Genomic DNA, 72,089 nt, shown 5'->3' on the forward strand with positions numbered 1-72,089 from the left:
TATCTCTATGACCCACCATAAACTTATTCTACAATATATATAATCTATTAAAAAAATTTAATTGACAACAATGATGAAGGTGATGAACCTGCACAACATATCCAAGGTTCAAATCGAGGATTTCATGATTATCTGCGGACAAATTCCGAACTACGTGACAGTCATGTGCATCACCAACTTCGTGCAGATTTAGTTGAACATATTTGGTCATAATACAACAATAATCCTTGAAAGTATTGTATTTTAAGTTTATGCAAGTGTAATTTTTTTTTATGTTGTACTCCTTCATTTCAATTTTATATTAATATTTTAATTTTAAATAAAATTATTAATATTATTATTTATTTTAATTTTAAATAAATATATTTTAATTTTACATAAATAATATATTTTAAAATAATATTATTAATTATTTTAAATAATAATTATTTAAATTGTGTAAATATAATTAAAATTATAATAAAAATAAAGATGAATGGACAGCGGATCCCACAAATAATGAAGGTGGTTGTTAAAACGAACGTGAGAGAATGGATGTGTTAATATGATGGATATGTGACATGTGAGTCTTACACTTTTTGATTAGATGGTGGGTGTTATAACACCCACAAATGTAGATGCTCTCATGAGCGACGGAAATTTTTTTCCTTGTCACTCCTGATACTAAATAGTGAAAGAAATTTTTTTACTGTCACTTTTGACGCTAAATAGTGAAAGAATTTTATTTTCCGTCACTAAGGTCGTCCTATTAGGTCAAATTTTTTTTAGTGAAAACACGTGCGGAGAGAAATGAAGCTATTAAACAGATTAATTTTAGGTCAATTTTGAAATCACATGTATTTTATATTAATGATAAAATTAAAATAATAATAATAAAAAAAATCAAATCTACTAATCCCTAGCTAACATTTAGAATTAAGTATAATATAAAATCCCCTTTTAACTTCATATTTTGAGCAAATGACGACGGTGAATGAATTAAATCACGAGAAAGTTTAGTTTTTGATTTGATAAAATTGTATTTATATTTGTTCAAAACATATAGAATTAATTAAATAAATAAATTTAAATAATTTATTAAATTAGTAAATAAATTTGAATACATAGTATTGAATAAGAATTGTGAAGTGTTCTTGGATAATATTTATAAATAAAATTTTGAATTATATTTATTAATAAAATTTTTTTATCATGATAAATAAATAAATAAGTTTATATTAATTAGCTTAATAATCAATCAAATAAATTTAAAATTATAAAATTTTTAAATAATTAAATAAGTCAAAATCAATGGAATTCTAACTTACTTTGGCAGTTGGCAAATTAATTATAATTTATTATTAAAAAAATCATGACAAAAACGTTTATTCTTTAATGTTGTCAAACATCATTTTTCTTTTCAAACTAGTCGAGATTTACCCACGTTTTCGTTTTTCTTAAAATAAATGTGCTGGGATCGTGAGAGTGACTGATCATGGCTCATTCAACTATATAATTCTTCTAAAAAATTTCCAAATATTCTCTTTTATTTAAGTTGACATAATCAAGCTGGATAATATTTGTGGAAAGGATTGAAATAGAAAATGTTTATGTTGGAAAACTTATTTATGTTTGTTTAAAATTATATAAAGTCAATTAAATAAATAAATTTAAATAGTTTGTTAAACTAAATAAAATTAATAAACAATTAATGTTCATTTTTATAAATATGATAAATAAATTTTAAAAAAAATAACAAAATAAATAAATAAATTTTTATTAACAAATTTAATAATCAATCAAATAAATTTAAAACTATAAATTTTTTAAACAAATAAATAAATTTCTACTAACCAAGCTCAAGTTTAAATTTGACTTTTGTATTCTTAAAATTTTTAAATTTTTTATTAAAGGTTTAAATTTTTTAAAAAATATGATAAATTTAAGAGATAATTATGAATTTAAGGACATTTTAAAAAAAAATCTTTTTATTTTTATATGAAATTCTTTAATAAAATAATTAAGTTTTTATTTTAAAAAAAAGTTAAAAAGGATATTTTAGAAATTTAATATGTCTTTGATAAAAAAACTAAAGTATGATATACCTCTTTTCTGTAAATTTTAATATATTTTTATCAGACTTTATGCCAGAATACGGCTTTGCTTGATTGTCGAGTCGCATCAGCGAAAAAACAAAAATGCTTTCACTTTATGGATGGAGTACCCCGACCACATGGGCTCTACTCCAGTCTCCATTAGCAAGGCATCCCTTTCTCAAACACCCTCCAAATTCCAGAAATTCAAAATTTATTTTCGAGCAAAAAAAAAAAAACGACATCTTAGATTTTATAAATTATCAAAAGATATAATTTTAAAAAAAAAATCAAATAGAAATCCCTATGATTTTATTTCTAAATTACCTCTGTATAAGCTACTCGAGTAGCTTCTATAATATATAACAGATATCTAATAGTTTTAATGTATAGAAATTTTTAGTAATTGTTACAATATATTTAGTGTGTTTTAAGAATTTAGAATTTAGATTTAGGATATCTAAATACTATTATAGCTAAATAGGTTCTACAATTATTTTAAAATTATTTTAATAAAGTTTAAATAATTTTGATTAAATAATAAATAGTATTTTGATATAATAGTGTAGATATTTAAAATCTTAAATTATAAATCTTAAATTCATATTAAATATGTTATAGTAATTACTGGGTAGGTTCTAAACGTTATAATAACTATTGGGTAATTTCTAAGTGATATAAATTATAAATCATAAATTCATTCTAAAAATATTATAAAAACTATTACACATTATAAAAGATATTGATAGCTTTTACAATTACATTTTGTTAAAGGATAATTTTATGATAAATGAGAAGAGCACGCATTTGATTTTTTTTTTTTAATACCCTCATTTAATATTTTTCATAATTTAAGATGCCCTTTTATTTTTACTAATATTTCTTTTTTATTTGGTATATCCATCCATTTTCTATTTATTTAATCTAATTTCCAGCTAGACTATTCTCATTCGTCCCCACCGTCCTGATATTATCTCCAAATTTTGATTTTTAAAATGAGTTATTATGACAATGATCAAATCGGTCCTTGAAGATTGAAAAATATTTTTTTTTTCCAAAAATGCATAAATTAGGCCTGCTATATATTTCTCTGTGCCATTGTAAAAAAAAATTAATTTAAGAGATAAGTAATTTTAGTGAAATAACTTAAGATATTTAGAAAACATTACTAATTTCCTTTCAAAGGAAAACACTAGTTCAATCATTTTCTCCTTTATATTGAGATGGAATCTTTTGTCCGACTTTTTTTGATATCCTCATGTTATGATCTAATGTGATCTAATAATGAATATAATATAAAAAAAATGATAATTTTAATTAATTTCATTGACTATCTTTAGGATGATCGATTCGATCCTATATAAATTTTTTATCGATCATCAGAATAAATCGAGAAATATGTATAATAATTAGTTCAGAAGTCTAACATCCTTTGATTATACCCTTCATTTAAAGATCAATACAAGGACATGAAAAAAATGAAACAGAGGATCTCAGCTATCGAATCAAACCCCCTTCTTCATCGACAACTCACTTTTCCAATGCAAATTGTGAAATTTTTAGGGGTGAAAGAATGATTTTGAGAGTTGAAGGGGCATTTGAAAATTAAGTAAAGGCTAAGATAGTAAAAGGAAATTTCCCATCTGCACAAGGATAGAGAAGTCGTGATGCAGAGTAAGCTTCTTCCCAGGGAGGTTCATTTGGCTTCCATCCCATTCTAGAGCCACAATATCTTCCAAAGAGTTTTTTTTCCCCTTCATTTGTTGCTCAAGATGTGTTCGAGTTGTCTCTTTGCTTTATGGTTTTGTGCCACTGCTATGGGCGCCGCCATGGCTGCAACCGGCAACAGCAGAAATTCAAGCAACAGGCCGAGCGAGATCAGTATAGGCGCTCTCTTCACCTTTAATTCCTACATCGGGAGGGCCGCGAGACTGGCGATTGAGCTCGCCGTGGACGATGTGAACAGGAACCCGAGCGTTCTCGCTGGGACGAGGCTCAAGTTGCAGGCGCAGGACACTAATTGCAGTGGGTTTCTGGGAACTATCGAGGGTGAGCGAAACTGGATTTACTTTGATAAAGAAACTATTTTGTTGATTCTATGATGATTTAATGTGCTAGGGCTTTCAGAAAGCATCGTTTTCTCAGTTTGTAGTGGAAGCAGTCATTGTTTATTGTTTGAGGAAGTCAAAAACATCTTCTAACAAAGATGATGACAAAGTTTTGATAAAACTTTGTTTGTTTATAGGGTAAAATTGAAAAAAAAAAAAAGTTGAAATTTTTTTGATGAATCAAACACGACTATATTAGAAGAAAAAAAGGGGGAATGATCTCTTTTTCATATGGACAAGGTACATCCCAACTAGGATATGGTTTATTTTCTCTCTTAATGGTGGAAATTGATGCTTTTCTTGATTTTACTCCTATATTATCTCATTTATGAATAAAACTTATATAAGACCTCATTCACCAAAGATCTAATTAGATCCTCGGGCTTTGTGCGATGGAAAGCAGAAGAACAGATTTACCAAGTAATTGACGAGGGTTCGATTCTCACATAACACAAATAAACACCTGTGGCGCTCGAGTCACTCGTGCTGTTGTGCCGTCCCTTGTAGTCCATCTGTGCTTCTTGGATTTATCCGGTGGCCGATGGGAAATTTTAGTGGGCTGGGCCGACCATCTTTAGGTGAATGAAGGTAGAAATAACTGGACACTTGGGCTTCAAGTAGTTTTCTTTTTCCTTTTCTGTGGTTCTCGTTTCTTTGCATATTCTCCGAATTGTCACGGTCAGTTTTGGAATGGTATTACAATTTACTACTTTGGTTGTGAATGAAAGGAATAATTCTAGTTCCTGTTGTAAATGAAAAGAAAAGTGTCAAGAAGAATTATAGTTCTTGAGGAACTGCATTGTTGGTTTCCGCATATTTCTTATTTATGTCTTCCCTATTCTTCATGAGATTGAACAATATATAATATAATGCTTATCTGATGGTGTTTTTCTCTCATTCATACCCCTCTTTTAGCCTTTTAGTCAAGAACCATCTCAGCTGCAGGATTGATAAGTATGGGTGTGACTAACGAGAAAAGCTCTTGCTATTGCAGCATTGCAGCTATTGGAGAAGAAAGTGGTTTCTATAATAGGACCACAATCCTCTGGCATTGCTCATGTTATATCTCATGCTGTCAATGAACTCCATGTACCTTTGCTCACATTTGCAGCCACAGACCCTACACTTTCTTCGCTGCAGTATCCTTACTTGATTCGTACTACTCAGAGTGACTACTTCCAGATGAAAGGAATAGCCAATCTAATTAGCAACTATGGTTGGAGAGAAGTCATTGCCATCTTTGTGGATGATGATTATGGTAGAGGTGGAATAACCGCTTTAGATGATGCTCTAGCTACAAAAAGCTCTAAGATCTCCTACAAAGCTGCCTTTCCTCCTCATGCTGATGCTAACATGATCAATGACCTTCTTGTGAAAGTAAATCTCATGGAGTCCAGGATTTATGTTGTGCATGTAAACCCGGAATCAGGTCTCAGAGTATTTTCTTTAGCAAAATCTCTAGGAATGATGGCTAGTGGTTATGTGTGGATAGCTTCAGATTGGCTTGCTTCTGTTCTAGATTCAACTTATCCACCAAATTCAGACACCATGAACCTCATACAAGGGGTTATTGTTCTTCGTCAGCATACCGCAGACTCTGATCTGAAGACAACATTCATGACCAGATGGAGTCAGATGGTTAGGAGTGGGAATGCAAGTTCAAGTTTGAATACTTATTCGTTGTATGCTTATGATTCTGTTTGGTTACTTGCTCATGCAATTGATCAGTTCCTTGAAGATGGAGAGACGGTTTCTTTCTCTGATGATCCTAGATTGCATGATGCAAATGGAAGCTCACTACATTTAACTTCACTCGAGTACTTTGATGGTGGTGAACAACTTCTCACGAAATTGCAACTAACGAACTTCACAGGTGTGACTGGCCAAGTTCAATTTGATCCTGAAGGCAATTTAATCCATCCGGCTTATGAAATACTCAATATCGGAGGGACGGGTTTACGAACACTCGGGTTCTGGTCGAACTATTCTGGTCTTTCAGTTGTTGCTCCTGAAGTTCTCTACCGAAAATCACCAAATATTTCCACCAGCAACCAGCGACTCTACAATGCCATTTGGCCAGGTGAGACCACAATTAAGCCGCGAGGGTGGGTATTCCCAAACAATGGAAAACAAATACTGATTGGAGTTCCTTATCGTACAAGTTATAAAGAATTTGTATCAAAAGATAGTAACCCTGACGGTGTAAAAGGCTACTGTATTGATGTCTTTAAAGCTGCAATCAACTTGTTGCCCTACCCAGTTCCTTATTCATTCATTTTGTTCGGAGATGGCATTAAGAATCCTAGCTACAATGATCTCATTGAAAAGGTTTACGAAAATGTAAGTGCTTTCCATATCATTTTTGTTCTTGAGAATTACCAATTTAGTTAGAAAATTATTCCATTTGCAACTTCTGCTGTACTTTCTCTAATCTTGCAACTTATCAACTATGCTCTTTAGTACTTTGATGCAGCTGTTGGGGACATATCAATCGTGACAAGCAGGACAAGGATTGTTGACTTTACACAGCCATATATTGAATCTGGCCTCGTCATTGTTGCACCAGTCAAAGAGAGATCATCGAGTCCTTGGTCCTTCCTAAAACCTTTTTCTGTACAGATGTGGTGTGTCACTGGGGCTTTCTTCCTTTTTGTGGGAACTGTAATTTGGATTCTCGAGCATCGTTCAAATACTGAATTTCGTGGATCGCCAAGACAACAACTTGTGACAATATTTTGGTCAGTGAATATCATAATATCATCAGTATAAAATATTTATCATGAGGCTTATGTAAAACTATGTTTTGCAGGTTTAGCTTCTCCACGATGTTCTTTGCTCACAGTAAGTAGAACTATAAACTTCACGAAATCTTGCCAATAGTATTTTCTTTGTTCACCTCCTCGTCTTTTGGAGCATGCATTTCTAACATCATCTGTGTATTTCCAGGAGAGAACACTGTTAGTACACTAGGGCGGTTTGTGCTTATCATTTGGTTTTTCGTAGTGTTGATAATAAATTCTAGCTACACAGCAAGCTTAACATCCATCCTCACAGTTCAGCAACTCTCGTCAGGGATTCAAGGTCTTGATAGTTTGATTTCTAGTTCAGATCCTATTGGATACCAGGTAGGGTCGTTTGCAAAAAATTATATGATGCAAGAGCTCAATATTGCTGAATCCCGGTTGGTGTCGTTGAATAACCCTGAAGCCTATGCAAGGGCACTTGAGCTTGGGCCGAAAAATGGAGGTGTTGCTGCTATAGTTGATGAGCTTCCCTACATTGAACTCTTCTTGTCCACCAACTGCAACTACAAGACAGTAGGGCAGGAGTTCACAAAAAGCGGATGGGGCTTTGTAAGTGTTGTTTGTTCACTTTTATCGCTCTTTGCTAACACAATGAAGTTTGTTGTGTTCATGAAAATAGTCATTTTTGCTCCACAGGCCTTTCCAAGAGATTCACAGCTCGCAATTGATTTATCGACAGCAATCTTGACACTGTCAGAAAATGGTGATCTCCAGAGGATTCATGACAAATGGTTACAACGCACCGGATGTAGCTCACTCGATAGTGAAGTTGATGCTGACCGGCTCAGCCTGGGGAGCTTCTGGGGCCTTTTTCTCATTTGTGGTGTTGCATGTTTGGTGGCTCTCATTGTGTTCTTCATGAGAATATTTTGCCAATATAGCAGGTACAGCAGTAGCCAAGATGAGGATGCAATCCTCGAACCGGAACGCAGCTTGAAGCGTCCGAGGCGTTTAACTAGCATCAAGGATCTGATCTCTTTTGTTGATAAGAAGGAAGAAGAAGTCAAGAATGCTATCAAAAGAAAATTGAGTGATAAGCAACGACGAAGTTCAGACATTTCCGATGGACAATCCTTATCGCCAACATAGGGAGAATGTACATGGCAAATGCCAAAGATAAAAGTTTGGCTGATCACTTGAACAAGTGCATATACTATCAGAGGGAAAATGAAAGCTTAATTCAATGGAGAAGGGTGGGAGAACGTTGAAAGTGAGATTTAATGTATATTTTTATGCTTTAGGCATGAATAATGTCCCCCCCAAGTGATTTATTGTGCCTATGATAAGTATCTAGTCATTTTGGAAAATCAATTGAATATCATTGTTGTGAAATTCTTCCTGTTTTGTTGTTGAATTCTTATTGATTTTACATAATAGATTCATTCTTTGATTACAGAACATTCATTCATTTAGCAAATATTAGAGGATCTTGATCTAAAGAATTATTCTTGTTCTTGTAAAGTAATTCAATTCCTTTCAACTTTGAAAAAGGCATTATTGGCTGTGCTTTTAGCATTATTATCTGTGCTTTTAGAACTAGTCATCGCGGAGGCCGAATTTTCCCAATATGAATTCACGGGTTTCTTTACAACAATAACAATTAAATTTTATTTCACTAGATATGGTTAGTTATATTGATTTTTTTACATCATTAAATTTTATCATCTACTATATCATCATCTATATTTAAATATATTTTATTGTTATTAACTAAATCTATTTTGGTCTTTCTCATTTGATATACGTATTTTATTTGGTTTTCTACGTGTTAATGTGTAAATATATTTTTGAAAAATATACAGTGAAAGTAAAATAAATTTCTAAATTATTACAACATACATTACACACAACTACAAGAACACACATGCATGTGATTATGTCATGTGCTAGACATAATCGTAGATTAAAACTTCGTTTAGGAATTATACCCGTTGTATGACGTTTAACGGAAACAACATCAATGAGCAAATCTCACAAGATTTGCCTCTATCGGTATCTAAGCCGGGTAGTCTTCAAGATGACTTCGCAAGCCACAAACTGTGTCTCCGTTTGGTACTAGCCAAATTGAGGAGATGACATGAGAGAAGATAAGAGGAAGCTGATGATATAAACTTGTAGCCAGCGGCAACACAAGAGAATCCGGCCAAAACTTTGGCCAGTGGAAGAAGGAAGGGCCGACCAAGCAAGTTCGTCGGCTGCACAAGGGAATTCTAGCCAAGCAATTGGCTGGAGTAGTTGTCGGGCGGCGGCTCTTGAAGGTGGGCTGCGGTTCCATGAGGTGGGCAGAGATACAAGCACAAGAGGAGGAAAACCCTTAAACCCACATCATATGTGTTGGCCTAATCCACCTACAAGAGGTGTGATCCAAAACCAAACCCATGTCTCATGAGTAAGTCCAATTTGTTGGGTTTTCAGATACGCGTTTTAAAATTTTGTTTCGATAAACAAACAACAAAAGCATGATAATAATCTAAATTATTAAACACATGCATTATACACATACAGGATACACAATGCGCGACATAATCATAGAATTAAATTTCATAAAGAAATTATATCTACTTGATAATGTGTAGAGGAAACGACATCAACTAGCAAATTTAATCAAATTTACCTCTATCGATATCCACGTCGAGATATCTTCGAGACGGCTTTACTAAGCCATAACTTTTTGTCTCTGATTTGATACTAGCCAAACGAAGAGACGACGGGATCTAAGAAAGGAAACCCTGACTCGACTTTGTGCCCGGCGGTGAGAGCAACTTGGAGACACAAAGTGAGAGAGGGAGCAACCAAATGGCTTGCTGTCTAGGGCACTAGAAAGTGTTGGAACCGAAATCGACAGCAAGGGGCATCAGTGCCAAAATCAACAGCAAGGGGCGTCAGCGTCAAAATCGACAGCAAGGGACGTCAGCGTCGAAATCAGCAACAAGGAACGTCAACGCCAAAATCGACAACAAGGGAGAAAGAAAAGGAGAGGAGAAGAGACACTACAACAAATATAATTTTCCGCAGCGCATCATCAACGACATACGGTTAAAGTGCACTGTTAATAATAGTTTTTTACGGCACGCCCAATTATGTGCGTTGCAGATAGTATAATATTTATACAAATGACAGCATACATAAAAGGTAAGCTATCAATAAACTTTTCTACAACATATAAAGTGTGTTGTTAAAACTTAATATTAACAGCGTACAAAATGTGTTGTTAATATTTATTAATATTATTAACAACAGTGTGTAGAAAATACACGCCGTCAGTACCATATGTTTAAACATCCGTAACTTTTTCACTCGCCCAACAAACCCGCAATTCCTAATTCTCATCACACTCCTCCCTCTCCCTCCTCCGCTCCTCGTCAATCCACCACCCACCTCCCTCTCCCTCCTCTGCTTCGCTCGCCTCCACTACTTCTCCTCCTCCTCATCGAGCCACTGTTTGTTTTCTCTTCGAGATCCTCACCTCCTCCACCCCTTCCTCCGTTGATCGTGCCCTTGATAACACTAGCGTCCGTGTCTCCTCGCAGGATGTGGAGGTCGTGCTCAAGTTCTCTTACTCCCAGCCAGGTGTTGTCGTCGCTTCTTCCGTTGGGCAAGATCCCTCTACCTTAGCGACCAACACTCACCCTACGCGTGGAACCTTATGGTCGACCTCCTCGGCAAGAACCCCCTTCATCGGCTGCCCCCTTGAAGAAGGATCGACATATCGTAACTTGGACACCTCAGGCCTCAGACCCTAAATTCCCATCTTTTTAGTTGTTGATATGCCGATGTCGTTGTAAAATTGAGGTTTTGAGCATTTGGATCTTGATTTCTTGTAGGAGGATGATTTACTATGGGAGAATATTTCTCTACACAGGACTAATAAGTTAGTTTGCAATACTGGTTTGTTCTTTTAGATCTTGTTTGGGTTTGATAGAACAATTTCTATACTGACATGCAACAATCCTTGGTTGGCTTTGGCTGCAATTGGACAAGCATCGAAGCTTTGTTTAATGACAAGATTATCAGATAGTATCGGAGAAGGTGAACAAGTTTGTAAATTGTCAAAAAATAAACATTTGAGATTTCAAATGTGTATCATAATTATTTTAGTAGAGGTTACTCCTGGTGACACTTGATCAACAATGCCAAGCATTAGAGCTCCATCATCAAAAAGGACTACAAGTTTATTGGTATATAATTTAGTAAAAGTTTGATAATTTTTCAAAAGAGTTACTATAATGCCACATTCTAGTTTCTTTGTGTAGGTGGCAGTAAAATGTAGGCCATTGACTGAAGTAGAACAAAAGCAGTGCATGCATATTATTCAAGTTATGGATGATAAGATGTTAACAACAGATTATTTATATTTTCCCTATTCTTTGTCAAGTAAATTTTTTTCTCTCTAGAGTCTAGCCGTGAGATGATCGTTGCTTACTTTACATAGCTTAATTGTCTTAGGTCTTGACATGTCAAAGGGCTATCTTGACCTCATACAAAGTCGACTAAAGAAAGAAGATATAACTTTGATAATGTATTTGGACCTAGTTGTTCCAATATGTGGTATGTACTTTTTATTTATTTTCCTTGTGTTTTTGGTTTATGTATTCCCCCTTTTTTTTACTTTCTCCTTGTGTTTTTGTTTTATGTTCCATTTTTGTATATGTGCATCACCTTGTGTAAACTTCAGCTATTTCTATGTTTCTTGATTCTTCATAATTTCTTCAATCATGTGCATTTTTGAGAAAGAGGAAAGGTGTTTTTTTTTCTATTTTGATATTATAATTATAAGGATGGTGTGATTCATTATGCTTATGTATTTTCTATGTTTTTGACTCAAAATCCTTTTTGTTGATCATAAATTAATAATAGTTGTAATTATGAGAAAGGTGCAAGGAGAAAAACTTTTGTGTTTCTTGCCCCTTATGCATTTGACCAGTGAGTCACCTTTCTTATAATCATCATACTTAGTTTCTCTAAGATATACATAGAAGGGTTTGAGTAATTTGAAAAAGAAAAAAATATGTATTTCTGCTTTGCTGTTGGCTCATTCTAGCCACATATGAACAATAATAATTAATTATATTGTAACATATTTGGAAGAAAGAGTTACCTACTGATTTTTGATGATTTGGTTCTCACAAATAATTGAGAGTATGCTTTTGGAAGAAAGGCATGAACAACAATGACTTAAGTATGCTGGTGCATGGATGATCGAAATGTTTCATTTAAGTCACTATTAGTCGAATGGAGCTTGCTGAAGAAACCAACAAATATATTCTATGTTGGCACCAATTTTGAAGCTACTTTGTTTTATAAAACTTAGTGTTGGGTCTGCTTAGTTATGCTTGAGCCGTGTAGATTTATGAGTATGAGTTATAGTCCCTTGTTTGGCTAAAATTAAGCAACAATCACACAAAAAGTGGTCATCTATTTATTGTATACACATTGATGTTAGCTTCAAAAATGTTATTCTTGCTGCTAATATTGTATGAAATTCTAGGATGGGGTCTTTGACATGGTTTCTGCACTGTATAAATATTAATTCCTCACATCATGTTAGCAATGTGCTGATGATTAACAAATTTGTCACTAACCACATAGATTTAGGGTAAGTTCTTTATTGATGCTTCTTCAAAATTCGTGTGATTCTATGGGCAAAATTGAGTTGTCTGTGAGAGATAATCCTTTTAACACAAATTCAAGCACTGACACTATGACACTCCAGGTTGACATCCAAAATCCCTCTGCATTGTTCCGGTGTTGTTGTTCCCTTTACATTATTCTAAAAGCCCAGTTTGTTTTAATATTGTTGTATCTTATGTAAGAAGAAGAATAGGGAGAGAGGAAGGAATAAGATGAGAATAATAAAATCTATTGTTCATTGATATTTGTCCTAAGGACAATACAATATATAATGTTCAAAAGTACTTGGTCAAATAACTAATTAATAAATAACAGAATTATTCTAAGAATAATTCTGAGAATAATTATAACAGAATTATTAGAATAATCCAAATACTAATATAATTTGATTTGGTAATTTGATCCGGTCAATTTGGATAATTCTGTTATATCTCTTTTACCCCCCGACAAACTCAGCGGGAGATCTTTGACGTTGAGTTTGCTTGCTAATTTGTTGAAACGTTGTCTGGATAGTGGCTTAGTAAAGATGTCAGCGATTTGATTTTCAGCAGAAATATAAGAGATGGATAACTGCTGAGTTGCCACACGTTCACGAACAAAATGAAAATCAATTTCCACATGTTTTGTACGAGCATGAAAGATTGGATTTGCTGTAAGATATGTTGCTCCAATATTGCCGCACCAAATTTTTGGTGCAATATTTGATGCAAGATGAAGTTCAGAGAGAAGTGATTGAAGCCAAATAATTTCTGACGTTGTATTTGCTATAGCTTTATATTCTGCCTCAATGCTTGAACGAGATACCGTAGGTTGCTTTTTCGAATTCCATGAGATAATATTTCGTCCAAGAAATATTGCATATCCACTAGTAGAGCGTCTATCTTCAGGAGAACTTGCCCAATCCGCATCACTATATGCATATAAATCTCGAGATGATTGGCGATATAAAAGAAGACCATGTAGAATAGTGCCTTTGAGATAGCGAAGTATTCTTTTTACATTATCCCAATTTTGTTCGGTTGGAGCATGCATAAATTGGCAAGCACGATTAACCACAAAAGTAATATCAGGACGTGTGATAGTGACATATTGTAAGGCCCCAACAATACTTCGATAAATTTGTGGATCAGATAGAGCAGGAGAGGATGGAGTTGGAGAGTTGTTTATAGCAATTGGCGTAGAGACCGGACGTGCTCCATCCATTTTGGCTTTTTGAAGAAGTCCAGTAATGTATTTGCTCTGAGAGAGAAGATAGACATCCTCATGTGGAATAAGCTCAATACCAAGAAAAAAACGAGCAATACCCAAATCTCTAGTGGGAAATTCTTGATTGAGAAGACTTAATAAAGTTGTGATACCCTTGTGATCATTGCCGGTTATCAGAATGTCATCCACATAAATAAGAAAAAAATATCATATTTTCATCATTATATTTGTGAAATAGAGACGAGTCAGTCTTTGATCCAGAAAATCCTTGAGCTTGTAACCAATTAGATAGTCGATGAAACCATGCACGAGGAGCTTGTCGAAGACCATATAAGGATTTCTTGAGTTGGCAAACATGAGATGGAAATTGTGGATGAATGAAACCAGGTGGTTGCTTCATAAATATAGTTTCCTCAAGATGACCATGGAGAAATGCATTTGAAATATCCAATTGTCGTACAAGCCAATTAGAACTAACAACGATGTAATTTTGATGACTGGGCTGAAAGTGTCATTAAAGTCAATACTTGGTGTTGACTAAATCCTTTAGCTACAAGTCGAGCTTTGTATCTTTCAAGAGAACCATCACTCGATGCTTAAGACGGAATACCCATTTAGAGCCCACAACATTCATGAGGAGTGCGAAACTAGAGTCCATGTTCCATTACGAAGAAGTGCATCAAACACCATAGCCTGCACTACGCCAGTTTGGATCCTTGTTTGCTTGTGTAAAACAGGTTGGTTCAATAGATTTGGAAGAAACCACTAGAGCTCGTGGAAGGGGATATTGAGTTGCATTTGGTGGGCAACGCTCATAAATATCACTAATGGAAAGCATGCGACGAGGAGCATTATCATCTGAATCACTTGTTGATGACGACGAGGAAGCAGGCTGACATGGTGATGTAGATGACGGACTTGCATTATCCGAGGAACCAGAGAGCATATTATCTTCGATCGGCGAGACTTCTAAGATTGGAGCAGCAACCGGAGGTGATTCTGATGGTATAGGAGAGTTATTAGAGAGCTCCGGAGCAAGACCTAGAATTCCATCACTTCTGATAATATTAGGTGGCATTAAGAAGGTGCCACTTGTATCTGGAGGAGAGATTGAAGAAGCTACCGAAAAAGGGAATAAAGACTCATCAAAAGTAACATGTCGTGAAATATAAATTCGTCCTGTTGGTATATGCAAGCAACGATAACTATGGTGCAAATTGCTATAACCAAGAAAAACACATTGCAGTGAATGAGAGTCAAGTTTGTGTTTAGAATAGGGGCGTAACCATGGATAACATGCGCAACAAAAAATTTGAAGGAAAGTGTAATCAGGGGTTTGATTATAAAGTTTTTCAAAAGGACATTTATGATTGAGCAATGGTGTAGGAAGTCGATTTATGAGATATACTGCAGTGCTAACAGCTTCATCCCAAAATTTGCGCGGAACTGATGCATGATGAAGAAGAGCTAAGGCAGTTTCAATTATATGTCTATGTTTTCTCTCAGCAGAGCCATTTTGTTCTGGAGTGTGAGGACAAGAAACTCGATGAACAATTCCACAAGAGACAAAATGACGATGGAAAGCTTGATATTCGCCTCCCCAATCAGAATGAAAAGAAAGTATTTTACGATTAAAAGATCGTTCAACTTGAATTTGGAAATTACAAAATATATCAAATAAATCAGATTTCCTTCTCATAGGATAAAGCCAAGTATATTTACTAAAATGATCAATGAATGTAACATAATATTGGAAACCTTGATTAGACAAAATAGGTGCAGGGCCCCAAACATCAGAATAGATTATTTCAAGTGGAAAATTAGAAACATGATCAGATAAAGAGAAAGGTAGCTTATGACTTTTAGATTCCATGCAGGCCCTACATGAATAAGATGGAGAGGAGGTAATAGAAGTAGGTAAACCATACCTATTGATGATTGACTGAACAATACGAAGGGAAGGATGACCAAGTCGAGCATGCCAAGCTAGTTTATTTGTGCGTTCACCAACAAAAGCTTTGATTGAAGAACTCTGAAGACAATAGAGGCCATTTTTGATTCTCCCATAAAACACAATAGCATTTGTTCCTCTATCCTTTATAAGATAATGATTATGATGAAATTCAAAAATGACATTGTTATCAAGACAAAACTGGCGTGTAGAAAGTAAATTTTTAGTGATAGATGGAACATGAAAGACATTGCGCATGTGAAAAGTTCGATTAGATAAATGAACATATGTGTTTTCAAGATTAGCAATTTGTAAACCTGAACCATCGCCTACTTGCACCGTATCTGAGCCATAATATGGCATTACGTCTGTAAGGATATTATAATCTGATGTGACATGATGAGTTGCTCCAGTGTCAATATACCAATCAGTAGATGAGAACTCTGGGTTTTTACCACAAGTAGGCACAGACGAAAGAACTTTAGGATATACTTGTGAAATAGATGGTTGTCTTGAGGCTGTAGGACCACCAATGAAATTTGAATCAAATGGACTAGGACATTGAATACCAAAATGTCCAATTCCAAGACAAATTTGACATTTTACCCTAGACCAATCAAGTCTTTTAGGGCATATATTTCCAGTATGACCAACGATGTGACAAATTTGACATCGGTCTGGACTTTGCTTTTGTCCTTTTGATGTCGTCGAGTATTTGACATCTAAAGTAAAAAATAACTTGTCCGATGGTAGTGGAAAAAAAAATAGAGATTAAGGAAGAGGAAAGAGAAGTAAAGGGGTTGGCAGCGGAAGAAAATAAGTATTTTTCGTTTGTTTTGAAAAATAGAGAAGAATAAGAAAATTAAAACACGTAGGAGAAAATAAGAGGCTTGAGGGAAAAATTTAAAATTCGCCGTTTATACGATCTCCGCCTCAAGAAATTGAGGGAAGATAAAAAGAGAGAGAGAGAGAGAGAGAGATGGCTCTGATACCATGTAAGAAGAAGAATAGGGAGAGAGGAAGGAATAAGATGAGAATAATAAAATCTATTGTTCATTGATATTTGTCCTAAGGACAATACAATATATAATGTTCAAAAGTACTTGGTCAAATAACTAATTAATAAATAACAGAATTATTCTAAGAATAATTCTGAGAATAATTATAACAGAATTATTAGAATAATCCAAATACTAATATGATTTGATTTGGTAATTTGATCCGGTCAATTTGGATAATTCTGTTATATCTCTTTTATCTTATGCAATGCATTTTTAGTGATGCAGAACCTTGGGCTTGTTCCTTGAAGACCAATGCTCGATATAGAGTTTGAGACAACAAGGTGATGAGTGGATGTGGTTCTTTATGGGCTTTTAGCAACTTTTGTAGTATTTTTTTTTCTTCTATATCGTTGGCGTTGGCTCCTGAAGGTAAAGGCTAACTTCTATTTAGGAAGACTAGAACAAGCATTTGAATTGTTGAAGAAGCTTGAACAAGGGAAAAGTTAGTGGACAAGTACTGTTAAATTTTATTATATTTTCTCAGAATTTAACAGGATAATATTTTTCTCTTCAAATATGTTCTTACAAACTATGACTTTTATTAATAGCCAATTTGTAATAGCAGGATTTAATAGGATTATGTAATAGCTAGTTTGGTAGAGATTTCGTATCTTGTTTTGGATCTTCAGAATTTGTTGTGGTATAATGAAAAACTATGACTTTTATTAATTTTGTGTGTATTTGATTTGCACTAAATTTGTTCTAAAATTTTAGTTTATTGTCTTTGTTAATGAAATTGATTTTTTTTAATATAGATAAGACCATCAACAACATACATTTGCATGCCGCAGAAAATATTATCTGCAGTGTGCAATGCACGCCGCAGAAAATAATATCCACGGCGTGCATTACACGTTGTGAATAATATTTTCTATGGCGTGCATTGCGCGCTGTGGATAATATTTTTCATGGCGTGCATTGCGCGCTGCGGATAATCTAGGACTTTCAATAGCTTTTAATTGTGCAGCGCGCAATGCATGTTGCAGAAAGTGAATTTGCTCACTGCGAAAAGCTATTTTTGTTGTAGTGAGAGGAGCCTAATCCATATTAAGTTTTTCTCCAATGAATCAATCAATTTTTTCCTCATGGAGGCGTGTGTGTATATATATATATATATATATAATGACTTAGGGAATAAGTCATCTCCTAAACCCAAAACCCTTTAAGTCAGACCGATCCATTAGCATTAAGTTTGGTTCAAAAACCAAATCATCTTAGTTTATAACCAAATCAATTTTGATTTATAACTAAACTAAACTAATTTGGTTTATTACTAAACCATAATGAATCCAACCTTGCCATCAAGAGGCATGACCCACCATTGCTTCCGTTCCAAAATATCTTCCATATTCGTCTCTCGTCTGGTCCTACTAGACTTAGTCACTCTTAATCTGAGAATCAAATTCTTAAACTTGTTTTAAGTCTTTTGGATATACTTATAGTGTGTATGACTCAATAGGTTTTTGGTTTATGTTGGTCATTCATAATTAACTATTAATTATGAATTGATCATGAGTAACATTTAATAGTATAACATGATTTCTAATTAATCAAATAATTACAGTTAATCCCAGAAATAAATCTGAACCCTTTCAGCAACTATGGTTATCAACGCGTCTGTTCCTTTCACTCATCTTATACCTACTTGGTTCAGGACATGGTCTATGTGTCAGTCCTCAATAGGCTGACATGTTACACCTACCTCAAGTAGTAGTTCCTTATCCTACGAATTCAAATTATTGAAACACATGTCCAAAAAGACCATCCTCTTGATGTGTAATGTTTTGGTCAAAGACTTACAAGACACAATCCTGACAAGAGGTCATACGATATATGTCTCCTTATAAAAAGAGTGGTGAATCCTATATGGGCTATTCAAATACTTTTGAGCACTTTGATTTATACCCAATCATCCCGGGATCATACCTCCAAGAAGATGCTTGCTTAAGATGTCAAAGCATAAGTCTCCATGACCAAGATAACTTGAATACCTCAAGTTGGAGAAAACTTGAACTTATGCTGCAATGAAATTTTCATAGACATGTATAAAACCATATGAAATCTCATAACAAGTCATATCCAACGGATTAGTTACTCTTAACCAATATCTATATGTTAACTTTCAACATCCTAATGTTTTTAGCCAGTGAGGACTAACTGCTTAGATAAATAAAGGAGCATAACATATACTAGTCTTACAAAATTGATGATGTCTAGTCTCATTCAATACCATGAAAGGCAACGATTTTTGGAAATCATCCCATACCAACAAGTGATATCATAATGGAGTCGGACTCGACCGAGGACTAACATTGGCATTGTTTTCAACCCAAAGTTTGAAAACAACCAACCTCGGTAGTATAGTAATTGTCACATAAAGTCAATCTTTACATTCCCAATATAAAAAGTACACCATTTTCACTGATCCGGCGGTTAGAACAGGGGACCCCCATTCTGAGGGGTCAATGCCACGTGGGAGTCAAAAGGCCAGGTGGCCGACAGGAGAAGGATGGGCCGACCTCCCGGCCGGCCAACCGGTAAATAACCGATGGCAAAAGGCGCCCCGACAGAAGTCGGGGTTCCGACGCTCAATTGAACAGTAGCGAAGAGCCGAGCGGAAGGCCGAAGACAATGTGACATACTGCTAGCAGTCCCCACAGCACCTTACCGAGGATCTACCCAGCATACCGAGGCATACGAAGAGCCGGACGGGGTGTGATTGGTTTTGGGTATGGAGTAAGATGAGTGCCGGCCAGACGCCCTGTCCGGCCGGCCGGACGGGCACCTCGTCATGGGGTAGGGAGAGGACAATTTATATCTTATGACAGCGGTCAAGTCCTATGATTAGGCCATACTCCTAATCTGGCGACGAGGTGTTCTGCTGTCCCATCGAGAGCGTGCTTGGACTGTAGCAGTATGGTGTCAGGTAAGCTCCCTGACAAACACATACCGAGGTATGGGCTAAGAACACGTGTTTACCTCGATTGGTGTGCATGAGTTTCTTCCAGCCCTATATAAGAAGCCTTATACTTCGCCGGAGGGACGGGTTCGACACCTTTGGAGCCACTTTTTTCACTACTTGCTTGCCTGACTTGAGCGTCGGAGGGTCACCGCCGGGAACCTCTTCCCGGCCTGACTTCTGTGCAGGTTCGCCGGAGGTTCGTGCAACCAGTCGAAGATCCACGTCAGCAGCCGGGGAGCGCCACGTGCCCAGCGTCCGTTGATTCAGCATTCGGACAGGATCATTCACTATTCGACAAATTAAATTACATTCCCCTAATTAAATTAAGAAACCCATAGTTGCAGCATAATTTTAGTCCTCTTGTCTATAATTAGAGTCAATTCACCATCCCCAGAACTCGACTTGCTCTCTATCCTCGATCTCATTCTCGATACCACCTTCGTCTCTAACTGAAATGGTTTGTAAGGGGGTGAGTGATTTGAGAATCACTTAGCAGGCGAGGGATAAAACACAAATGCTGAAATTCTTGTAAAGTAGTAGAAAAAATTACAAAAAAAAAATCTAAACATAGATTTTCACACGGGCACTTAAATTAAATTATGTTCCTCATGGCTTAAATGATATCAACTCTCTAGATTTATCCCTCCTAGAGGAGAGGTCGAAGATCAAAAATATTACAAAAGTCGGAAGTTAGATATGTTCAGAATATGTATTCCTACCATTTAGTTCATGATCAGTCTAGTGCCTAAAATTATGAAAATAAGAGTAATCAGTAGTCAGAAGTGTTCAGAGATGAAACAAATTAATTTTCATAGAATAAAAACTATTGCTTTTAAAAAATCTAGAATTTGCGTAATAAGTCCACTTACTCGTTCCTTAGAAGTTGCTATGACGGTGACCTCTTTTGCCTTGCCCAAAATGAATCTGTAGGAATTTTGTCTTCTTTTACCGTCAAACCTTCCCTCCGATAGGTGTAAGGTTATTTATAGTGTTGGGGGTGAAGATTTGATCTTCCACTAATCCCACTACTTCCACCTTCCATTATCCCACTAACTCCACCCCTTCCAATACTTCCACTATCCAAGTGTTTCAAGTCCCACTAACTCCATCCTTTCCACTCCTTCCATTATCCTATCGGTCTTCACATTCCTCCTTCCTTATGTGAAGTTTTGTCCTTGAAACTTGGCTTGCCTTAGACCTCAAAAAGATGTGCGTATAGTACACACATTTCCTCTTCTCGTTCCCAAGTAGCCTCCCTGGTAGTATGGTTAGACCATTGGACTTTAACATACGGAATAGTCCTTCGTCTCAACACCTAATCCTTTGAATCCATGATTCGAATTGGGATCTCTTCGTACAAAAGAACTACTTAAAAAAGTTTGGAATGAAAAATACTAAAGAAATAAACATACCAATGAAAAATAACCCCAATTAAAGAACCAAACACATAAAAATTAAACACCATTTTGTTAGGGATCACGTCGTCAAAGGAGAAATTGAATTTAACTATGTTGAGTCCAAATCAAATTTGGCAGACATTTTCATAAAACCATTACCTGAGTTTGGATTTAGTCAATTACAATGAAAGTTAGGTATGTGTGTCATATAATAGAATTTGTTTTCAAACTTGATATTTTTCAAAACTATATTTTTAAAAGTTAATCCAAAATTGACTGGAATTAGTCTAGGATAGAACCCTAGTATTCATGATCCTATAGATCTAGAAGCTTTGACATCCCACAAGCACCTAGGAGTTACCTTGATTATGTATTGTTGAACATAGATTGGTGTGAGATGTATCAAGTTTACCCTAGGTTCAGATGTTGATAAAGTGCATCACCATGAACCACAAAGAGGTTTTTGTTTGATAAAAAATTAACCATATTATGGCTAAGATTTTAAACAATTTAATGAGCTTTCATATAATTTGAGTTAAAAAAGAAGTTAATTAGACATTTTAAACATCTAATTTTTAAAAATACTATTTTTATTAAAAAATGTTAACATTTTTCATCAACGGAAAAAGAGTTTCTGTTGATGGAAAAGTATTTTCCATTGACTAAAAACATTTAATATTTTCTATCAACTAAGCAACGTTATCAGTCATCAGATAACTGAAAAATTTTGACACAATAGTTCGTATTTTCCGTCTACTGAACATACTTTTCAGTTGATGGATCATTGAAAAGTCATGAGAGGATCTGTCGATTAAACACTTTTTTTTTGAGTTGATGGATCACTGGAAAAGCTTCGTAAATTGCAACTTTTAATGGATCCATTGACGAATCCGATTGATCCGTCGATGGATCAACACCTTTAAAATAGTACCGAGGCATAAATCAGAAGCAATCCACCTTCTATTTGCTTCTTCTCCTTTCTATGCTCGAGATCAACATGACCACATCCTACAAAGCCGTCGAAATCTTCAACTCCTTCCTAAGCGTCATAATGCTTCGGTAACAAAATCACATTCTTTTGTCTTTCCCAATCATGCAACATGTTTACAAAATCGTACCTAACCTTGTAGGCAAAAAATTTGTAAGACCGCTCAAATACAGGCAAGTTCCTCTAATGCCAATGAAAGCCTTAAATTTCCAATCGATGAATTATGTCGATCTTTTACTTTAAAAAAATTTAGTCCTGCTGACATCAAGTTTTTAGACATCCCATTTTAAACAATCCACTGTCATGAAGTAATTAATATTATCCATCATTATTAGTTACAATCTTTATTGAACTATCAATTTTATGCCAACCTTGAACTTTGCTCTCATTTTTATCACAACCTATGTAAAATTGATGAATTCAATTTCAAAACAAGGGTCGCAGGAATAGACATAATTGTTAATCTTGACTCATTTCAACAATTCTTGAGGACAAGACCTTCAGGTAGCAGATTTTGATGTTTCCCATACCTTGAACCCTATTTTGCCTTAACCCTCGATATAATTTATGCTCAATTCTTTGAGGGTCCTCATGTCACCCCCATGTACTCTATTAATCTCAATCCTAGAGACAATGATTTTTCCAAAGATCAGTCTGTTATACAACCTATACACCTATTTCTTATGTATGCTCTCTGACAACAGTTAGAATTGGACATAGAGTTGTGGGTCTTTAAAGCAATCATTCACTATGTCGGATATAGCTCATTTGGAATTATTCATATGGTATATGACCACCTTCTTACTTATTATATTGGTACTTTTGGTATTAACACCGCCATAGGAGATATTACCATCCAGAGAGACTTTGATAAAATAGGACTTAGACAGTTGTCTTTAGCTAGCATTAGAGTGATTTCACAGGGCTTGGTCTTCAAGGCCAGACATTCACATGCTCAGTAGCCTATTGAGCAGGAGATGTCACATGCTGATATTGAGTTACCAGTTCACTCAGAGCATCAAAGTCTCTTACTAGGCAGCTCTCAGGCTCCTCCTGCACCGCCGGATTACAACAATGTTTATACTCATCTTCGAGACGACATTTTTGTTCAATTCGACTCTCTAGGCTTCACTTTAGCAACATATAGACAATCGTTTCAATGCATTCCGACTTCATTTTGATAGTCGCCTCGATGGACTTGAGCAGCACTACGATGTACTACAGATGGAGTAGTGGGAGTTGTCGAAATATGTCTGATCTAAGTATGAATTGAAAGACAGCTGCCTCCATCTCCTCCCACAGAGGACTAGACATGCTTTATCCTTCCATGCGTGCTCTAGTTTTTATGAATTGACTATGTAATATTTTGTTTGAATTTATGCATGTTTAGTTTGAACTTAACTATATGATTGTCTTGCCTTGACTATGTTTGCTCACTTTATTCTACATTTCTTTTTAATATATGTCAAAAAGAGAGGGAGTGTAAATATTAAAGTAAAAAGGGGGAGTGCACACAATAAGATAACTTACAATCAGTTTAACTTATTTTACTTGCATTTAAGAAAGGTATATTTTTCTGACTTTAAACAAATATTGTCATACATCAAAAAGGAGATTATTAATGTAAAATGTATTGATAATCAAACTTGTATTTTGATATATGTTAAAGAGTTTAAAGTCAAAATATATGTATTTGATATACTTGTCAGTATGTAGACTGAGTAAACTTGATGAATCTTGTAGACCAGATGTAAGGACCCACGAGCGAAATTAAGAAATTTATTTACGAAGTCTAAGGTCACACAAGCGCTAATTGAAGGATTAATTTATAAAATATTCTACTAATTTTAGAATTTTTTCAGAATTTTAATTGAACTTATATGATATATTTCAAGGGGATAGAACTATTAATTTTGAGGAAAACGTATGATACTCAGTTAGATTGGGAGTTGATTAACTTAATTAACTTAAGGTTAGGAAGAATAAACCTAGGTATTTATATCTATACCTCTCGCCCGATTCCTCACGGTTTCCCCTAAAAACGTCTCCTCTCCTCTCAATCTCCGCCGCATTGAACGGGAATCACCACCGGCCTTTGGCACCGGTCAGCCGCCATCCCACGCCGGCGAGTCCTCTGGGGGGTGTCGCAATCGGACGCGGAGGTCTTCGATCTTTTCACTGGCGACACGAAACGGCTGGATGAGGGCTTCCGGCGGTAGAACGAGGGCGGGAATGACAAGGGAAAGGCAAGTACATCCTCTATGATGATATGGGATCGGTGAGGTAAGGGATGGGTAGCTAGGTAGGTTGATAAATTTGCCAACAAAGTCCGATTGATGGATTGTGTTATGGATCAATTTCTTTCCCGCGATGTTCTTGATTCGGCTTGAGGTTTCCGTGATATTCGTGATTCGGCTTGAGATTTCTGAGTTGTTCTTGCTTTGTCTTATGGCTCCATGAGGTTTTGGCTTCGATTTATGATCTCCATAATGAATTTGCTTCGACTAGAGATTCCTATTGGATTTCCTCCATGGAACAGGGCAAATGTGATTGGGCAGGGTGGGTTTAGCTTCTCTTGATAGCTTTGGTTTCCTAGATCCAAGTTCTTGATGGTTTTGATCGAATGATGTCATTCGTTGTTCTTCATGGGAATTTTCAATGCTAATATAATGTGGTTCCACCTTGCAAGTTCTCTCCATAATGTTAAATGTCTGGTTGATGGTATGGGTCGCAAGTCAAGATTCTGTGCTGTTCTTGTTCCATTCAATGGGTTAAGGGGTAGATGTCTTAGAGAATAGGCCACAGATTGGTTGCCATTGATGCTTCACATCTTCTTGTCTTTTTTTCTTCGAGTTATGATGTCGTCTTTCTCTGTTCTTCCATTGCCAAAAGTTTTGTATCGATTTCTTCACTGGGTAGTTGGGTTGGATTGAAGCTGCCCTTGTTCCTCTTACCATATTCTGGATTTTTGGACAGATAAATGGAGTTTTGAATTGCTTTGTTTTCTTTTCGGTACATGAAGATTTTGGTCAAATTGTGGTAGTTGTTTCAAGCCTTGTTAGAAGATGCTTTTGTTTGTCCTATCATTTTAAAAGTATTGAATAAATTATGATAGTGTAGATCCAAACCTTGATGCTCTGTGCCATTGAATAACTAAGGACTTCTGGGGGATTTAATTCGAATCTGTTATGTTCTTGCATAGCTATGGTTTTGGTGAAGTTATTTGTTGACTATGGGATTCACCGAGGTTGCCGTGACTTGTGGATAGGTTTGATTTGTGGTAGTGCCAATTCAATGGGAGTTTGTTCCTTGTGTTGTTCGGAATCTATTCTAATTCTTAATCTAATTCTATATGCTGTAAGTGTTAAATGCTTCCTTAGTTCCTTATTATGTGAGTAAACTTTTAGTTATATCCATTTGATGTAGGTGTTGAAATCTAGTCTAGTTCTCTACTGTGAGTACAAGTTTCTAGTTGTTTCTTTCAAGTATCGAAATATGATTAGGTGCTCAATTTCCATTTCTCATCGCTCTCTTTCGTGGATGCATGCTTTCATTGTTTTCCCTCAAGGTAGGAATGTTTACAGAATGAAAGGAATGATTATGCATGATTAATTAATTACAAAATTATGTTGATAGATTATGTTTTTTTTATATGTAGCTAATTGGATGGATATGAGCATATGTGGTGACGGTACGGGTTAGGTGCCCCGGGATGAGCTCCGAGAAGGGTCCTTCCAAACATAACTGATACTATAATTTATGACCGATACTGTAATTTATTGTTAGCTTCGGCTATATGATTGTATGTTCTCTAGGAGGTACCTCTAAGGTCATGGGACTGTTTGACTGGCTCTATTAGTGGTTACTGGATATGTGACATACTCACCCTTATTAGCTATGTAGGATCTTTCACATATTGCATTTTTCTTTGTTATACTGTATTTGAGTTATGTTCTATGTTTACTAGTTGTTATTCCTGTTACTTTATGGATGTCATTTTATTCATATCGAATCGTACTTGCTGGGTTCGTAGACTCATGATGTCTACGTTACAGGTAAGAATGCCTCCCAGGATATGCGGACGGAGTAGGCGAGGAGACGAGATGGACGCATGACACTGTTCGGGCATTTTAGGAGTGCAAAACATACTTGTTCTATTGTGAGAGGTTCTTCATTTGAATAAGGAGATGTTTGAGGATTCATTGCCCCTTATTATTAAGCTCTTGTTGAGATGTTGTCATTTACACTAGTTAAGATAATTTATTTCGTAGGAATTGTACTACGGTTATTTACATAGCAAATGTTGAGAGAGTTATTTTTTTAAAAAATAATTAATTAAACTTGAGAGATAATCTAGGAATGTTTCACCAGACATCAAGCAAAAAGTCCTAATGGGTTGGGAGGATCGAACTGGAAGAAAGTCCATGTAGGTTGGGAGGATGGGATTGGCAGAAAGTCCAGATAAGTTAGAATGACCGAACATCTGGTAAGGGGACTTGGTGGGTTAGTATAAACCAGACATCAAGGCAAGGAAAGACTTGATGGGTCAGAGATCAAACGTCAAACATAAGGTAAGTAAGGTAAGTCATTAGAGTGCAGAGAAGCAGTTCTCACGAGTCTCAATTGAGACTTAGGCGCCGATTCAAATTAGAGCCAACTTGAAAGTCTAAGTTGAGATCAGACTAAAGTCCTTATTAGGATTTTATCATGTATATATTTGTTCTAACTTTGTTTTATAGGACAAATGTTATATTTGTTTTAACCTTGTTTTGTAGAGTAAAATGCTCTAACTCTTTTTTACAAGTGTTCCGTTGACTGAAAAATAGGATCAGTCAAAGGATCCTAAGGATTTTTCGTCGATGGAAAAGAGGGATTAGTCGACAAATAAAAGTATGTTGTGACTCAAAAAGGAAGCTACATTCCATTGACTGATAAGTATGTTTTGTCGACGAATCATCATATTACATCAAGATCAGATTCGATCCACCCGATCACAAAAAGGAACAATAGGATCAATTGACGGATAAAGTTGATCAGTTGACGGATCAACCTGATTTCACGATCAAGAAGTAGGACGCAAAATCGGGAAGATACATTAGGTTTCGTTGATTGATCAAAAGGATTAGACGATGGATCAGTGAAAATTTCAGAATGTTCGCTAAATAAGGTGGTGGCTCAGCTATATAAGAAACCTCGAGTTTAGAGGCATCATCAGTTTTTTTTTTTTTTTGCAATAACCAATTCTTCTACTCCATGCTCTCATTCTCTATGCTAAGATTATCTTTGCGTAAGCTTTCACGTCAAGAGCAATGCTTCAATCACCACTCTACTACTGTTGTATTTTTGTTGCATAATTAAAGATTAGTAAAAATTATTATTATCTCTTTCATTTTGTATCCGATTTCTACTTTTGAAGTTTTCAAGGAGATTATAATGCTCAACTTATAAAGTCCAAAGGATCATGAATTTTGAAATATGAGTTGACTGAGTTTCGAATCAAGTAAAAATTTAATTATGTTTTTTTTTCTTTATTTCTATTTGCTACATATTTGAATTTTCCGAAAGATTTTCAAAAAGAAGAGATAAATTTTAAAACGACGAGATTCACCTTCTCCTCCCTCTCGTTCTCAACGGTCCTACAGAAAGTACACGAGCAGGTATTTACCTAAGCAGAAAAATACCTGAACTAGTCGACCGAACTTCTTCACCCGAGCGAGTATTCACCCGAGTGGGAAAATACTCGAGCTAGTCAACCACAAGTCTTCACTCGAGCTGGCCGTTAGCCGCTTCATCTTTTCAGGGATGTTATCAAGACGCAACACTCGACTCTGCTATCATCAACGCATATTGTATCTGATTTTACTACGTGCTGGGTCCCACCGTAACCATATGTATGAAATTGACAGTTAAATTAAACCTTTATCCCTTTCAGAATAAACTGCTAGTCTCCTTCTCTCACTCAAAGAACATAAATTGTACGGACAAAGCATTTTGAGAAGCACACTCAAGAATCTAATCCTACCTTTTTTTGCACTTCTTCTTCACGTTCCAAATTAGTGGCATGCAACACTGGAAACATCTCTCATGAGCATCGCTTGCCAAGGCAACAAGAATAAAGAAAAAGTTGCCATGGCGTTTCTCGCACAAAATTAATTAATTAATGTTCACGATCGACGATCGATCGACTTCTCTTGTGTGGGACGCATGCAGCTCCTATAAATAAAATACAGTGCACCTACACCACGTTGTTGCGATTCATCGATCGATCGATCGATCAATGCAGATCATTCCGGAGAAAATTCGCAATCTATGGAGCGAGGAAGAAATCCGCATCCTCGTCCTCTGTAGCCTCCTCCTCCAGGTCATCCTCATCTCCTTCTCCCTCTTCCGCAAGCGCAGCTCCAACAAGGCCCTCAGCCTCCTGCTCTGGCTCTCCTACCTTGGCGCCGACGCCATCGCCATTTTGGCCCTTGGCAACCTCCTCAACCAGCAGAACGACGCGGTGGAGGCCAACACCAGCGGCGACATCATGGCCTTCTGGGCCCCTTTCCTCCTCCTCCATCTCGGTGGCCCCGACACCATCACCTCCTACTCGCTCGAGGACAACGAGCTCTGGCTCCGTCACCTCCTCAACCTCGTCGCCGAGGTCGTCGTAGCCGTCGCCGTCTTCCTCGAATCCCTCCCAAGCCCCCATGTTTGGAAGCCCGCCATCGTCGTCTTCGCCGCCGGCATCCTCAAGTACGGCGAGCGCACGTTGTCTCTCCGCTCCGCCTCCATGGACCACCTCCGTGAGTCGATGCTCAGCGAGGCTGACCCTGGCCCCAACTACGCTAAGTTCATGCAGGAGCTCCACTCCCGCAAGGACGCCGGCGTCAAGGTGGAGATCAAGATTGACAAGGAGCCCCCACCCACGCTCCCGCAGCAGGAGGCAGAAGAGATTCCTATGGCGGTGGTCATCTCCATGGGTTACCACTTCTTCCAGATCTTCAAGCGCCTCACAGTCGACCTCATGCTCAGCTTCCAGGACCGCATCGAAAGCCAGAACTTCTTCGTCCGGTTAAAGCCGGAGCAGGCGTTCCAGGTGGTGGAAGTGGAGCTCTCCTTCCTCCACGACATCCTCCACACCAAGGCAGTCCATGTCCACAACACCAGAGGCCGCATCACTCGCGTCGCCTCCCTCTCCATGGCCATCCTCGCGCTCCTCCTCTTCTACCACCGCAGCGGCAAGCACTCTAGCACCTTCAAAGGCGTCGACGTCCTCATCACTTATTTGCTCCTACTCGTCGCGATCGGGCTCGAGATCATCGCAATTTTGTTGCTCATCTTCTCCGACTGGGCGATCGTCGCGCTGCAGATGAGCACCAGCGGCCGGCTCGAGCAGCCCTGGATTGCATTCCTCAAGAAAAAGATTGGGACGCCCAAATGGGGTGACGTCATCATCAAGCTCCGAAAAGGATTCCTCAGCGTCTTCCCTAAGTGGTTGCTGGGAGACACCGAGCGGTGGTGGTCGAACAAGATGCGGCAGCACAACCTTCTCAATGTCTGCATCAGGGACTACAATCGCACCAATCTTGACCGGATGCTGGAGTTGATAAAATTGAAGGGTGTGAGGAATCAGTTGTGGTACGTGAGGTCCATCCAGGTGGAAGACGTAATAAAAAGGAACATCTTCGGCCAGTTGAAGACGAAGGCCCAAAGCACCGATGGGCTCGCTGAAAACTACAAGCGCCTTCGAGCGTGCAGGGGCGAATGGGTACTCCGGGAGAAAGGATACACTACGGTCAAATGGAGCATCGAGAAGGAGTTCGACGAGAGTATCCTGATATGGCACATCGCCACGCATCTCTGCTACCAAAGTTTCAAACGAGCGGCCGATAACACCGAAGACCCTAATAAGCAAGTTTCTGGAGTAAAAATTATTGAAATTGGAAGAAAATTGAGATCATGGATGAAGAGTATAGGAACAATATTGACGCAAAGGGTAAAGACGATTCTGAGAAGAAGCCAAGACCACTCGACAAATGAAGTAGGAGACGAGGAGGAGGAATCAGGGGATGTGGAGGATGTTGAAAATGAAGCAGGGTCTTCTGAGCCATCCGCCGTCGGCGAGATAATTAAGATAGAAGATTACGTCAAAATAAGCAGGGAGATATCCGATTACTTGATATACCTCGTGGTGTATCAGCCGAAGCTGCTGCCTGCCGGCATCGGGACGATTAGATTCCTAGACACCTGTGCCGAGGCCAAGAAATTCTTCTCCGACAAGGAGACCGAGATGAGGGAGGAATTACGGAATGAAAAATCTATAGAGGATGAGAAGAAATCATTTCTTTTGGGGTTCCTCTTCTTCCTTGTTTCAACAGTCAAAAAGTCCTTTTTTAGGATTTTGGGGTTCCTCTTCATCCGGCCGATTGGAACCAAGAGAGTGCTTGCCTTGAAGAAGATCGCAGAGACGATCCGGGAGGGGTGGACTGCGATCACGAAAATGACGTTGCCGAAGATGATCCACCAGTTCTTCTGCTTTTGCATCGAGGTGGCGAAGGAGATGCGACCAAAGAACAAACTGGCGACGCAGGAGAAGATGGAGGAGCTCGGGTGCGAGAAGCTGATGGAGGTGAGGACGACGGTAAATCCCATTGACGTGAAGGGTGACCGAAGCAAGTCGGTGTTGTTCGACGCGGTGAAGTTGGCAAGGCAGATAATGAAGAACTTCAAGAACGAGAATGAGGAGGAGGAGGAGGAGCAAAAGAATAAGAAGGAGGAAGAGGAGGAGGAGGAGGAGGAGGGGGGAGAGAACAAGAAGGAGAAAAAAAGGTGGGAAGTGATAAGCTCGGTGTGGATGGAGATGTTGTGCTACGCTGCAGGGAACTGCGCGTCAGACGCACACGCCAAACAGCTGAGCCAGGGCGGCGAGCTGCTCACCCACGTATGGTTGCTGATGACGCACATGGGGATCGGGGAGCAGTACCGGATCGAGGCCGGCCATGCCCGAGCTAAGCTACTCGTTGGGTCGTGACAGATAGAGAAGAGCATCGATCAAGCAAAGCAAAGCATATGTTTGTTAATTATATTCCTTTTGATCGAGCTTATTTATTAGTGTAGGAGTGGTTTAAGTAAGAACTGACATTTGTTTGATTAATCAAAGTTAATTGAATTGGATGGTGTAAGAGCTTTTTTTAATTAATGCAAAGCATTTTCTTTCTAAACATAATAAAATAGAAAACTAGCTAATATGGATTATGATGGATATATTCAGAAGGTGTGATGTGAAGGTCAAAGTTAAGATGATTTGATAGTCTTACTCTAAAAGAAGTAATATCCCCTAGGTTGGCTTGGATTAGTTCCCAAGTGTTAAAATCCTTGGGTTAACCAGATCGGATTTTAGTCCGGCCGGGAGAAGATGATCAATCATTAAATTGAGCAAACTAGGGGGAATAATGTCCCAAGAGTGGACAGAATGATTGACTCACTCTACAAACATATCAATTATAATCATGCGCATTCGATCGATTTTAAAGTTGAACGAGCATATATGCTCTGATCATACGAACATGTAGTCAGGACAAAGTTCGACCAGGATAAAGACGCTTAGCCTCTTTAGTTCTTGCATGTGTATGACCAGACTGATAAAGTCCGACCGGGATAAAGGCGTTTAGCCTCATCAATTTCAATATGTGTGATCTGCCAGATAAAGTCTGGTCGGGTTAAAAGTGCTCAGCTTCATCAGTTCTTACATGTGTATGACCAGACAGATAAAGTATCGTCGGGAAAAAAGCGTTTAGCCTTATTAGTTCCCATGTGTATGACCAGTCGGATAACGCCCGGCCGAGATAATGGCGTTTAGCCTCATCAATTCCTGTACGTGTGATCGGTCGGATAAATCCCGGTCGGGATAAAGACGCTCAGCCTCATCAGTTCTTACATGTGTATGACCGAACGGATAAAGCCCAATCAGGATAAAGGTGTTTAGCCTCATTAGTTCCCATGTGCATGACCAGTTGGATAACGCCCGACCGGGATAAAGACGTTTAGCCTCATCAACTCCCATACATGTAATTGGTCAGATAAAGCCCGGCCGGGATAATGGCACTAAGCCTCATCAGTTCTTACATATGCATGACAGAATGGATAAAGCTTGGTCGGGATAAAGACATTTAGCCTCATTAGTTCCTACGTGTATAACCAGTCGGATAACGCCCAATCGGGATAAAGGTACTCAGCCTCATCAATTCCCATATGTATGACCAGTAGGATAACGCCTGACCGAGATAAAGGCGCTAAGCCTCATTAATTCCCATATGTGTGATCGACCAGATAAATTCTAACCGAGATAAAGACGCTCAGCCTTGTCAGTCCTTATATATATGACCAGCTGTCCAGGTTTAATGCCCTCAACTTTATAAATCTTTCTAGGTATGTCCTACCAAAGTACACATACACCTGGTCAAGTAAAGGATTGATCGAGCATTCGACACTTATATTTGTGTTATTATCAATCGCCTGAACGGAATCAACACAACATATGTTATTATCAAAGGGATTTCTCGAGATCCTGATACACTCTACTATTCTCCAATGAGTATATTAATGTGACATAGAATGTAATTGAGCAACTTAATCTGACATAGGGCAAGGAAATATCTAGAATGCAATTGAATGGCTCAATAAAAGAGGTCAGCTTGAAGAGTGGCTGAGATATATTTGACAGATTATATTACCCTGACAAAGGAGGCTGACTTAAGGACCGACCGAGATATATTTAACAAACAAGTAGCAGATAATATTTAACAACCTATCAAGGTTGTCAGGGAATATTCCTTGGTACTTATTACGAAAGTTAGTTATGACAGCATACTTCCTTAACAAGTTCACCAAGGCTTTAAGTCATAAATGACAAAAGAGATACATCTAAGGGTAGAAAAAAGATTCCTCAGACGTTACTGCATATCATCTAGGCTGTACTTTTTCCATCAACTAATAAACTCTAACACATGATACCATCTCATAATTACGGAAGTTGTGAGAGGTGGTATATAAAGGGGGATCCTCTCCATTGGCAAGGTGTGCATCATTTGCATTTGAAACCTACGCTCTTGTAGATCCACTACTATTATTCATCTTACTCACCAGAGATCATACTGACTTGAGCATCGGAGGGTCTTACCAGGGATCTTTCCTCTGGTCTTTGGTCACTAACGCTTTGTTAGATTATCGAATTGTGGCAGGATCGTTGAGGAACTCTATTGCCAGTAAAAGAAGTCTTCCACCAGTCAACAAACCATCCACTTGAGCCAGTGCAACATCTCCTCATTTCTCAGACAGGATCACTAGCATTAGCTTCTCTTCTTCCCGTATCCACCATAGCATTCAAAATTTTCCTATTCATTTGGGCAGAAATGTGCAAGATTTGAGAATAAGCCCGTATCATGTCCTGATATATTGATTAGTAGTTCAACAGACTCATAATCAACGTTTGGATTTAGCAACTGTAAAGGGTAACAAGAGTAGCAACTGTTGGTTGGTCCTAGGAAAATTGTACCGGTTCCACTGTACAAAAATTTTGTACAAGTGCCGAACCTTTCCTAAACAACCTATTATGTTCTTTAGAAATTAAATTAGGAATCGCAAATGGAACTTAACATTATTGATTCCAAATTTAACTTATCTATTCTTAATGGTTTAAACTTGGATCGCAAGCAGAACTTAACACTATTGATCCAAATCCACCTATGTTATAAATTTAATTAAATATTAATTTCTAAAATTGGCTTCCATGTTAAACATGACGAGGCACTAGGCCTTCTTGGATATGGGAGCAACCACCACTTCCTAAACAAAGTCTTTTAAGGAAAACTAATATTTAATTTCCTAAAATAACATTAGGTTTAACCACTACAACAAAAACCTTCATAGACATCGATTTTCCACCGGTGTCTATTTCATTTTCGACCGATGTCTATGAAGCCGATGTTAAAAGTCTGTCATTTTAGACATCGGGTTAAAACCAGTGTAGTATCACTTAACGACACCGGTTTTCGAATCGATTATTAACCGGTGTAGTATCACTTAACGACACCGTTTCATCAACGGTGTAAAACCGATGTAATATTGTATGTTAATAACACCAATTTTGGCAGCGGTAAATAACTGATGTAATATTAGTTAATAACACCGGTTTTGCAGCGGTGGAAAACCGATGTAATATGTATATTTTTTAACAGCACAAATTTGATTTCCGAAACAATGAAAAACCAACAATAAAAAAAATACACAAATATTCATAAATTATACAAATATTCTTCATTCAATAATATCCATAAAATACACAAATATTCACAAATTATATAAATAATCTTCTTACAACAATATCCATAAAATACCCAAACATTCTTTTTACATCAAAAGCTAGCTAATAAATATCAAAATCAAGGTAGAACATTCTTTTAACACATCAAGGTAGAACTGCACTTCAAATGTAATCTAGCATGCATTCAGCCCACTCGAACCGCACTTCATCAATTTCAACTCTGGAGTTCTTGAGATTTGTAAACTGTAAAAACACATAAATAATATATTAGTAAATCAAGACTAAAAAGGATACAGCATGCAGAGTATCAGTAGTACAAGATGTTAGCAGTTCCTGCTAACAGAATTATATGCAAAGCTATATAAAGAATATTAGCCAGTAAGATCATGGATAACAATGAGTCTGTCACGTACTGATGCTTATATGGACAACTTAATGCCTATCCCATTGGATAAACTTTCATACACTCGAGCAAACTATTATCCTAGGCATGCATTCCATGCATAAATTTGTAGATATATATGATTCTATCTTATATGTGTTTGCAGCAGATGAAAGAAGGGGTAACAAAATATGTTGCACAAACAAGAAACAAGAAACAAGGAACAAAGTTTAACAATAGAGCATTGCCTGCAAACTTGGCTATGAACAAAAAAAGGCAAGATAGTCTACATAGAAATAGATACTTAGAGAACAAGAAGATCCAGAAGGTATGGTCACTTTCACACATCAGTACTTTAACAAACAGAATATTACAAAGGCCAATCATAGGAAGGAGAATTTTACCGAGAAAATAAAGTTGTATCCCATTTCGAGAATAACACACAGAAATTCTATCCTTCTCCACATCATTGACAAATATCCAGCAGTCATGTAAATCTTCTCATCTGAGAAATCCATTCCCTCAGTATAAAGAGCAAAACAGTGAGTATGCAAGGATATGCACCTTATGTACGCTTTCTTGTCCAAGGCAATGATTACCAAATGGTCCAGGAGTCTGCGTGTTCCATCTCCTGTCCGAAAACTTTGAAAAAACAAATATATAATAGAACCAGGAGAAGCCCAGGCAGCATTCAAAGTTGTTAATATTACTGTTTTGTTTTCCATAGCTGCTTCCTTTAGAACTTTCTCAAGCTTAACATCATTCTTTTCCTGCAAGAAGATATATAATTCTCTATAAAGGAGGAAAATTCACAATTGTTTGCAGGCACACAAGTTAAACGATATAAATTAGGGGGGGGGGGGGGGGAATGACTTATTATACTGCATAAAATAGCATAAATCAAATGATTTACTGACAACTTAAGCTCATGGGGCAGATAATCATCCAATCGGATTTAACATTGTATTAAGCAGAAGAAACAAAATCAGTCCAGGTACTAGGCTTGTCTACAAATTCAACTTCGCCAAAATGAAGTGTGTTGAGAATATAGCATTCAGAATTCAACATCAAAGGAATGGTAGCTAGAGAGTATCCTAGAAAGTCATAAGGCATAAAAATTTTGAAAACAGTTATAACTTTTCAATAGTTTAGAAACATTATAGACTAAACCCTATTATGTCTAATTGAAACAAGTTGATCGGGAAGGTTAAAATAAGTTAATCAGCTTTTCATATATGTTGGATTTACTATAGAAAACTTGCTACATTATGCAGAAAAGACATTTAATTGCACTTTACAGTATCTTAAAATTTTTCAAGAAGAACAAAATACTCTACAAAAGATTATTGTATACTTTATAAGTAACTCATACCATACACATACTAAGTGCATAATGAAAGTTGTTAAATTGTAGTTAGTCCAACAAGAAATGGCTTCATAATTAGCATCAAGAAGTTCACCAAAACACAAATGATTAGGAAGACTAGCATATGAGGAGTAGATTTAAATCATGAAACTTCTGACGCAGAAGGTACATGCTGGTCCAACAAAGTTGTACACAATTTAGTTGTTAAAATAAGTGAGATGAAATGTAAAGCAAAAAAATAGTTATGTGCAGAAATACATGTAATAATAAAGTCGCTGCATAATTGAACATGCCCAAGATACACAGGATCATGACTCACTAAAATGTTGATGTTGTTGCTCAAATGTTATAACACGAGGAGGAAGGAACCCAAAGCCATACATGATAAATATATAGAGCCGAACCTGATCATAGAAGTAACCCAAAGCCATACTATGCAATCTTTACTTGTAGTAACAGGGTAGGTAAACTTTACTTGTAGTTTTTATTCATTTGCTTCATGTAGGAGTAGCTTCTAGTAAATTCCCACAGGCATATTGACACTCACTCTTACTTCTAGTTGAACTTGAAATTCATTGGTATAGCTAAATATGGTAATGGGTACCCTTTAGGTTTGATTACCCATTTATCTTAATAGGTTAAGTTAAATTCGAGTATCAATGTGTTAGATTTAGAGGAAGTTGAGTAGGTTCAAAAAATGTAATCAATCCTTTAATCCTAAGGTTACCATTTAAGATAGCTTATCCAGCCACTCTACTCACTGCAACTCCTAATCTCTAATTCCTTTCTTCTTAGGCAATCATTTAGTCTCCAACTAGTATCTGGTTTGTAACAAAAGCATAGCATCCGGTTTGTATCAAAAAAATCATTGTAACAAAAGCATAGCATCTGGTTTGTATCAAAAAATCATAGCAAGCACTAGGGGAAAAGCATTTCACGTTTTTCTTTGCCAAACAAGTAAAAGAACATCATACATATTTTCCAAGTAGATTAGACATCCGTGGAAGCTCATTGATTTTCCAGATGAATCAACGTTGATTTCCGCCGAAATCACATTATTCACACCCGCTCCAGAAAACCCACACAGATACCTACATGTTCACTGAAGAATACTGGCGACTCAAGTATGGGGCCCGTGATATTATTTATCATCTTGATTTAATCAAATTAAAAAACATCCAGCAACAGTTAGTTATTAATTGACGGATTAAATCGGGATAAGATTGACTAAACTCTTTTAGTTAGAAAATTAATGAATAAATCAAGAATTGTTATCTTCAAGAAAATTAATTTTGAGGTGCTCTAGAATACCTTATCTATCTCAATGCTAGATATAGATTGAGTGCAATCCTTGCAACAACAAGAAAGTTATCCACAAAATATTGTTCAAAGTCTGATTGACACAAGCCTGAACTCATTTCACTTGTTCTAAAAGCTTCCCAACTCGGGCATCTACATGAGATTGAAGTAAGAACAGGAAGTCAAACCATTAAATTTCAGTCTGAAAAATTCCAATTCGATCATAATCAATGATAGCAATTAGTATTACCTCTCCCTTTTGCTTCATTCTGAATCACTCTCCATGGACATGGCCTTTAATCCTCTTCTCCTCTGCGAATTATGGAACAGGAAACAAAAGAACATGAGATGTGAATGGGATGCAGGAACGAGATGAGCAAATTGGTCGAAGGTAGAGAGAATTTCTACCTTTCTTGATCCCTTCTTCTCCCTGACTACATACCTCTCCTGTGAGAGATCTGACAGCCATGCTCCAGGACTCACCAACTAGATCGAGTTTGTCAAAGAAATTAGAGGAAAAAATCAGTTTTTTCGACTGTTTGATCTTAAAAAACAGATTTTTGGAGGGAATGGAAGCGTACGAGTATGCATTTTTGGACGAATTTGGATCTCTTCTTGGGTCGCTGCGGCAGCTTGCACCCCTTCATCACCATGAAGTCCTCCTCCTTCTCCTTGTTCGACAGCGAAACGAAGAATCGAGGTAGAGAGGCTGCCGAGGCTCTTTCGTCGGCGTTCTCGCCCTCGCATACCAACGCCGCCGATCCCCTGGTCATGTAGCAACGGTCATCCTTATCCAGCGACGACGAGACAGATCGGGAGTTATGGTTCTCGCTCCCGGTCGATTCCGACCTCCTGTGGATAAATTCGAGCAGTGGTTACTTCCATATCTCACCGGCGACACCTCAAACTAGATCAAACCCTAACTTTTCCGGATCAACCTCCGATCTATTACCTGAGGGGATAAAGAAGCGGGTGCAGGGGGGACTCTTGATCTGCGATGCGGCGGACATTCCGAGACGCGATTCCCCTCTGGACGCCAGATTTTGCGGCGGATCCTTTGTCCCTGACCTTGATGCGGCGGAGGCGCTTGCGGCACCCCCATTGCAGAGTGATGCGAGGATCGTTGCAGAGCCCATCGCGGCGGAGGAGAGACTATTTTTGTTTTTTCCTCCTCCTCCTCCTTCTTCTTCTTCTTCTTCTTTCAAACAGGTAAAGGAAAGTGCTGCAAAATCTAAACTCGAGAGTAAAGAAGCATACATAGAAAGCAACCACCACTCCAGCCACGTAACCGGAGGGAAGTTTAATGGAGGCACTAAAGAATCCATGGAGGTAGAGATCTTGCGACGCAAATGCAGCACCTGATCACAAAACAAGGTAGGTTCAAAGATGTCCCTTTCTTTTTTTTAAAAAAAATCTTTTAACAGAATCTATTCGCTGGTCGAGGGAGAGGTGGACAGTCCGGCCGTTGCCGTGAAGCATGAGGTTGGAGTCTCCGAACAGTTGGGTGTAGCCTTCCTCGAAGGAGATGGTGGCGAGGTTGGGCAACTCCGAGAGGAAAGCAGCCTCGTGGGAAGGGAGCAGAACCGAACACAAAAACAGGAGGAAGTAGAAAGGAAAAGATAAAGTATGGACTACCGGAATGCGAAGAAGGCCTCCTCTTCTCAACCAAATGGAGGAGTTGGAGGAGATGTGGTGTGGTTGGACGGAGAAGCAAGTTCGTCGTGTCTTGATCCTGATCGGGAGAGGATCTAGGAAGGGGGAAGAGGGAGATGAGGTTGAGAGAGATGGTCGGAGGTTTAGGTTTAGGCTTAGAGAGATGGTCGGATGGTCGGAGGTTTAGGTTTAGGAAGAGAGAGATGTCTCGGTTTAGGTTTACGCGAGAGAGATGGTCGCGCGGAGGAAGGGGCGGGATAAAGATTTAGGTTTGGAGGGAACTTCACAGTGTGCAGATTTTGGCTTGTGGGGAAATTAAAATATTTTATTTTGGATCATTAACATCGGATTTTAAAAACCGATGTTAAAATCGGTGTCTATTAACGAAAAAAAGGGCGCTCATAGACATCGCATAAAAAACCGATGTCTATGAGCTAAAATCTGCGCTCATAGACACCGGTTTTTAGAAAAATTGGTGTAAAATACTCAAAGACATCGGTTTTAGCCTAAAACCGTTGTTGTTCCACTGATGTCTATGAGAGATTTTGTTGTAGTGAACCAAAAAGAACAATCGAATTACAAGATCGAAAAAACAAAAAAAAACACAAACTCGAATTACAAATTCGAAACTCTAGAATCATATGCCTCTTGTGTTTGGTATTTCCAAAAATAACTATACAAAGAAAACTAGTATGATGCGGAAAACAATTACTAGTTATACCTTTCTTTGTAAACAAATAACCTCTTGATCTTTTACCGTATTCCTCTTCTAATCTTGGACGTTGTGTGGGCAACGATCTTCCGAGATGAAAACCACCCAAGCCCTTCTTCTCCAAGCAAGTTTCGGCCACCACAAAAACTCTAAGAGATGTGAGGTTCGGCCACCACCACCAAGCTCCAAGGGATGCTAGAAACAAAGCCTCCTTTCTCTCCTTCTTCTCCTAGCTAGAACCGGCCACCATGGACTCCTCTTGTGTTGATGTCATCGGCCACAAAGGAGGAAGAGAAGAGAAGGAGAAGAGGCTCTAGGGTCGGCCACCACCAAGGAAGAGAGGGAGGAAAAATAGAATAGAGTTGTTCTCCATGAAGGCACCTCTACCCCCTCTTTTATAATCCTTGGTCTTGGCAAATAAGGAAAGTTTAATAAAACTTTCTTATTTTCTTTGCCATGAAAAAGAAAAAAAATTGATAAAAAACAATTTTATTTTCTCTTATTAAAGTGGCAGGCCACCTCTATTTCTCCATCAAGGTAAGTTTTTATTCACAAGAATTAAAACTTCCTAATTTGTTTCTGGAAATAAAAATTTCTCTAATAATTTTTCCTTTTGATCCGGCAGTAAGAATGGGGGACCCCATTTAGCAGAGTCAACGCCCCGTGGAGGTCACCGGAGCAGCCGCCCATCCGGGGAGAGTGTGGTCCGACCAGACGGTTGGCCGTAGACGGCCGGTCCGACCGGACTGCCGGCCGGCCGATGGAATCGAATACTCGGATAGGTCCGGCCGGCTCGCACTTATGGTTGGAAGGCACCCTGTCAAATCGGGGTTCCGACGCTCAATTGAAAAGGTCATGGACCGAGCTGACCTTTCGACCGACCAAAGTCATAAAGCACCCCTGTTTATTAGTCTCCACAAAGCACAAGTAAACTACTGCGGATGTCCGGCCGGATGTTGAGGGAGCTGTCCGCCCGGACGATAAGTTTGGAGCAAGGGAAAAGGACAAGGGACTTCTTTCTCTGACAACCGGTAGGTTTCATGTGTGTGTCATGCTCCAAATCTTGTGACAGGGGATTCTGCTGTCCCATCAAGGGCATGCTTTGACTGTATCGATATGGGTCAGGTAAGCTCTCTGACAAGTGCATACCGAGGTATGGGTTGCTGACATGTCTGCACTTCGGTAAACGTGCATTAGTTCTCTCCTCGCTCTATATATAGAGCCTCTTACTTCGCCGCAGGGATGCGAAAAAAATCACTTTTGGAGCCACCTTGTTTATCGTAGTTTACCTGACTTGAGCGTCGGAGGGTCACCGCCGGGAACCCCCTTCCCGGCCCGACTTCTGTGCAGGTTAGCCGGAGCATCGCGCCACCAGTTGGAGATCTACTTCAGCGAGTCGGAAAGCGCCACGTGCCCAGCGTCTGTTGGCTTCTGGTTCGGACAGGATCACCTTTCAAGGTGGATTATAAAAAGAAATTTTATAAATTAAAATCTTTCTTTTAAACATGTGGATGATTTCCAAAAAGAAAAGTTATCTCTAAAATTAAAATCTCCTTTCAATCTACAAATAAAGAAAGATATTTATTCTTTTCTTAATCTTTTGTAGAAACTTATAAACAGAAATATTTATTTTTTAAACTCTCTTTTAAATCATGAACATGGTTACAAAAAAAGAAAGTTTTATTAAAATTAAAATTCACCTTTCAATCTACAAATAAGAAAAGATTTCAAATCTTTTCTTAATCTTTTATAGAAAGGTATAAAAGGAAAGATTTAAATTTTAAACTCTCTTTTAAAACCATGTTATCCACATAAGAAAAAATTTAAATAAAATCCCTTTTATATTATATGTGGTCGGCCACACCTAGCTTGGACTCCAAGCTAGGGCCGACCACTAATCTTGGCTCAATCCTTGGGTCTTGGCCGACCCTAGCTTGGTCGGCTACCAAAGAGTGGGTAAGAAGGTGGGTATAGGTGGGTATAATTCTCTATATACAAGAGGCTACGATAGGAACCGAGAGGAGGAATTGGTTTTGGTCTCCCGATGAAATTAAGCTTCCCGTGTTTGCCCCAAACACACAACTTAATTTCATCAATAATAATTCATACCACTAAAGAATTATTATTGAACTACCACACCAATCCTAAATTACATTTTGGGCTCCTTCTTATTATGAGTATGTTAGTCTCCTGTGTTTAAGATGTCAAATGTCCACTAATTAATTGAGTTATTGACAACTCATTTTAATTAATATCTCAGTCCAAGAGTAGTACCACTCAACCTTATCGTCATGTCAGACTAAGTCCACCTGCAGGGTTTAACATGACAATCCTTATGAGCTCCTCTTGGGGACATTTATCAACCTATATTACTAGGACACAGTTTCCTTCTATAATTAACAACACACACTATAAGTAATATCATTTCTCAACTTATTGGGCCTTTTGATTTATCGAGCTAAATCTCACCCTTTTGATAAGTTAAAGAAATGAATACTAAATATATGTGCTTGTTATTATATTAGGATTAAGAGCACACACTTCTATAATAACTAAGGACTTGTTCTTTTATTAAGTCAGTATAAAAAGAACTTTCCTTAAATGGTCATGCTCAATATACTTAGAGTGTACTAGTATAATTTATTTGTCAAGATAAACTAATACCTAATTACACTACGACTATTCCAATGGTTTGTTCCTTTCCATCTTAATCGTGAGCTACTGTTTATAATTTATAAAAAACCGATAACACGATCTCCTGTGTGTGACACCACACACCGTGTTATATACAATATAAATTAATTAAACGACTACACTCGGTATATATAAATGTAGATACTTGACAAATGTGATTCTTATTTCTAAATAAATATTCATACAAAAGCTAGGCTTTTAGTATATACTCTAACAATCTCCCACTTATACTAAAAGACTATGCTGCCATGAATGTTGCCATACATCTGATTCTCAACCCTTCAACATGTCCATCAAAAGCTCTTGCCTTAAGGACCTTAGTGAAAAGATATACAGATTATCATCTGATGTAATCTAGGTGGCAACTACTTCTCCTCGTTATACGATGTCTCGTATTGGGTGGTACTTGCGCTCTATTGTGTTTACTTGTCTTATGGACTCATGGTTCCTTCGAGTTTGCTACTGCACCAAATAATTTTGGACAAACCAGGAATCACATCTAAGTCCATCATGAGGTTACTAAGCCATTCAGCTTCTATGGTTGCTTCTGAGGCTGCCACATACTCAGCTTCTATCGTGGAGTCCGAAAAAATACCTATGCTTAACACTCCTCCATAGTTATAACTTCACCTCCTAAAGTAAACACAAAACCCCGAGGTTGACTTACTATTGTCCCTTCTGATTTGAAGTCAAAATCCGTGTAACCTACAGGGATTAAACTATCTGCCTTGTTAGCTAGCATATAATCTCTAGTCCCTCTAAGGTACTTTAATATATGCTTTACGGCAGTCTAGCATCCCGGTCCTAGATTACTTCGATATCTACTAACTATGCCCTGAGCAGATATCCAGTCTCGTACACAGCATTACATACATTAGGCTTCCTATAGCCGAAGCATAAGGAACTGCCTTCATGTCATCTTTCTATTTTGATGTCTTCAGAGACATCTCTTTAGATAAAGATTCTCCATGTCCAAAAAGTAGAAAAAACCTTTCATGGAGTCTTGCATGCTTAAACAAGCCAGGATTAGTATGAAGTTCGGGATAAGCACAATATTCTTTTCTTATGATCCCTTTGATCCCGAGAATATGTGCGCACTCTCCCAAGTCCTTCATATTGAATTGTTTGGACAAACATACCCTTACTTCTGACGACACTTTGATATTGTTTCCAACTAACAAAAATGTCATCTACGTATAGTACAAGAAATACCATCACGCTTCCATCACACTACTTGTATACACAAGACTCATCTGGACACTGAATAAATCCATAGATCTGGATTACTTCATTAAACCAGATGAACCAAGACCTTGAAGCTTTTCTTCAGTCCATAGACTGATTGAGCTTGTATACAAGATTCTCTTTGCCCTTTGCGATGAACCCTTCTGGTTGCTTTATACGGATATTTTCTACAAGATTTCCATTAAGGAAAGATGTCTTGGCATCCACTTACCAAATCTCATAGTCCATATAGATAAAAGAATCTAGATAGACTTAAGCATGGCTACTGGCAAAAAAGTTTCCTTTTTCAACAAGCCTTGCTTTGAAAGTTTCCACCTTCCTGTCTATCCCTCTTTTTCTACTGTAGACTTATTTACATCCAATGGCTTTTACACCATTTGGTGGTTATACAAGCTCCCAGACTTTATTAGAATACATATATTCTAATTCTGTATTCATTGCTCTTTACAAAGAAGCTGCATCTTTATCTTGGAGCGCTTTGTCATATGTTTGGGAATCAGGTTCATGTTCACTAGGGATCAAGTTCAAAGATTCTCCCAAAACATGAATCTTTTAGGTTGCCTAACAACCCTCCCACTACGACGAGGCACTTTGTGCTATTATAAATCATTTGTGATACGTGTTGCAGTTTCTTGTGATATTTCATCTTGTACAGTTGGTACTAGATTAGACGTGTCCTTTATTATTTTCTTAAGAACAAATTTACTTATGGACTTGTGGTTCATTACATAGCCCTCTTCTAAAAATCGGGCATTGTTGCTTACAATAACCTTCTGATTTTTAAGATTATAAACCTCCTTTCATTTTTCTAGGATAACCCATAAACAAGTGAACTCCTGTCCAACTTTATCAGTGTCTCCCTTCAGCACATGTGTTGGACTACCCCAAATCCGAATATGCTTCAGACTAGGCTTACGTACATTCTACAATTCTATGGGAGTAGAGAGTTCTGATTTTAGAATGTATTATGTTCACTTTCGTTTCCAGAGTATATTCTCAAAATGAATTTGATAACTTTCTGAATAACTCATCATTAATCTAACTATTTCCATAAGAGTCTTTTACCTTCTTCTACACCATTCTGTTGGGGTGTACCAGGTGTAGTTAGTTAGGATTAAATCTCGACTTCTGATAAGTGACTCCTAAACTCTCCTACGAGGTACTCGCCACTACGATCTCACCGTAGTGTCTTGATATTTTTACCTTGATGTTTCTCCACATCAGCCTTGTACTCTTTGAACTTATCAAAGTACTTAGACTTGTGGTACATAAAGTAAATGTACCCGCATCTCGAATAGTCGTCTATAAAAGAGATGAAATATTCGAAATCACCTCTTACCTGGATAGTCATAGGTCTACACAAATCATAATGAACCAGTTCCAACACATCTTTGGCTCTATACCCCTTAGACTTAAAAAGCCTTTTGGTCATTTTTTCCTTCCAAATAAGACTCGCAGGTTGGAAAGTTTTCCACCACCAATGAACCCAAAAGTTCATTGGCTATTATCCTTTGAATCCTACTCAAGTTAATATGACCTAGCCTTAGATGCCAAAGATATTATTGGTTCATTTTTGAAGGTTGCTTCCTCTTATTAGAGTTATAAGATGTGTTATTAATTTCCATTTGTTGCATCGTGGGAGTTATTGGATTATAAATTGCCAACCAACATACCTGAACAGATAATTTCTCTACTTTGCTTGACAACCATATTATTATCAAAAGTAATAGAATATCTATCCATAAATAGTTTAGAAACTGAAATTAATTTCTTTCTAAACTTGGTACTTAAAGGCAATTTCTTAAAATCCATGTTTTATTCCTATCAAAGGATAAACATCTCCCACTGCAACAGCTTCTACTTTTGTAGCAGTGCCCATGTAGACGGTGATTTATATAGTTGTCGGGTTTCCTGGAATCCCTGCAATGAATTGTAGACATGATCAGTGGTTCATATATCTACACACCAGGTACCGGTAGATAACACCACTAAATTTTTTCAGCAACTAATAAAATACACCGTTATTGTTCTTAGTTCTGAGAGAACAGTCTACCTTAATGTCCAAGTATTCCAATCATTATAATTGGGACTATCAAGTCTTTTCTATAGTATAACAACTAGGGGATTGACTAACATTTAAAATCCTAAGAATCACAAAAATATTTGGTCAAGACCAACATCTCAATATCCCCGTGAATTTTGTATGTCACGTTAGTGTGGATGTATACAATTCTAAAAGGAGATTTTATCCATTAATTTTATTATCCTGTTAAATAAAATTAATAGTTGGTCTTTCTTTGATCAAATATTTGGTCAAGATTCTAAATTTAAAATAATATTGATTCCTCAAACAATACTATTTAAATTTACCAACACCTCAAAACACCGTGAATTTTGCATGCCACGTTAGTGTGGACGTATACAAAATCAAACATTTGTAAGAGGAGAGTTTTATCCTTTAACTAACTTGTCAATCTAACTTTATGACAAATAAAATTACCTCAAACACCGTGAATTTTGTATGCCACGTTAGTGTGGATGTATACAAATTCAAACATTTATAAGAGAGGTTTTACCCATTAATTTTATTATCTTGTCAACCTAGTTTTATGACAAATTAATAGTTGGTTTCCTTTTGGTCACACAAGTAATAGCAGTGACTCCGTTGGGGAGGATACTATTAGATGCATCTAAGTGTATACCATTACTTTGATACTAAGTCCATTAAATAGAATTGTGCCCCTTCAGTTGGAGAAGATCACACACATCTTAAATAATTTCCTATAACCATCCATTAAGGAAGTTTGATCTAGTGATCCGCAAACAAACTCATCCGTTGTGGAGGGAGGTACTCAGAGCCAACATGCAAGCTTGTTGTATCACTTACAAACCAGTAATGGAGACCGTGGGGATTTATATACTAATCCCTCTCTCACTTAGTTATTTAAAATAAGGAATTTTAACTTATGCTAGCATACATCACATGCACATACACATCACAGTAAATAAAAGCAATAAATATGGAAATTAATTTTCCAACTACTATGGCTTCTTCCATCACTGTCCTTCGTGTACTGCCAGCCCTCAGGTTCATATCGTCGGGTCCATCGAGATTCCTTTTTCCACTGAGCCTCTGGTCCTCCGATAGCACCACGCCTCGCAAGGATACGATCCACGACAAAAATAGAATTTTTTACATATATCGATCCTATATTCCATAAAGGAATGTACATGTAATCTAGATCAAAACAAAAATGTAAAATTCTAATAACTAATATAGCTCCGGCTGTATTTAATTTTACAATCATGCACACACAATAAAATGCCCTTAACATGTCCAAGGGTCCAATCACACACAATATCTATATGTCATAATAGTTGGAGTCTGCAATCACAAAGTTAGCACATCCTACTATTATCCTGCCTAAATTATGTATGACATGTGCATAATCTATTTGAAAACCAAACACACAGAGGCAAACCCTAGCTCTGATACCAATTGTTGGTTGGTCCTAGGAAGATTGTACCGGTTCCACTATACAAAAATTTTGTACAAGTGTCGAACCTTTCCTAAACAACCTATTGTGTTCTTTAGAAATTAAATTAGGAATTGCAAATGAAACCTAACATTATTGATTCTAAATTTAACTTATCAGTTCTTAATGATTTAAACTTGGATCGCAAGCGAAACTTAACACTATTGATCCAAATCCACCTATGTTATAAATTCAATTAAATATTAATTTTCAAAATTGGCTTCCAGGTTAAACATGGCGAGGCACTAGGCCTTCTTGGATATGGGAGCAACCACCACTTCCTAAACAAAGCCTTTTAAGGAAAACTAATATTTAATTTCCTAAAATAACATTAGGTTTAACCAAAAAGAACAATCGAATCACAAGATCGAAAAAACAAAAAAAAACACAAACTCGAATTACAAATTCGAAACTCTAGAATCATATGCCTCTTGTGTTTGGTATTTCCAAAAATAACTATACAAAGAAAACTAGTATGATGCGGAAAACAATTACTAGTTATACCTTTCTTTGTAAGCAAATAACCTCTTGATCTTTTACCGTATTCCTCTTCTAATCTTGGACGTTGTGTGGGCAACGATCTTCCGAGATGAAAACCACCCAAGCCCTTCTTCTCCAAGCAAGTTTCGGCCACCACAAAAACTCTAAGAGATGTGAGGTTCGGCCACCACCACCAAGCTCCAAGGGATGCTAGAAACAAAGCCTCCTTTCTCTCCTTCTTCTCCTAGCTAGAACCGGCCACCATGGACTCCTCTTGTGTTGATGTCATCGGCCACAAAGGAGGAAGAGAAGAGAAGGAGAAGAGGCTCTAGGGTCGGCCACCACCAAGGAAGAGAGGGAGGAAAAATAGAATAGAGTTGTTCTCCATGAAGGCACCTCTACCCCCTCTTTTATAATCCTTGGTCTTGACAAATAAGGAAAGTTTAATAAAACTTTCTTATTTTCTTTGCCATGAAAAAGAAAAAAAATTGATAAAAAACAATTTTATTTTCTCTTATTAAAGTGGCAGGCCACCTCTATTTCTCCATCAAGGTAAGTTTTTATTCACAAGAATTAAAACTTCCTAATTTGTTTCTGGAAATAAAAATTTCTCTAATAATTTTTCCCTTCAAGGTGGATTATAAAAAAAAATTATAAATTAAAATCTTTCTTTTAAACATGTGGATGATTTGCAAAAAGAAAAGTTATCTCTAAAATTAAAATCTCCTTTCAATCTACAAATAAGGAAAGATATTTATTCTTTTCTTAATCTTTTGTAGAAACTTATAAACGGAAATATTTAATTTTTAAACTCTCTTTTAAATCAAGAACATGGTTACAAAAAAAGAAAGTTTTCTTAAAATTAAAATCCACCTTTCAATCTATAAATAAGGAAAGATTTCAAATCTTTTCTTAATCTTTTATAGAAAGGTATAAAAGGAAAGATTTAAATTTTAAACTCTCTTTTAAAACCGTGTTATCCACATAAGAAAAAATTTAAATAAAATCCCTTTTATATTATATGTGTCCAGCCACTAGGGTCGGCCACTAATCTTGGCTCAATCCTTGGGTCTTGGCCGGCCCTAGCTTGGGCTCCAAGCTAGCTTGGCCGGCCACCAAAGAGTGGGTAAGAAAGTGGGTATAGGTGGGTATAATTCTCTATATACAAGAGGCTACGATAGGGACCGAGAGGAGGAATTGGTTTTGGTCTCCCGATGAAATTAAGCTTCCCGTGTTCGACCCGAACACACAACTTAATTTCATCAATAATAATTCATACCCTAAAGAATTATTATTGAACTACCGCACCAATCCCAAATTACATTTTGGGCTCCTTCTTATTATAAGTGTGTTAGTCTCCTGTGTTTAAGATGTCGGATGTCCATTAATTAATTGAGTTACTGACAACTCATTTTAATTAATATCTCAGTCCAAGAGTAGTACCACTCAACCTTATCGTCATGTCGGACTAAGTCCACCTACAGGGTTTAACATGACAATCCTTATGAGCTCCTCTTGGGGACATTTATCAACCTAGATTACTAGGACACAGTTTCCTTCTATAATCAACAACACACATTATAAGTAATATCATTTCCCAATTTATCGGGTCTTTTGATTTATCGAGCTAAATCTCACCCTTTTGATAAGTTAAAGAAATGAATACTAAATATATGTGCTTGTTATTATATTAGGATTAAGAGCACACACTTCCATAATAACTAAGGACTTGTTCTTTTATTAAGTCAGTATAAAAAGAAATATCCTTAAATGGTCATGCTCAATACACTTAGAGTGTACTAGTGTAATTTATTAGTTAAGATAAACTAATACTTAATTACACTACGACTATTCCAATGGTTTGTTCCTTTCTATCTTAATCGTGAGCTACTATTTATAATTTATAAAGAATCGATAACACAATCTCCTGTGTGTGACACCACACACCATGTTATCTATAATATAAATTAATTGAACGACTACATTCAGTATATATAAATATAGATACTTGACCAATGTGATTCTTATTTCTAAATAAATGTTTATACAAAAGTTAGGCTTTTCGTATATACTCTAACAGCAACTTTCTGTTCATAATCTTTCCCTTTATCCCCCACCAAGAAGGCATTTAACTTCTCACGTTTCGGACAATCTTTGACAAAATGAGGATCATTGTAACGACCCGCCTCCTGCTAACTAGGCTGTGAGGCCGATCATTACATTAATTCGTGCTAAACTATTCCCTGACCACCATTAAATCTAGGTGCGGAAGCTGTACTAACTGAAATCTTGCTAAAATATTATCATCTCTTGGTTCTATACATGCTAAGGGGTGTAAACTAACTATTCATAACATGTTTTACCTTCCCCATGGTCAAGGAACTGAACTTAAATATTTTCCAGCTGTTATCAGACCTCCCAATCAATCCACAGATCGATTGGAATAGTCGGATTGATCCAGTGATCGATTCAACCGGCTACTGTATGCGGGACATAGGTTGGATCGATCCAGTGATCGATCCAACACGCTACTGTGCTTAGGCAATATTCTGGATCGATCGGCTGATCGATCCAGACTGGTCAATCGATCCAGTGATCGATCCCAGAGCTCTCTGTTCGCGACAGAAATTGCTGGATCGATCGGCTGATCGATCCAGAAGCCTACTGTTCGCGGAACAGATTGCCCAATCGATCAGCTGATCGATTGGGAACCCCCAATTGATCCACCGATCGTTGAGGTTTCTGATTTTGCAGCTAAGCTCTGATTTCAGCACTGTTTCGTGCCTCAATCACATTACAAGCTCTAAAATGACTAGGAAACACTCTAATAACAAACAGCTAACATTCTAAGCAGGTTTACTAGCAATCTAAGCAGAGTTTCTATTACTCCATGCATGCAAACACTTAAATGAGCAAAAGTAGCGTAATAAGAAATGCTAAAGGTTCTAATGCTTCAAAATCAACTTGTTGAAATTCCCTAAGATCTCTATTCCAAGTTCCTGCCCACACACATCTTCGTAGCATTGCCCTCCAGCCTCCGCTAGTCCATCTTTCCTTTACCTTTATCTGCAGTATAAGGAAAAGAAAGTATCTATAAGTTTTCGCTTAGTAAGAAACCATCTAACTCACTAAAACATGCATGCGATGCATTTATGCTTTTAAAAACATGCTATCAAACATATGTTAACTTGTTAAAACATGGCATACTAAAATCACTGAACATGAACACCAAAGCATGGCATACAAAGCTAACCATAAACTATCATGTGTATCAATAAAGAAGAACTGAGCTGAACATGAACTAAGCTAGACTGTAACTGAATTCAAACTCAACTAACATAACTGATCTTTGTGAGTTTTGAAAAGCTAATAATATAATAGATTAAAATACATAATCATACTGCTAATGGGCCCGGTAACTGTATATGCTATGCGCGCATCCTTAACTAGACCCGGGGTTGCAAATCCCGAATTTAGTAAGGTTTACTAGGTTATCTAGACCTAGGGACCGACTATGGGAGCCCAGCCCAAGGACATCTAGTCCTGTACAGTGCCCCTACTGAAAGTAAAATACTGGATCATAGCTAATTAATTTATCTTGCTTTTACTAGGTTATCTGAACCTAGAGGCGACTGTGGGTGCCCACTCATTGGACCGTAGTCCCATATATGCTGTAGCAAGACTAACTAAGCTATTTTAAATGCTTCTATTGCATTTACTGAGCTATTAAAAAAAATGCCTACTGTAGCATTTTACTGAGCTAAGCATTTTGTCGAACACTTAGTGTGCTCCAACTCTCCCCTCTATTAGGGAGACCACCTCTAGGCACCCGACAACGTCCAGAATCTCCAACTGAAAGGAGAAAACGTGTCTGGCCCATCTAGAGGTGCTCAACTAGATCCCTAAACCTGCGAGGAGGGTTCAATACACCCTATGCGTCGAAAAATCTAAATATAGCTAATTTAAAAGCATTCTATCGTACGAAAAGCTACTTATACTGCAGGTGAGGGGTTTCTTACCTCCTATTCGGATTTTCTTATGGTTCTAATCGCTAGATCTCCGGAGGAGACGATCCTTTCGACGATCTTCTCGCGTCTAAGCGTTCCTCTCACGGAGGGGAGCGTCCTCGTGTCGAAGTCGTCGCCGGAAAGTGCCCTTGGGCCGAACCCTGACCTTGCTTGTGGTTGGCGCCGAGAGAAAGAGAGGAGGAGGAGGGTTGCGACGTGGCTAGGGTGAGGAAAGGAGAAGTTGTCGATTAAATCCCATCTCCCCACTTATTAATTCCTATTTATATTAAGGAATTATTTCCCCCAACTCTAATTTAAATCAAATTGTTTCCCTTTCCTTTCAGCACGGCCCTGCTGGGTTCATCCGGTTACTAAAGCTATCTATAAGTCATAGGACCCAATAGGTCTCGGGTTCAATTCCCGCGTAGGCTATTTTACGGTCCTATTTATTTTTGCTACTTCCGCTATTCTAAAAATTCCATAAAAATATTCTAAAATTTCAGAAAAATCATAGAATATTTCTAAAATAGTTTTGAGAATTTTCGGGCATTACAATCATTGCATAACAAACAACCATGATTCATCGAGTTATCCTTTCCTCTGGCGACCGAATCTTCCATTCTTCCTTTCCCCTGGTTGTTTCCAATATCCTTCTTTTTGCTGTCCTTCTTGTCATTCTTCTTCCATTCTCCTTTCTTATCCTTGTGGACAAAATTGGATTTCAAATATGAAGAAGTTTTAAGATTGTCTTTGCTCATGCAAAGATCCACCAAGGCATCAACAATAACAAGTGCATTGGGCAAATCCTTCACATTTTGCCTTTGAAGTTCAACCTGTGCCCAGAGCTGCAAATCATACAAAAAATTATATAATTTGTCCTCCTTGAACATATTTTGGATATCCAGCATTAAAGAACTAAATTCTTTAACATAGTTTCGCACAAAATCATTATGTTTGAGACGTTTCAAGCCATCTTATGCAATCCATGAGATGTTGCCTGGAAGGAATTGATCCTTCATTTCCTTCTTCAATCGGTCCCACGTATCCATTTTTTGTTGACCCGCACTAGCATCATTCACCATGAGTGTTCACCATCGGAGTTTTGCATCCCCAACTAGGTACTTTCTTATAATTATTACTTTCTCGGTTTCGAGCACTTTTGCAGCCACAAAGTACTACTCCATATCCCATAGAAAATTCTCGAGTTCCTTGGCACTCTGTGTGCCACCAAAGGATTTGGGTTTAGGAACTCTTACCACCAGACGATGAGGCCCCGTTTCTACACTCGAAACTATTGTTCTTCACAGAACAATAACTTCAAAGCGTAGATCTTCATTGTTCTTCCGAATTTGTACCAGCTCCTCCATTAGAGACTCTTGGATTTTCTCCATATTGGCCTCCAAGTTGAGAATCTTTGCAACCAAATTGCAAACATCCTCTCCCTCTGAAATCGCACGGAGCAAGGCTTCGAGAGAAGAAAGACTTTCTCTAATTTTATGGTTGCCACCAGCCATATTTTACACTTGATTCCAGTTGTCACAAGGGTAATTTCTGCCTTAGAAATTTCCTACGCGGCAACCAAGTGCCACACTTGATCCAGCCTACAAATGCACCACCGAAGTGCTAGAGAATGCACAAGACAAAGGCACTAGACAAACACCCGCAAGAACACACCAGTATATAGGAAAAAGCTCTCAAACTTTTGTATTAACACTAAAGGATTATAAATGGACTCTCTTGACAGATTGTTCATACATTCCTCTCCCTCCTTAGCCAATGCCCAACTTTGCCTATTTATAATTCACAGACACAAGTTAGTTGTAAGGAACTAGGGCGCTAAACATGCTTATGCGCAACGAAAAACTTCTAGTTCCTCTAGAAGATCCATGCGAAGGGAAAGAAATTATACTAAGTTTTATAAAAGAGCATGAGAGGGTTATACCTTTGGTGCATGCTCACGGACTCCAGATAGCTTGGATCTCAGCACGATCACACGTTCATGCCTCTACGGTATCTACACGAACAATCGTTCGTTTGTCTCACAAACTCACAAAATGGAGATGAAAACCACCTAAGATTGTTCTAGCAACCTCAAGAAGGGGTTTCAGCTAAAAGAGGAGAGGATGAAGGATAATGAAGAGCTATTCCAAAATGAAGAGAAAAATGTTTAAGTATTTTCATCTAATGAAAATACTTAATGAACATTAATTCAATTAATGAGCCTTAATGTGCATTTACACTCCATTAAGGTCACACTTGAAACTCCTCATTTTAAATTCAATTTCAAAAATTGAATGAAATGATTCATTGAATTTTGAAATTCAATGAATATCTCCATTAATCTTCACTTGAGTCTAACTCAAGTCTAATTCAATCGAGTCTTACTCAATTAATCTCATACAATTCAAATCCAATGAATTACTATTTCATTAATTCAAATTGACTCCTTGAGTCTAGTTTGAATTGGACTTAATCCAATAATTAGACCCAATTAAGTCCAACTCAATAAGTCCAATTCAGATTAGACTTAATCTAATGATTCATCATATGAACTCATCTCTAAATCTACTTGTTCTTTGTGTGTGACCCAATAGATTCTCGTAACGTTAGCAATGTACCCAAATCAACATTTAGATACATAAGCAATGAGTGACATCTAGCAAGACATCATTGCTACCCAAGTGACAAGAAAGTCGAGATCTGACATAACCTGTCCGTGGCTATTATCTTGTATGATTTGGTCCCTCTATCCTTAATATATAGATTGATCAATGAGGCATAGACCGTATCATCCTCTTATCAACCTTTGTATTTCTTGATCTCTAAGTAGACACACTCAATCAAATAAGCTCAATATCTCATATTGATTCATTTGAGCATGACCATGCTTTTCTTGTGTCCTACTAATCAAGGGACCCACAGATATCGCTTCCGTCATATGGAAGGAATTTATCTCATCTACATCACCCACATCCCTCCGCATAATTTATTGCATACCCAGTGATCGACTTTATTGTCCACCTTGTTGCAGGTGACGTTTGCCGATACCAAAGTACACAACTCCTTATGTAGGGAACTGTAGTGACTTCAGATCTAAGGACTATTCATATCAATAATCACATGAGAATGTTTATGACACTCATATAACGATCAATGAAACATTCTCATGGTGGATCATTCAGTATATATTCTCTAATATATACCCATGTGTCAACCTGATATCTCATATCCATGACTTGTAAAATCAAGTCATCCGTTGACCTACATGCTAATCTCAACGCATTAATATTGTCCTTGTATATTAATGTTTGACTAGGAATAGTTAAGAGTAGTGTTCTATGTATATTTACAATATCTCACTATCAATTCAACTAATTGATATGTTGTAGATAAGAACCTACTACCCAAGGACATTATTATACTTATTCAATCGGCACTGATCTGAAATAAATATAATAACTAACTTTATCTTTTATTAATAAAAAATATGATACAAAATAAGTCCTTTATAATCATCTCATAATTAGTATTAGGCCTAATACTATACATTTGTTTGGTGGTTATAAGAAGTTACAAGCGGTTGCATGGTAGTTGTATCAACTATCATGTCACATGTCTCAAACTGTCATCCGCATCATTTGTTGCCTTCACACCATGTCAAAGGTCAGCATGCACCCTTGTGTTTGGCCCATTGTTTTATTTCATGAGATTGGACTGAATAGCCCCTTTATTGCACCATCCTTTGTACTGCATCGCATACACTCGCTATATGCCATGGCTCATCTTTTTTCCAAGTCATGCTTGGCCAAATGCTCAAATTCCACAAGTCCAACCTTTTCATCTATTTACCACCATCAAGTCAACCTCCATTTCAACTTGTGCTTGGACCCAATATGCTGGATCCAAGGAGTAACGAGTCAATTCTTGCGCTTAGCTATGCCACCAAGTTAAAAGGCTAACAATAAGCCTAATGTAGTCTTAGTAGATATCTTATGTGATACCACCTCCTTTGCTCCTCCTCATCACTCGCATGGAAAGCTCAACTCCAAAGATAAGACATCTACTATATGCCTAATGTCGAAGAACCATATCAAAGAACCATGTTATGCTTCTTTTTTTTTATCGTAGAAAGCATAATGTCAAAGATAACCATGTTATGCTTTTTTTTGTCGTAGAAAGCATAATGTCAAAGATAAGATATCTCTCGCATGTAAGCCTACTGTCGAAGAACTATGTCATGCATTCTGTTGTCCTATCTATTGACATTTCTTCTTCTCTCGTGGGTAGATTTAGTGGTTGCTTTTTTATAGTTAGCATCGATATTTAGTTTACGATCTTGTGGGTAGATTTAGTAGTTGTTTTTTTTTAGTTGGTATCTATATTTAATTTACGCTGACTAATTTTGAAGTGGATGATCAATTCAGTCTTACGAAATTTTTTCATCAGCAATTAAGATAAATTAAAAAGGGCTCACAGTCAACGGTCATCAACTCAACATTTTTAGGTCAACCATCCATAAAATAAATTAATCCATTAACTCATCAAAATTGAAACTCAATTCTCGGATACATTAGAAATGGTTCTACCATTGAATCATGGGACTAACAGTTAGCCTCCCGCTACTTGGGTAGAAAATTCTATACAATATTTGGATGGTCCAATATTTTTGTAGAACAAATATAATTAAAAAAAATTAATTCTGAAAATAAGAGAATGATACAAATATTCCCCTTATATACAACTAAAAAACGAAGAGGAGCATTCACCAAAAAAAAAAAAAAAGCACACGCCGGTTGACGAAAGAAAAAAAACGAGAAATGAACTTTTGATATTGTAATTCACAATCACCCTTTGAAGTCAAGAATCACGGCCGAATCCTGAATTTACGCCCCGCAGTCATGAATCACAGCCAAGCTGCAAAATTATTAGCATTTAAAATTATGAAATTTTAAAATAAAATATAGTTAACTTTTAGATTTTTAAATAACTTTAAAGTTTACGTAGCACTAAAGTCATATTAATTTTTAAAATATAACACCACAATTATATTTGAAATCCAACGCAATTTTAAATACGTCATTTTGTCAATTGCCGAAACTATTATTAGAGTCAGATGGAATGCCACAATTTTGCCATTGATGACGTTGTCGATGAACACTTATCATGAGAAGGAAAAAATTAGAAAATTTACCTGCCGTTCTCAATCATAAATAAAAATATAAATAAAATTTTACATATAATTTCTATTATAAAAATTTTATATTTCCACTCTCTAATTAAATATAATATATATCAATTTATTTAATTATTTTTTATATTCTTTAGATATAAAATTTTTTAAAATATATATAATTACTTTTAAATTCAACACATTAATTAGAATCTAATATATTTTCTATTAAATTAAGTATATTTTTTCCATCTCAATTAAATAAAAAATATATTAAATTTTCTTTAAATATTATTTGGATAAAAAAAAATATATAGTAATTTTACTTTGATGAAAAGAAGGGGTTCCTTCATGCTGCTGACGAGCCCTCAATGTACTTGGTGGTAAAAAGTAAAGTCGTCCGGTATTTTGAAAGTCATCTCATATAGTTTGAAAGGAGAAAAATTATAGAGGCTTATTCAACCATAATCGGGTGACCCTCTTAAACGGCGAGTGCATTCATGACTAACACAGTTATAAATCCAACTGGGAGTGGAACCGCATCTGAGCGAATTGCAGGAATATTTGTAAGGATTTAGATATCTAAATCAATAAAACAATAATAAGTTTAGACCAAGGCCAAATGAAATGCAAAGTCTCTAGTGGAGGTCGGTTTTTTTTTTTTTGGGTTTTGGAGGGAATTACTTATGGGTCCCACAGTGACCATACGTATGAAATTGACAATTAAACCTAGATAGGAATCTTTTCCTATCCCCTATCAGCATAAGCTGCTAGTCTCCTTCTCTCACTCAAAGTATATAAATTGTATGGACAGCATTTTGAGAAGCACACTCAAGAATTTAATCCCACCCTTTTTTTCTTTTTTTTCTTTTTTTTCCAGTTCACGTTCCAAATTAGTGTCATGCATGTATGACACTAGAAACATCTATCCAGAGAGATAGAGCATGAGCATCGCTTGCCAAGGTTACAAGAATAAAGAAAAAGTTGCCATGGCGTTTCTCGCACAAAATTAATCAATTAATGTTCACGATCGACGATCGATCGACTTCTCTTGTGTGGGACGCATGCATGCAGCTCCTATAAATAAAATATAGTGCACCTACCAACTTCTGGTTGAAAAATAAAAAAATAATGAAAACGTGGTATGTGGGTTATAGTTCCACAACGATTGAAAGTAAGGTTTTCTGATTAATTCGGAACAAAGGGGGTTGGAAATCTAGGGCCCGGATGACATCAACCCGAGGGGTATTTTTGTGAACCCCATTAGTTATTACATCAGTCAGACAACTTGTTGGCCAGTATGCAAGCCAAAACCAAGATCGTCAGCTTGCTTGCACGCCACGTGGCAGGCCACGTGGCAAGTGTGCAAGAGCTTGCAAACCACTTGGCAAGCATGCAAGCCACAACGTGGCTTGCTGTGCTTGCAAGTCTTGCAAGCCTTGCACAGACAAGGTCTATAAAGAGACCTTAAGTGGAATGAAGAGAGCAGAGCAGAATAAATAGCCCAGTGAGCTTTGTGAGAGAAGTTCAAGTGAATTTTGTGTGCTCTTTCATTTCTTTTGAAATCCCCATGTTTCTTTCCCGTCTGTTGTGCACTTCTTTTGCTCAACAGAAATAGTGATAGTTTTCGGATCTAGTTTAGATCGTCACGACAACCAGTGCTCGGTTGTGCTCATGATCCTGCCGTTTTATCCTGGGAAACAGACGTCCACTTAATCCTCTGAGCACCGCGGAGGGGCCGAATCTGTTTTAAGGAGACAGCACTCTGCTGGACTCGGCATCCACTCTGAGTTCGTGTTGCAGCTCTCGACATCCTGTCAGCAACTCTTAGCACAACGTGGCGCCGCTCGACAACTCACGGTGTCCACGACTCATCTACTCGGCGCGTGGCTCGGCTCGCTAGAGTCGACGGTTTGAGATTATCTGCTCAAACCTACTTGATTGTAAGTTCTTGTGACTCTGGTACGCACTCAGAAGAGTGGAAAAGAGCTTCTGAGACAATCACACTGATTGTAACGGGTTTACACCCAACAAAACTTAAAACAAATTCGTTCTGTTACCATGGCGGCATAAAATGTTGAGATGCAACAGGCTCAACATGTGCCGGCCTCCTCCGCCCCGATTGGGAATGTGCCAATCAATCACGGGGAAAAATCAGAAAAATTCACAGGAGTGAATTTCAAGCGGTGGCAGCAGAAGATGTTCTTCTACTTAACCACGCTAGGTTTGGCACGTATCTTGACCGAGGAAATTCCCAAGGTTGTTAAGGGTGTAGATGAGGTGAACACCCTCCTTCTGCTCGACAAATGGAACGAGTCTGAGTTCCTCTGTCGAAACTACATCCTTAACAATCTTGCCGACTCACTCTATCTTGTGTATTGTGAGATCAAAACGGCAAAGGAACTGTGGGAATCTCTGGACAAGAAATATAAATCGGAGGATGCTGGGGCCAAAAAGTTTATTGTTGGTCGTTTCCTGGACTATAAGATGAGTGACTCGAAGTCTGTAATCAGTCAAGTCCAAGAGCTTCAAGTACTCTTACAAGAAATTCACTCAGAAGGTATGACTCTGAGTGAAACCTTCCAATTGGCAGCTATCATCGAAAAGCTACCAACTGGCTGGAAGGACTTTAAGAATTATCTGAAGCACAAGCGGAAGGAAATGAACCTGGAGGAACTTGTTGTTCGCCTTCGTATGGAAGAAGACAACAAGAATTCAGAGAAAAAACTGTTCTCTCAGGCTACTGTAAAAGCCAATGTTGTTGAGCACAGACAAAGCTCAAAACGGAAGCATCCAAAATCTTCCACGACGCAACCCAAAGGACAAAACATGAAAAAGAAGTTCTTAGGGAAATGCTACAATTGTGATCGTATGGGTCACAAGGCTTCAAACTGTAAAAGGCCAAAGAAGAAAAAGCCTAAGGCCAACTTGACAGGAGAACAGGATATGGATCTCTGCGCCGTGATCTCTGAGGTGAACCTAATAGGTTCCAATCCTCGGTAATGGTGGATCGATACTGGAGCCACCAGACATGTGTGCTGCAACAAGGAGCTGCTCCACAACTTCGAAGAAGTCACTGGAGACAAACTGTTCATAGGGAACTCAGCAACCTCGGACGTCATGGGCCAAGGAAAAGTGGTGCTGAAAATGACCTCGGGCAAGGATCTCACTCTAAACAATGTACTGTATGTTCTGGAGATTTGAAAGAATCTAGTATCCGGCTCACTGTTGAGCAAGCATGGCTTTCGCATTGTTTTTGAGTCGGACAGAGTTGTATTGTCCAAAACTGGAGTGTTTATAGGAAGAGGTTATGTATCTAATGGGCTGTTTAAGCTCAATGTAATGGTCATTAGGCCCAAGATAAATAAAAATGAAAGCTCTTCCACTTATATGCTTGAGTCTTCGTGTTTGTGGCATGGTAGACTAGGACATGTTAACTACGATATATTGCGTAGATTAATAAACATGCAAAGCATACCTACATTCCACCTTGACCCAAAACACAAGTGTGAGATTTGTGTTGAAGCGAAAATGACAAGGTCATCCTTTCAACATATTGAAAGAAGTAATGAACCACTTGACCTAATCCACACTGATGTGTGCGACCTAAAAGGTACGCCAACACGTGGTGGTAATAAATATTTCATCACTTTTGTAGATGATAACACAAAATACTGTTATGTGTATCTTCTCAAAAGTAAGGATGAAGCTATAGAGAAATTCACTCTCTATAAAAATGAGGTTGAAAACCAGCATAATAGAAAGATTAAGGTAGTTCGAAGTGACCGAGGCGGTGAATATGTGTCACCGTTTGCTGAGTTGTGTGCTGAACATGGGATCAGACACGAAACAACAGCTCCATATACTCCTCAGCAAAACAGAGTTGCTGAGCGAAAGAATCGAACGCTTAAGGAGATGATGAATGCTCTTCTCTTAAGCTCTAGATTGCCAGAGTCCATGTGGGGGGAAGCTGTGTTAATAGCTAATTACCTTTTAAATAAGGTGCCCCAGAAGAAAATAGATAAGAGCCCTTATGAGTTGTGGAATGAAAGACAACCGTCCTACAAATATTTACGAATGTGGGGGTGTCTTGCCAAAGTGTTGATACCTGATCCGAAACGGATTAAGATAGGACCAAAGACTGTTGATTGTATATTTATTGGATATGCACAAAACAGCGCTGCGTATAGATTTTGTGTGGTTGAGTCACACATACCGGAGATACACAAGAACTCGATAATCGAATCGAGAAATGCCTCATTCTTTGAGCATGTATTTCCTTTTAAGACCCGAGAGGATGCTAGCTCCTCAAAACGGGCATATGAAACACAAAATAAAGAAAAAAATGCTGAACCAGTGGAGGTTGAGCTTAGACGGAGTAAACGAGCTTGAGTAGAAAAATCCTATGGATCAGATTTTATCACTTTCATGCTGGAAAGTGAGCCCCGGAGTTACTCAGAAGCAGTAAGCTCGTCTGATGGCCCTCACTGGAAAGAGGCAATTGCATCTGAGATAGAATCTATCTTGCAAAATCACACTTGGGAACTCGTGGATCTTCCTCCGGGAAGTAAACCATTAAGTTGCAAGTGGATCTTCAAGAAGAAAATGAAATCAGATGGCACAATCGATAAATACAAGGCCAGATTGGTAATCAAAGGATATCGACAACGAGAAGGTCTTGATTACTTCGATACATACTCTCCGGTATCGAGAATAACTTCCATTAGAGTATTGTTAGCTATCGCCGCTCTATGGAATCTCGAAATACATCAAATGGATGTAAAGACAGTCTTTCTAAACGGGAATTTAGAAGAGGAAATCTATATGGACCAACCTGAAGGATTTTCTGTATCAGGACAGAAAAACAAGGTCTGTAGATTAGTGAAGTCATTATATGGCTTGAAACAAGCACCAAAGCAGTGGCATGAAAAATTTGATAATGTCATGAAGGAATGTGGATTCAAGATCAATAAATGTGATAAATGTGTCTACATGAGAGCCACAGAGAATGCCTATGTCATCTTGTGCCTCTATGTAGATGACATATTTATCATTGGGAGTAATGATAAGATAATCAAATCCACTAAAGACATGTTGAACTCAAGATTTGACATGAAAGACATGGACCTAGTTGATGTGATTATAGGAATCAAAATTCTTAGAACGACAGAAGGACTTGTTCTTAATCAGTCCCATTACGTGGACAAGATTCTTGAGAAATTCACTAAGGGTGATACTGCGTTGGCACGAACGCCGATAGATATGAGTCAACATCTATCGAAAAATCAAGGTGAAAGTATCTCGCAGATAGAATACTCTCGAGTGATTGGAAGTCTGATGTACTTGATGAGTTGTACATGACCAGACTTAGCCTACGCAATAAGCAGACTGAGCAGATACACGAGTAATCCCAGTATTGAGCACTGAAAAGGGATAACAAGAGTACTGAGGTACTTAAGGTACACTCGTGAATATGGACTGCACTATACAAGATATCCTGCTATGATCGAAGGATACAGCGATGCAAGTTGGATATCTGATATACAAGACTCTAAGTCTACGAGTGGATATGTCTTCACTCTAGCTGGTGCAGCCATTTCCTGGAAATCTTCTAAGCAAACCGTAATAACCAGATCCACGATAGAATCTGAGTTTGTAGCTCTTGACAAATGTGGTGAAGAGGCTGAATGGCTACAACAATTCTTAGAAGATATTCCACGTTGGCTAAAACCTGTGCCGGCGATTTGCATACATTGCGATAGTCAATCAACAATTGGTCGGGCACAGAGTCATCTGTATAATGGTAAGTCTAGACATATACGCCGTAGACATAATACCATTAGACAACTACTCTCAACTGGAGTTATCACTGTTGACTATGTGAAGTCAAAAGATAACCTAGCGGATCCGCTAACCAAGGGGTTAACTCGAGAGTTAGTTGCAAGCTCATCACAGGGAATGGGCTTGATGCCGTTGTCAGCGATCAGTGCAGAGGACACCCAACCTATGCTGACTGGAGATCCCAAGAACTAGGTTCAAAGGGACAACTAATTTGCACTGACTAGACACACTGTAGGGGAAGTCCCATGAAACAGTGACTAGACCAGGATAAGCCGATGGGCTTTTAATGATCAAAAAAAGAGTAGATGGTAACTCTTGAGAGATCACCTATGTGAGAAAGAAGTGGGGCCGCTTCGAAAAGAATTGGAGGCACAATTCTGAGAGCTTCTCACAGAACCAGGCGTGTTCATGGCCAAGAACGAACACACTCATAAGACCTGAGCTATATCAGGGAGAGTCTTGGGTAAGATCTATCCTGCTTACATCAACGGCCAAACAGTTCAAAGACATCACGTCTACTAATCAGCCAGTGAGCAAACAGAGTTTACAAGGGAAGGTTCAAAGGATAACACCTACCTATCCTATACTTGACTCAACCGTCGAAAACTATCACAAATCCTTGTTTTCATTCATGTGGGGGGATTGTTGAAAAATAAAAAATTGAATGAAAACGCGGCATGTGGGTTGTAGTCCCACAACGATTGAAAGCAAGACTTTCCGACTGATTCGGAACAAAGGGGGTTGGAAATCTAGGGCCCGGATGACATCAACCCGAGGGGTATTTTTGTGAACCCCATTAGTTGTTACATTAGTCAGACAATTTGTTGGCCAGTATGCAAGCCAAAACCAAGGTCGCCAGCTTGCTTGCACGCCACGTGGTAGGCCACGTGGCAAGTGTGCAAGAGCTTGCAAACCACTTGGCAAGCATGCAAGCCACAACGTGGCTTGCTTGAAGCCAACAGCAAGCCACGTTGTGGCTTGCTGGCACATTGAAGCCAATAGCAAGCATGCAAGCCACAACGTGGCTTGCTGTGCTTGCAAGTCTTGCAAGCCTTGCACAGGCAAGGTCTATAAAGAGACCTTAAGTGGAATGAAGAGAGCAGAGCACAAGTGAAGAGAGCAGAGCAGAATAAATAGCTCAGTGAGCTTTGTGAGCGAAGTTCAAGTGAATTTTGTGTGCTCTTTCATTCCTTCTGAAATCCCCATGTTTCTTTCCCTTCTGTTGTGCACTTCTTTTGCTCAACAGAAATAGTGATAGTTTTCGGATCTAGTTCAGATCGTCACGACAACCAGTGCTCGGTTGTGCTCGTGATCCTGCCGTTTTATCCTGGGAAACAAACGCCCACTTAATCCTCTGAGCACCGCGGAGGGGCCGAATCTGTTTTAAGGAGACAGCGCTCTGCTGGACTCGGCATCCACTCTGAGTTCGTGTTGCAGCTCTCGGCATCCTGTCAGCAACTCTTAGCACAACGTGGCGCCGCTCGACAACTCACGGTGTCCACGACTCATCTACTCGGCGCGTGGCTCGACTCGCTAGAGTCGACAGTTTGAGATTATCTGCTCAAACCTACTTGATTGTAAGTTCTTGTGACTCTGGTACGCACTCAGAAGCGTGGAAAAGAGCTTCTGAGACAATCACACTGATTGTAACGGGTTTACATCCAACACTTCCATCACCACGTTGTTGTGATTCATCGATCGATGCAGATCATTCCAGAGAAACTTCTCAGTCTATGGAGCGAGGAAGAAATCCGCATCCTCGTCCTCTACAGCCTCCTCCTCTAGATAATTCTCATCTCCTTCTCCCTCTTCCGCAAGCGCAACTCCAACAAGGCCCTCAGCCTCCTGCTCTGTCTCTCCTACCTCGGCGCTGACAACATCGCCATCTTCGCCCTAGGCAACCTCCTCAACCAGCAGAACGGCGCGGTGGAGGCCAACGCCAGCGGCGACATCATGGCCTTCTGGGCCCCTTTCCTCCTCCATTTCGGTGGCCCCGACACCATCACCTCCTACTCGCTCGAGGACAACGAGCTCTGGCTCCATCACCTCATCGTCGAGGTCGTCATAGCCATCGCCGTCTTCCTCGAATCCCTCCCGAGCCCCCATGTTTGGAAGTCCGCCATCGTCATCTTCGTCGCCGGCATCCTCAAGTACGGCGAGCGCATGTTGTCTCTCCGCTCCGCCTCCATGGACCACCTCCGTGAGTCGATGCTCAGTGAGGCTGACCCTGGCCCCAACTACGCTAAGTTCATGCAGGAGCTCCACTCCTGCAAGGAGGCCGGCGTCAAGGTGGAGATGAAGATTGACAAGGAGCCCCCGCCGACGCTCCCGCAGCAGGAGGTGGAAGAGATCTCTATGGCGGCGGTCATCTCCATGGGTTACCACTTCTTCCAGATCTTCAAGCGCCTCACAGTCGACCTCATGCTCAGCTTCCAGGACCGCATTGAAAGCCAGAACTTCTTCCTTCGGCTAAAACCAGAGCAGGCATTCCAGGTGGTGGAAGTGGAGCTCTCCTTCCTCCACGACATCCTCAACACCAAGGCAGTCCATGTCCACAACACCAGAGGTCGCATCACTCGCGTCGCCTCCCTCTCCATGGCCATCCTCGCGCTCCTCCTCTTCTACCACCGCAGCGGCAAGCACTCTAGCACCTTCAAAGGCGTCGACGTCCTCATCACTTATTTGCTCCTACTCGTCGCGATCGGGCTCGAGATCATCGCGATTTTGTTGCTCATCTTCTCCGACTGGGCGATCGTCGCGTTGCAGATGAGCACCAGCGGCCGGCTCGAGCATCCTGGATTGCGTACCTCAAGAAAAAGCTTAGGACGCCCAAATGGGGCGACACCACCATCAAGCTCCGAAAAGGATTCCTCAGCGTCTTCCCTAAGTGGTTGCTGGGAGACACCGAGCGATGGTGGTCGAACAAGATGTGACAGCACAACCTTCTCAGTGTCTACATCAGGGACTACAATCACACCAATCTTGACCGGATGCTGGAGTTGATAAAATTGAAGGGCGTGAGGAATCGGTTGTGGTACGTGAGGTCCATCCAGGTGGAAGACGTAATAAAAAGGAACATCTTCGGCCAGTTGAAGACGAAGGCCCTAAGCACCGACGACCTCGCTGAAAACTACAAGCGCCTTCGCGCGTGCAGGGGAGAATGGGTGCTCCGGGAGAAAGGATACACTACGATCAAATGGAGCGTCGAGAAGGAGTTCGACGAGAGTATCCTGATATGGCACATCGCCACCCATCTCTGCTACCAACAATTCAAGCCGACCGATAACACCGAAGATCCTAATAAGCAAGTTTCTGGGGCAAAAATTATTGAAATTGGAAGAAAAATTGAGACCATGGATGAAGAGTATAGGAACAATATTGACGCAAAGGGTAAAGATGATTCTGAGAAGAAGCCAAGACCACTCGACAAATGAAGTAGGAGACGAGAAGGAATCAGGGGATGTGGAGGATGTTGAAAATGAAGCAGGGTCTTCTGAGCCATTCGCCGTTGGCGGGAAAATTAAGATAGAAGATTACGTCAAAATAAGCAGGGAGATATCCGATTACTTGATATACCTCGTGGTGTATCAGCCGAAGCTGTTGCCTGCCGGCATCGGGACGAATAGATTCCTAGACACCTGCGCCGAGGCCAAGAAATTCTTCTCCGACAAGGAGACCGAGATGAGGGAAGAATTGAGAAATGGAAAATCTGTAGAGGATGAGAAGAAATCATTTCTTTTGGGGTTCCTCGTCTCCCTTGTTTCAACCATCAAAAAGTCCATTTTTAGGATTTTGGGGTTCCTCTTCATCCGCCCGATTGGAACTGAGAGAGTGCTCGCCTTGAAGAAGATCACAGAGACGATCAGGGAGTGGTGGACCACGATCACCAAAATGATGTTGCCGAAGAAGATTCGCCAGTTCTTCTACTTTTGCATCGAGGTGGTGAAGGAGATGCAACAAAAGAACAAACTGGCGACGCAGGAGAAGATAGAGGAGCTCGGGTGCGAGAAGCTGATGGAGGTGAGGACGACGGTGAATCCCATTGACGTGAAGGGCAACCGGAGCAAGTCGGTGTTGTTCGACGCGGTGAAGCTGGCAAGGCAAATAATGAAGAACTTCAAGAATGAGAACAAGGAGGAGGAGCAAAAGAACAAGAAGAAAGTGGAGGAGGAGGAGGAGGAGGAGGAGGGGGGAGAGAACAAGAAGGAGAAAAAAAGGTGGGAAGTGATAAGCTCGGTGTGGATGGAGATGTTGTGCTACGCTGCCGGGAACTGCGCGTCGAACGTGCACGCCAGGCAGCTGAGCCAGGGCGGCGAGCTACTGACCCACGTCTGGTTGCTAATGATGCACATGGGGATGGGGGAGCAGTACCAGATCGAGGCCGGCCATGCCCGCGCTAAGCTACTCGTTGGGACGTGACAGATAGAGAAGAGCATAGATCAAGCAAAGCAAAGCATGTGTTTGTTAATTTTATTCCTTTCGATCGAGCTTATTTATTAGTAGATAATGTAGGAGTGGTTTAATTAAGAACTGACATTGTTTGATTAATCAAAGTTAATCGAATTGGATGGTGTAAGAGCTTTGTTTAATTAATGCAAAGCATTTTCTTTCTAAACATTCGAAAACTAACTGATATGGATAATGATGGATTGATTCAAGAAGTGATGTGGAGGTCCAAGTCAAGATGACGTAATAGTCCTACTCCAAAAGAAATAATATCTCCTAGGTTTGCTTGGATTAGTTCTCTGGTGTTAAAATCCTTGGATTGTCCAGATCGGACTTTAGTCCGGCCAGGAGAAGATGGTCAATCATTAATTTGAGCGAACTAGGGGAAATAATATCCCAAGAGTAGACAGAATGATTGACTTATTCTACAAACATGTCAATTATGATCATGTGCATTCGACCAATATTAAAGTCGGGCGAACATATAATGCTCTAATCTTACGAATATGTAGTCAGGACAAAGTCCGACCGGGATAAAGGCGCTCAGCCTCATCAATTCTTACATGTGTATGACCGAACTGATAAAGCTCGGCCGAGATAAAGTCGTTTAGCCTCATCAATTCCCATATGTGTGATCGGTCAAATAAAGCTCGGCCAGGATAAAGACATTCAGCCTCATCAGTTCTTATATGTGTATGATCGGACGGATAAAGCCCGATCAGGATAAAGGCATTTAGCCTCATCAATTCCCATACATGTGATCGGCCTGATAAAGCCCGACCAGGATAAAGGCGCTCAGCCTTATAAGTTCTTACATGTGTATGACCGAACGGATAATGCCCAGCCAGGATAAAGACATTTAGCCTCATTAGTTCCCATGTGTATGACCAGTCGGATAATGCCCGACCAGGATAAAGCCGTTTAGCTTCATCAATTCTCATACATGTGATAGGTTGGATAAAGCCCGTCCGGGATAAATGCACTCAGCCTCATCAGTTCTTCCATGTGTATGACCGGACAGATAAAGCCCGGTCGGGATAAAGGCATTTAGACTCATTAGTTCCTATGCGTATGACCAGTCAGATAACACATAGCCAGGATAAAGGTACTCAGCTTCATCAATTCCCATATGTGTGACCGGACAGATAAAGTCTGACCAAGATAAAGACGCTCAGCCTTGTCAATCCTTATATATACGACCGAATGTCCAGGTTTAATGCCCTCAGCTTCATAAATCTTTTCAGGTACGTCCTACCAAATTACACATACACATGGTCAAGTAAAGGATTGATTGGGTATGTGACACTTATATTTGTGTTATTATCAATCGCTCGAACGGAATCAACACAACATATGTTATTATCAAAGAGATTTCCCGGGATCCTGATACACTCTACAATTCTCCAACGAGTATATTAATGTGACATAGAATATGATTGAGCAGCTTAATCTGACATAGGGCAAGGAAATATGTAGAATGCAACTAAATAGCTCAATAAAAGAGGATGGCTTGAAGAGTGGCCGAGATATATTCAGCAGATTATATTATCCTGACAAAGGAGGTTGACTTAAGGACTGACCGAGATATATTTAATAAACAAGTAGAAGACAATATTTTAATAGTCTATCAAGGTTGTCAGGAAATATTCCATGGGTACTTATTACGAAGGTTAGTTATGATAGCATACTTCCTTAACAAGTTCACCAAGGGTTTAAACCATAAATGACGAAAGAGCTACATCAGAGGATAGAAAAAGATTCCTCGGACTATTACTGCATATCATCCAGTTTGAACATTTTCCATCAACTAACAAATTCTAACACACGATACCATCTCTTGATCACAGAGGTTGGGATAGGTGGTATATAAAGGGAGATCCTCTTTGTTGGCAAGGTGTGTGTCATTTGCCTTTGAAACCTATGCTCTTGCAGATCCACTACTGTTCTTCATCTTACTTACCGGAGATCGTACTGACTTGAGCGTCGGAGGATCTTGCTAGGGATTCTTTCCCTGGTCTTTGGTCACTAATGCTTTATTAGATTATTGGATTGTGCGCAAGATCATTGAGGAACTCCACGCCGGTTAAAGAAGTCTTCCACCGGTCAACAGACCATCCACCTGAGCCAACGCGCCATCTCCTCATTTCTCAGACAGGATCACTAGCATTACCTTCTCTTCTTTTATTTTTAATAATCTAGGCAATCTTGGAGGTGACAGATTTGACACCATAAAAAATTTTAACAGACCACCTGAGTTGATGATTCCCGGGCTATTTACCGAGTTAGACTCAATTCTCGAGCCTTAACAATCCTTTGGACATCCTCGAGCACCAAGCATCCCCAAGCACTCCGGCATCCCCGAGCACTCCGACATCCTTAAGCACCTGATATCCTTGAGCACCCTGCATCCATAAGTATTTGGCTTCCCTAAGCACTCAATTTCCTTGGGTATTTGACGTCTCCAAGCATTGGAAGTTCCCGAGCACCCCCTAAGCGCTAAGGCTTCATCTCTAGATATTTGTCCTCATCCTCCCTCTGACTTGGACTCAAATTCGTGGCTCGATTTGGACTCAAACTCAGACTTGAACTCAGATTCGGGTTCATTATTTGTCTTTTTGTTGTTAGCGCTATGAAACTTCTTTGCTTTGGTTCCTGTGTGTTCGACTCTTCCAAGTATGATTCATTGTCCTACATTTCATTATTAGATAAATTAGTTAATTGAATATTACTTTTTGTTACCTTTGAAGCGTTGATTCCCTCATGAAGATTGACCAACTTATCCCAAAGTTCCTTAGCGTTGTTAAAGGCTCCGACTCGATCAAGTTCTTCATTTGTCAATCCACACTAAAGAGTGTATTTGGCTCGAGCATTGTCTTGAGCCTTCCTTTTGATGTCAGAGGTCCACCTTTCCATTTCTAGAGGTTCTCCGAACTTGTCGATCAATAGTGTAAATCCTTTCTCAATGTTGATCCACATATTGATCTCCATCTTTAAAAAGTTCTCCATCCATCACTTCTAGTATTTGAAATTGATTCCGTTGAAGAGAGATGGTCGAGTGATACTTAATTCTTCTTGTTGAGTCATAAGTATCAACAACTTGCAAAGAAAAACTTAGAGAAATTTCAAGACTTATTAGAGTGTTGGATAAGTAGTGTAGAACAAATTCATTCTATTAGAAAGAGAAAATTTGCAAGTTGGTTAAAGAAAAGAAAGAAGATTTTTCAAAACTTGAAAAAGTGATTAAACTCATTCAAAGCAACCTTGCTCTAATATCAATTGTAAAATCGAAAGAATCGAAGGGGGGAGGGGGTGAATCTCATTCGCTAAAACTTTTTCTTTACGTTTTGACTTTTCATAAAACCAAATCAAAGTAGTAGTGGAATAATGTAAAGTAAATAATAACACAATTTGATTTTACTTAGCTAGTAATCTAGAGACTACTAATTCAAGGTCATCCTTGATCGCTTTGATGGACGATCTGTAAGTACCCTATGATAATTTTGATGTAATCAACTAGGTCATGTTAGGTCATGTTGTTTTTTGATGTCTTGTGTCTAAATATGCAGGAACTTAGGAGCATAGGAAGTCCAGCGAAAGATGTAACTAGCGAGAAGGGCGTCATGGGAGAGAGTCGACGGGCTCAGTGCGTCCGAGGGACAAGGTGCTGTGGAAGAGTACGCTGACGAACGAGAAGGAAGCGCACGAAATTTCCGAGGGATGAGAAGCCAGAGCAGAAGACTACTCGAGAAGGCCATAAAATAGGTTCGGATGAGCCATATTCCGAATGATTGAGATCACCCAAGCGAGCAAAGACTGATAGAAATTCCTGGACAAAAAGTCAACACTAAGTTAACTGGAGTCTACGCGCTCGGAGCTACTCTGGGTGCCTGGACTACTTTGGTCCGGGCTGGGGCGCCTCGCCGAGGCACCCCTGTTCGAAGGCGGTCCGGATACCCGGAGTTGTTCCAGGCGCTCGTACCAAATAAAATATTATCTTTTGCTCGTTGCGTAGCCATTTGCGAGGAGATAAGATTTGTCCACTGGGGGTGCCCGAAGAGGGTCTGAGCGCTCGGACCATTCCATGTCAGCAAACGGTCATTTTCAACCAGTGGACTATAAATACAACCCTAATTTTCTCCTTTACGAACAACACACTCTGTACTTCAAGCTTTATTCAGTTCTTCACTTTTGAGCTTCATTTTCATGTATGAGACTTCTCCACCTCTGATGCTTTGTTTGAGAAGGAGATTTTCTTACTGAGCATACTTTCCTTGGAGTAACAATCCTCTGATTGTCAACCAAGTAAAAACCTTGTTTTTCTCGTACTTATTTCCTGCAGGGCTCATTTTTCAATATGAAAGTGATAAAATGCAATCTGTAGAAGCTCAACCTCAATTGGTTCCTCATCATCATCTTCACCTAGTGTTTCATATGACTATTTTAAGGAGTAAGCTTCCTCTCGGGTCTTATACGAAAACACATACTAGAAGAACAAGACATTTCTCGATTCTATTATTGAGTCGTGTGTATATCTGGTATTAATGACACATACATAAAAAATCGATATGCACTGTTGTTATGTGCATATCCAATAAATATGCAATCAACAGTCTTTAGTCATATCTTAATCCTTTTCAGATCAGGTATCAAAACTTTGGCAAAACACCCCCACATTCATAAATATTTATAGGGCAGTTGTCTTCCATTCCACAATTCATAAGGGCTCTTATCTATCTTCTTCCGGGGTACCTTATTTAAAAGGTAATTAGCT

General features: G+C 38.6%; 2 protein-coding genes, 3 long non-coding RNA genes and 1 pseudogene across 5 annotated transcripts; all 6 read left to right on the forward strand.

Moving 5' to 3' along the window:
* Positions 1–3,712: 3,712 nt before the first annotated feature.
* Positions 3,713–8,295, forward strand: LOC122010448 (glutamate receptor 3.4-like). The gene is made up of 6 exons (XM_042566981.1): positions 3,713–4,121; positions 5,175–6,520; positions 6,641–6,918; positions 6,990–7,021; positions 7,127–7,533; positions 7,621–8,295. The coding sequence occupies exons 1-6, from the start codon at positions 3,845–3,847 to the stop codon at positions 8,071–8,073; spliced, it is 2,793 nt and encodes a 930-aa protein (XP_042422915.1). The 5' UTR covers positions 3,713–3,844; the 3' UTR covers positions 8,074–8,295.
* Positions 8,296–11,001: 2,706 nt separating this feature from the next.
* On the forward strand, positions 11,002–11,468 carry LOC122007930. The gene is made up of 3 exons (XR_006119153.1): positions 11,002–11,162; positions 11,238–11,300; positions 11,431–11,468. It is a non-coding gene; the product is annotated as an uncharacterized LOC122007930 (long non-coding RNA).
* Positions 11,469–24,186: 12,718 nt separating this feature from the next.
* LOC122010449 lies at positions 24,187–26,454 on the forward strand. The gene is made up of 2 exons (XR_006119901.1): positions 24,187–24,463; positions 26,236–26,454. It is a non-coding gene; the product is annotated as an uncharacterized LOC122010449 (long non-coding RNA).
* Positions 24,470–26,155, forward strand: LOC122010450. Its single transcript, XR_006119902.1, has 2 exons — positions 24,470–25,748; positions 25,839–26,155. It is a non-coding gene; the product is annotated as an uncharacterized LOC122010450 (long non-coding RNA).
* Positions 26,455–28,324: 1,870 nt separating the features above from the next.
* On the forward strand, positions 28,325–31,360 carry LOC122010451. The gene has a single exon (XM_042566982.1). It carries the CDS (start codon positions 28,458–28,460, stop codon positions 31,194–31,196), a length of 2,739 nt encoding a protein of 912 aa, XP_042422916.1. The 5' UTR covers positions 28,325–28,457; the 3' UTR covers positions 31,197–31,360.
* A 33,213-nt stretch (positions 31,361–64,573) lies between these two features.
* LOC122011353 lies at positions 64,574–67,291 on the forward strand (annotated as a pseudogene).
* The last annotated feature ends 4,798 nt before the right edge of the window (positions 67,292–72,089 follow it).

Source organism: Zingiber officinale, chromosome 8A (genome assembly GCF_018446385.1).
Source record: "Zingiber officinale cultivar Zhangliang chromosome 8A, Zo_v1.1, whole genome shotgun sequence".
NCBI classification, from domain to species: Eukaryota; Viridiplantae; Streptophyta; class Magnoliopsida; order Zingiberales; family Zingiberaceae; genus Zingiber; species Zingiber officinale.

What these genes read in the sequence shown, in the direction of transcription:
- LOC122010448 (XM_042566981.1), top strand. Translation starts at nt 3,845, where the DNA reads ATGTGTTCGAGTTGTCTCTTTGCTTTATGGTTTTGTGCCACTGCTATG. An exon ending in CACGATGTTCTTTGCTCACA is followed by an intron (nt 7,022 to 7,126) that starts GTAAGTAGAACT and finishes GTGTATTTCCAG; the next exon opens with GAGAGAACACTGTTAGTACA. An exon ending in CAAAAAGCGGATGGGGCTTT is followed by an intron (nt 7,534 to 7,620) that starts GTAAGTGTTGTT and finishes TTTGCTCCACAG; the next exon opens with GCCTTTCCAAGAGATTCACA.
- LOC122010451 (XM_042566982.1), top strand. Translation starts at nt 28,458, where the DNA reads ATGCAGATCATTCCGGAGAAAATTCGCAATCTATGGAGCGAGGAAGAA.